Here is a 66,713-nt window from a genome sequence, read left to right as displayed (position 1 = left end):
ACAACGGTGAAATCGGGGCTGCCACAAGGCCACCTTTGGTATTTTAAAGCCATTTTATAGGGTTGCCAATCCTCAGTTTGGTGTAGTGGAGAGCCAGTTTGGTGTAGTGGTTAAGTGTGCGGACTCTTATCTGGGAGAGCCAGGTTTGATCCCCCACTCCTCCACTTGCACCTGCTAGCATGGCCTTGGGTCAGCCTTATCTCTGGTAGGAGCTGTCCTTGAAAGGGCAGCTGCTGTGAGAGCCCTATCCAGCCCCACCCACCTCACAGGGTGTCTGTTGTGGGGGAGGAAGGTAAAGGTGATTGTGAGCCGCTCTGAGACTCTTCAGAGTGGAGGGCGGGATATAAATCCAATATCTTCATCTACCTCACAGGGTGTCTGTTGTGGGGGAGGAAGGGAAAGGTGATTGTGAGCCACTCTGAGACTCTTCGGAGTGGAGGGCGGGATATAAATCCAATATCTTCATCTACCTCACAGGGTGTCTGTTGTGGGGGAGGAAGGTAAAGGTGATTGTGAGCCGCTCTGAGACTCTTCGGAGTGGAGGGCGGGATATAAATCCAATATCTTCATCTACCTCACAGGGTGTCTGTTGTGGGGGAGGAAGGTAAAGGTGATTGTGAGCCGCTCTGAGACTCTTCGGAGTGGAGGGCGGGATATAAATCCAATATCTTCATCTACCTCACAGGGTGTCTGTTGTGGGGGAGGAAGGTAAAGGTGATTGTGAGCCGCTCTGAGACTCTTCGGAGTGGAGGGCGGGATATAAATCCAATATCTTCATCTACCTCACAGGGTGTCTGTTGTGGGGGAGGAAGGTAAAGGTGATTGTGAGCCGCTCTGAGACTCTTCGGAGTGGAGGGCGGGATATAAATCCAATATCTTCATCTACCTCACAGGGTGTCTGTTGTGGGGGAGGAAGGTAAAGGTGATTGTGAGCCGCTCTGAGACTCTTCGGAGTGGAGGGCGGGATATAAATCCAATATCTTCATCTACCTCACAGGGTGTCTGTTGTGGGGGAGGAAGGTAAAGGTGATTGTGAGCCACTCTGAGACTCTTCGGAGTGGAGGGCGGGATATAAATCCAATATCTTCATCTACCTCACAGGGTGTCTGTTGTGGGGGAGGAAGGTAAAGGAGATTGTGAGCCGCTCTGAGACTCTTCAGAGTGGAGGGCAGGATATAAATCCAATATCTTCTTCTTCTTCTTCTCAGGTGGGGGCAGGGGATTCCCCAATTTGGATATATAAAGGACGCCTTCTCCCAATGGTGGAGAAAGGATTTGCAGAAATTAGCAACTGGGACACGATATATGAGGATCAGGGCCCAGGATGCTGTCACCCTGGCCCGCATTTGACATGTAGTACTCAGGTAGTGGTATGTTAAGTTAAACTGGAAAATATACTCCTGAAAGAGAATATGAGACAAACTTCCATCTTTACTTGCGGCATTTAACTGCAGACTAACAAGATGGCTGGCATATTTCCCCGGTTGTATTTTATGAAGCGTGTGCTATAAATTTCACTATTTCGTAGAAGTCCAGCTTCTTTTGACCACTACACCAAACTGGCTCTCAAGTGTAAATACCTGCCCTGTCCTCATAGTAAAAGGTAGCTAATTCCATTTCCTGGCTAGCCATTATCAAGGCTAAATGGCTTTTGAATAGAAGATGCACCCTCTTGTGCAAGTCTTCCTTCTCCCAGAGCATCTTTGAAGAACTGAATTATTTACAGGGCATGTTCTCTGCTTACACTCTCGATGTAGACAATGAAGCATCACAAACTGAGGAAGGAGATCCAAAGTTGCCTTGCTGGAAATGTGTGAACAATTTGAATAGAGGCGAATTGGGGTCCCAGCGAGAATGGCAAAGGCTTTCTCAGTCCTAACTCTCTCCCCCTTTTTCTAGCTTGGGAGAAAATGCAATGATTGGATGGGAAGAACCCAAAATGGTGAGTGAAATTATTTCTGAGGTTTAACTTTAACTGCTGTAGTAGTCACTCACCCCAAATAAGCAACTCTGTCTGTCCTCACTTGTTTCTCATTACTTTATCCTCTCTTTTTTGGTTTTTTTATTTTATTTTTCATGTGTGTGTGCGTGCGTGTCTGCACTTGGAAGTCATGTCAGCCTCTGGTGACTGACTCCTAGTGGGGGTTTGGAGTATATTCAGGGAGGTGGCTAACTGGGAGAGCCAGTTTGGTGTAGTGGTTAAGTGTGCGGACTGTTATCTGGGAGAACCGGGTTTGATTCCCCACTCCTCCACTTGCACCTGCTGGAATGGCCTTGGGTCAGCCATAGCTCTGACAGAAGTTGTCCTTGAAAGGGCAGCTGCTGTGAGAGCCCTCTCCAGCCCCACCCACCTCACAGGGTGTCTGTTGTGGGGGAGGAAGGGAAAGGAGATTGTGAGCCGCTCTGAGACTCTTCAGAGTGGAGGGCGGGATATAAATCCAATATCTTCATCTACCTCACAGGGTGTCTGTTGTGGGGGAGGAAGGGAAAGGAGATTGTGAGCCGCTCTGAGACTCTTCAGAGTGGAGGGCGGGATATAAATCCAATATCTTCTTCTTCTAAATAAGCCTGCCTCTACGTCCTGACTGGGTATTTCAAGGACAATCTCTCATCCAAGTATTAACCACAGTCAGCCCTGCTTAGCTTCCAAGATCTGACAAGATTGGGCTTGCCTAGGGTATCCACATCAGGGCAAATCTAGGCAAGACACCCCCCTTCGCTGATAACATCAACAAGTCACATGGGGGGGTGCCCCCAGAAGGCCAGCCCCCTAGGCAATCTTCTGAAGCATGTTTCCTAAAAATGGTTTAAATCCAAAGATTTGTACACTGAAATCAAGAAACAAGTAGCCCAACAAAGAGCAGAGAAGCTTGCTTCAGTCCGTGCAAACTTGTTATCTGAAGTCAAGATGGAGATTTTTAAAAAAAAACATAAAAGCTACGAATAGCAGTTATTCCTCTTTCAGAAGTTGGTTCTGATTAGAGAAACTTGACTGTAGCTCTTTTAAATAATATTTACCGCTTAAATGACATAACGGGTTTTACAAAGTGAATTTTGTTCATGGTTATTGATGTATTCACCAATGTATCACAATCACACAAGCCTATTCTCAGGTTTAACGCAGTATATAACAGTGCCATCCTAACAGATTCAGGTGAGTAGCTGTGTCGGTCTGAAGCAACAGGAGCAAGATGCAAATGGAATAAATAAGTGCTTTCACATTCCATAAATATGCCAACTTTGTGTTAATAATAACAGATGTTTGTATTATTATATGTATTAATAGATGTGTAGGTATTTGTGTAATAAATCATAGATGCTATGTTCTAAAAGTTGCCAAATAGGTCTAAACGGTAAAGGTAGTCCCTTGTGCAAGCACCAGTCATTTCCAACTCTGGGGTGATGTCGCATCATGATGTTTTCACAGCAGACTTCTTACAGGGTGGTTTGCCATTGCCTTCCCCAGTCACCTACACTCTACTCCCAGCAAGCTGGGTACTCATTTTACTGACCTCAGAAGGATGGAAGGCTGAGTCAACCTTGAGCCTTGAACCTGAACCCAGCTTCCGCCAGGATTGAATTCAGGTAGTGAGCAAAGCTTGGACTGCAGTACTGCATCTTACCACTCTGAGCCACAGAGCTCCTTCAAATAGGTCTACGTCGCATTAAAAAAAAAAAAAAGATCAATTCAGTGCATATTTCAAACCCCGCCCTCCCCAATTTTCCATTTCTAGTCCTCTCTGAAAACTTCTTTCTTCATGGCAACGAACGCAAGAAAATTTTCAGCAAAGGGCAAAGAGAAAGCCCTTGTCTCTGAGATTGTTTAACAAAGAGTAAGTGATAGGCCGGCCCTGCCACTAGGCAAACACTTAGGGCACTGGTCTTCTGGGGGCACCCCCCATGTGATTTGTTAATGTTATCTCTGCAGGGGGGGTGCCTTGCCTAGGGTGCCAGACAGTCTAGGACAGGGGTGGGGAACAGTAGCTCTCCAGATGTTTTCTGCCTACAATTCGCATCAGCCGCAGCCAGCATGGCCAATGGCTGGGACTGATGGGAGTTGTAGGCAAAAAACCATCTGAAGAGCCACTGTTCCCCCACCCCTGGTCTAGGGCCAGCCCTGGATAGAAATGAGGGACAGCATGACTTTGAGTTCTTCCTCCTACATAGACTCCAGCATTGAGGTCTGAAACAGAACTATGAAATACGGAGTTCATAATTTAGCTCTCCCTTTAGGCCTGCAATAGGTGTTACCAGTCTCCCTTCCTTCCCAGGGAACTCTGGAAATTGTAGTTCGACTCAGGACTGGCCAAACTACCTTTTCCTAGGGATCCTTTGCAGAAACACAAATTAAGTGGTATAAAAACAAGTCCGCTCGTAATAAATATAGCCTGTAACTGTGAAGGTGAACTGGGTGGGGAAACAAGAGGTGGGAAGACTTCAGAATATGAGGTGAGGGAAGTCTCCTTTTCTGAGATTTTCCAAATTTTACATGTTATATGTGTAGGCCTCTCATAATTAGTGGTGGAGAGAAATTCCTCAAAGGCTACGGCAGGAATGAGGTCTTTGATCCCTCATGAATTCTGCAGGCGAGAATGTGGAATGTTGTACTACAACAAGGCACCCTTAATGCTGCAAATCTGAGAAGACAGTGCCACCTAAAGGTGCTCGATTATTGCACACCTCTACGGATGTTTACTTTCAATACATCTGATGCCCCTCCAAAAAAAAAAAAGATTAGCCAATTTTAAGATGCAGGAAAAAGAATATGGCCTTGCAAAATAACTAGGGCTGCCAATCCTGGTTTGGAGGCCCTCTCCTTGCTTCAGGGTTATCAGAAAGTGTGTAGGTGGGGGGAGGTTTGAATGTCTGCTGGGCACTCCATTATACCCTATGGAGACTGGTCCCAATGGGGTATAATGGAAAACTGATCTGTGGATATCTGGGGGGGGGGCTGTTTTTTGAAGTAGAGGCAACAGACATTCAACATAGCATTTGGTGCCTCTCCTCAAAAATCCCCCAAGTTTCAAAAATATTGGACCAGCCAGGGGTGGGATATTAGAGACTGCAGAAGTGACTGAGGACATGATTCTGCCCTGCTGTGTACGTGAGAGAGAACACCACTGCCATATTTCACTGCTTGCAGCTGGTGAGTTCCCGTCAGACCAAGAGCAGGTAGGAATGAAGGTCTCTTGGCTTGGAGACCACAAAACCAATCACTATTATGCCATTTCCCCACCTGAACCTCCTTCAGACCAAGATTAAAGAAGCAGTGGTTAAGTAACCTATGATTAGATAGAGAAATCCTTATTGCAGATTCCACTGAGAATATAATTATAACAACCTGAAAATCCAATTATTTTATTTAAGAGCTATAGTTTGTGAACTGCCATACTTATACATGAAGCAGATGCATTTGCTTTGGTAAATATTTACGTATGTATATCACGTTGATCCAAGTAATCCCATTTTTTAAATTAAAACCATTCAATAAATACAGCAGTCAGCCTCTTATAGGTAGACATATGTATTATTTACTATTGTTTTACAGGAATTATTTATGTCATACAGTATAACTAGTGCATTATATAAAGAATACTTCCGCACATGGGTATTTTAAAAGTCCATACTCTGGAAGAGACAGTCCTGACCCCTACCCTACAAAAATGCATTTGAACTTAGATAGGGGCATCTCTCCCCTTTCTGGATTGACCCCCCACATCTTCCCTTGCTGCTGACCCTCCTTGAGCCACAACTTGATCTCAGACCACGGCAAATCTCGAAATGGTGACTTGAGAGATTTCAGACAAGGATTCATCCCCGCTCCCCAAGTTCTGACACAAGGAAGAAAGACACAAGTGATGCTTCCTGATCCCTATTTAAAAACAAACAAAACCCTCCCAAGTTAGCTGGTCTGAGTGACTGTGGAACTATTCGTTATTGGTTACAATAAACTATGCATTATTGGCTTTGCCCTGCTCTTAACAGTACAGAAGTCCCCCAAATTCTTGTCTCTAGTGGTAGCTCCAAGTCTCAAGGACAGGCTTTTGGGTGGGTAGCTTGGGTGGGTCCACATCAAGAAGACGTTCTTGAATAAATGTGAGACCACCTGGATGTCACCCGGTAACAGAGGCAAGAGTGGTAATATTCTGGATAGCAGCATCCCCAAAAATCCACTTTCAGCCCCCTCCCAGCATTAATAAATACAGGCTGTTCTTAAGTACTATGCTAAAACCTCTACCAGTCTATAGAAGAAAAACTACAAGCCCATTCCTTACAAATGTTTTTTTGTGACCCACTGGTTGCAATTTGCACTCCTGTCGATGAGTTTTCAGAGGAAATGTCAGTGGAAAAGCTGTGTAGGTAAGCAATTTAATAAAGGTGTTTAAATGACAGAAGTGTTGTCACATTATTACATTCCCTGGAAAATTATGTGGTGTCAAAAGAGACAGTGATCTGTGAATCACTTGTCGTCATCACTGCTGTCTGTGCTCTTCACTGGAGGAAGGCCATCAACAGTGCCTGTGGCAATACTGTAAGATGGAGGAATAGATATAGAAGATGGGCTCTGGCATTTATCCAACAGACTGCCTTCACTTGCATTCAGCCTCAACACACAGGCATCTTCCTCCTCGATAAAGTCTGCCAATGGGATACCCACAGAAGACTCATCCCTGGCTTTCTGTAGCGCACTCAACAGCTGTTGGGCCCGGAAAGCCCTCTGGATAATGATGGCGCATTCCTCCTCCTTCCGCTTAGGAGTTGTTATGATGGGTTCGTAGCAGATCTTCTGTGGATTAACTTTCATGTACTTTGACTCTATCTGGGATTCCAGAGGGTCCATCTCTCCAGCCTGCCCCAATACCCTTTTGGTAAAAGCAAGCAAAACGTCCAAGCAGTGGATTTTATTTCCGTTCACCATAGGAAGGTCCATATTGAACAGCTGCTCTTTGTTGGGTTTGGGGATGCGTAGAGGTTCTTCCAGAGAATCGGCGAAATCTGAAAGGGCCGAGTACGTAATGAATTGACTTGCTTGAGGATCAAATTTTGCCCAAGTCTCATAAAAAACTTCAAAATCATAATCGTTCAGAGGCTCTGTGCTTTCTTCAGTGGCCACGTTAAAATTCTCTATGATGACAGCGACGTACATGTTGACTACGATGAGGAATGATATAATGATGTAGCTTATAAAATAAGCCGTTGCCACAGCTGAGTTTACACAGGGGCCATTCAGCTGTGAGAGATTTAAATTGGGAGCGCAAGCGGTGTTATTGCTCTCAATCATTGGACCAAGAAGGCTGTCCCAGCCGGCGGACGTGGTTATTTGGAAGAGGCAAAGCATGCTGTTACCAAAAGTCTGGAAGTTGAAAGTGTCATCAATCCCATTTTTCCAAGGTGCACAGGCAAAGTTAGTCATGCCAAAAATAGCATAAATAAACATGACTAGGAAAAGGAGGAGCCCGATGTTGGCAAGAGCAGGAAGGGACATCAGTAACGCAAAAAGTAAGGTTTGGAGTCCTCTGGCCCTTTTCACAAGTCTCAGCAGCCTGCTGATCCGGACCACCCGAATGACTCTCAGGAGAGTAGGAGGGAATAGTTTTGCCAGTGATGAGGCTGCCAAACCTGTTCAGAAGAGAAACATATCTTTTGAAAAAATCCATTCACAGTGGAATTGAATCTCCAGTTTAGGCTACAATGAAAAGAAATATTTAATTCTACCTTTGAATTCTAAAACAGGACGCAGTGGCAGTTACAAGCCTAGCCAGCTTCAAGAGGGGTTTTGATAAAAATATGGAGCAGAGGTCCATCAGTGGCTATTAGCCACAGCATATTATTGGAACTGTCTGGAGCAGTGATGCTCCGTATTCTTGGTGCTTGGTGTGTGTGTGGGGGGGGGGGGGCAAAGTGGAAGGTCTTCTAGCCCCACTTGTGAACATCCTCTTTTTTTGGCCACTGTGTGACACAGAGTGTTGGACTGGATGGGCCATTGGCCTGATCCAACTTGGCTTCTCTTATGTTCTTAAATCATTTGTATTTGAACATCCATCTACAGCAGGGGTGGCCAAACTTGCTTAATGTAAGAGCCATACAGAATAAACATCAGATGCAGGAGAGCCACAAGACAAGGAAGCAAACCAAATAGACAGAAGAAGAAGATGATATTGGATTTATATCCCGCCCTCTACTCCAAAGAGTCTCAGAGCAGCTCACAATCTCCTTTCCCTTCCTCCCCCACAACAGACACCCTGTGAGGTAGATGAAGATATTGGATTTATATCCCGCCCTCCACTCCGAAGAGTCTCAGAGCGGCTCACAATCTCCTTTCCCTTCCTCCCCCACACCAGACACCCTGTGAGGTGGGTGGGGCTGAGAGGGCTCTCACAGCAGCTGCCCTTTCAAGGACCACCTCTGCCAGAGCTATGGCTGACCCAAGGCCATCCCAGCAGCTGCAAGTGGAGGAGTGGGGAATCAAACCCAGTTCTCCCAGATAAGTCTGCACACTTAACCACTACACCAAACTGGCTCTCAGGGGAAGAAGAGCTGGAAAGAAAACAACTTTAACTTTAAATGCATTCTCCAAACTGCTGGCTGGCTTGGCTTGGCTTGAATAAGTGATTTAAAGAAAGAAATGCCTTCTCCAAGCTCTGACCAGGGCAGTGAGGGCTTTGAGAGACACACAATATGTGTGAAAGAGCCACGTGTGGCTCCCGAGCCACAGTTTGGCCACCCCTGCTCTAAAGTCTCTGCCAAATGGCAAATATTCAAATTATGCTGCCCAGGCATTTGGTGGGTAAGTAAATGGAAACCTACACCTCCTTGTTGTGAGTAAGCTTTTTTTGTTGTGAGATAAACACCCACGTTAGTAGGTTGGGAAGGAAGGGGGGCCAGATCCAGTCTGCTATCGTCCTTTTGCTTTGTGTTTGTATTTTTTTTTCTTCCAAGAACAGTGCAGTGTGTGTGACATTTGACCCATAATCTTGAATGGCAGGGCCGCTGACCAAGAATATACATTTTGTTCTTGGTCCAGCTGTTGACAGCTATGCTGATGTGAGACAGCACTACGTAGTGGTTAGAGTGCAGCACTAAGATCTGGGAATGGGGGCAGAAAGTGCCGTCCAGTCACAGCTGACTTACGCCGAGCAACCCTGTCTGGGGGGTTTTCCAGGCAAGCAACTTCCAGAGGCAGCTTGCCCCTGCCTGCCTCTGCCTCACAGTCTGTGACAGCCAGGTTCCAGGCTTCACTTGGCTGAGTGACCTTGGGCTGCTCTCAACCTCGCTTGCTCTCAACCGAACCTACCTAAAAGGTTTGTTGGGAAGATAAAATAGAGAACGGGAGAGTGATGTGGTAGACCAATTTTGGTCCCCCTTAGAGGAAAACTTGGGCATAAGGTTATTCTATAAACTTGTGGCTTTATTCACCCCATAGCCCTGTTTACAAACAAATGAAATATAAATGTCCTCTCTCATACCATTCCTAGGGATGACCACCTGCAAAAACATTGCAACATGCCAACATTCTACTGGCAGCAGCATCCCTTCATTGTCACTGTAGTCACACAAAAGGAAGATGATCCTGAATGTAAGAAATGTAAAACAACCCCACTAAAAACATTATTCCAAAAATATTTTTATCATGGGCTACACCTGTAACTTGATGACCCCCTTTTCTGATGAATTATCTAGGGGGGGGGGGAAGCCAAGTCTTGCATTTGATTAAATACAATATTAGTTTTATATGAAACAAAGATCAAGCATTTTTTACTTACTAGTTATTGAAAGAATCACGACGACAAAATCAAATATGTTCCAGCCATCTCTGAAGTAGTAATGCCGCAAAGCAACTACTTTCATTATACACTCTCCAGTAAAGAAGGCAACAAAGACTATATTTAATTTTGAAAGAAGCTCCTTCGTTTCCTCTCCTTGGTCTTCATTTTCCACTGCCATAACCACCACATTTAACATAATGAGGCTTAAAATGAACATATCAAATGCTTTCTTGCTTATGAAGTCAAAAAGAAATCCTTGGTACTTGTTCTGTAATAGGTAAAGGAGCAAAACAAGCATTCGCATTATTGAGGGATTCCAAAGCAATGTTTCCAAAGGGATTCCAAAGCAATCAAGTTGTCTAATATCGAATTATTTTTTCCTGAAGCATCTGGGATTACCATGAATGACCGAAATAGACTGAAATTAGACTGTTGCTAAAGAACAGAGCTAATTCTCTTTTAGGAGAGCCAGTTTGGTGTAGTGGTTAAGTGTGCGGACTCTTATCTGGGAGAACCAGGTTTGATTCCCCACTCCTCCACTTGCACCTGCTAGCATGGCCTTGGGTCAGCCATAGCCCTGGCAGAGGTTGTCCTTGAAAGGGCAGCTGCTGTGAGAGCCCTCTCAGCCCCACCCACCTCACAGGGTGTCTGTTGTGGGGGAGGAAGGTAAAGGAGATTGTGAGCCGCTCTGAGACTCTTCGGAGTGGAGGGCGGGATATAAATCCAATATCTTCTACAAACAAATGGTTTAGTCTTGATCCCCATATTTGGGGTTGGGAGGCAATCTTCCTGCAGGTGTTTGGTTAACATGTGGTTTGGCCTGTCTGGTTTGAGAAATCTAGTTTGCATTCTTATACCATGTCTTGAAACACAAGCATCCCTGACCTAAATTGCTTTGGTTGCTCTCTGCTTGAGATTCACATAAGTAGGAAGGTGAGTGTTGACCTTAAGACTGGCTTTTTTGTAAAACTGGCATAGCTTGGTGCCAGAATAAACCCTATCTCAGATAATGAGATAGTATCATATATTCTAATATTATCATGTGGGTTCATATGCGGATACTTATAACTGTGGACTGGGCCCACATGGAGAGAAAAGAGATGCTTCTACAGACTTGAGGACCCATCCACCCCAAGTTGGCAGAAAAATCTTACATCTCTAATAAAAATATGTGGGGGTGACGACACCCCCAAACCAGTGCAGCTGCAGTGGGGGACAGGAAGGACAGGGAACAGCAGCACTGAAAATGCACAGCTACATGAGAGCAATCCTTCCCTCCTCCCCAGCTCCAGCCCTGCTTAGAAGCCAGCAGGAAGGTTTTAAAAGGGTAGCTGAGCTGGCGGCTACAGAGGTGGAACTCTATGGATCAGCGCCATGATCACTCATGCTGCGGCAGTAACAACTAACATTTATTGATGTCAAATAGGACTACACAAATACAATTCTTTTGATTTGTAATGGTTCTTGTGAAAACAAGCCAGATCAAATTAACAGATGTTTAAAGACTCCTTTTCTTCTGTACTAAGAACATAAGAGAAGCCATGTTGGATATATATATATATGCTTGTAGCCGCCACCACCTCCTGTGGCAGTGAATTCCACATGTTAATCACCCTTTGGGTGAAGAAGGACTTCCTTTTATCCGTTTTAACCTGGCTGCTCAGCAATTTCATCGAATGCCCACGAGTTCTTGTATTGTGAGAAAGGGAGAAAAGTACTTCTTTCTCTACCTTCTCCATCCCATGCATAATCTTGTCAACCTCTATCATGTCACCCCGCAGGCGACGTTTCTCCAAGCTAAAGAGCCCCAAGTGTTTTAACCTTTCTTCATAGGGAAAGTGCTCCAGCCCTTTAGTCTTTAGTCTGGCCACATACACGAATTCCACATAACCTTACAGTAAGCCTATTAGAATAAACAATGTTAAATTTCCAAGTAAAGAGCAAATCTATTTCACATGAAATAATATGGCTTTTGAAAAGCCTCTTCCAAATTAATAGCTAACTCTAAGAATAGTAAGAGTGGATGCTATTTTATGTGATGGTCTTACGTGTGGTCGTGGAACAGACTTTTGTAGTTTCTTGTTACCAAGTTTTTTCAGGGCATTATAATATTTCTTCTGATCCTCTGACAAAAAAATGAGTTCTCCACCTAGGTATATGGAAATAACACTGCTATTAAATTTAATGTACCTTTCTGCCAAAAGAAACCAAGGTAGGCATTCAGACACTACAATAAATCTGTTTGTGATTTGATTATATTGAAACTTTTGGTGAGGTGGGAGGCTAAGAATAAGGGAGATGATTTCAGATAGTCTCTTTCATTACCCAAGAGATTTTCACAGGGTTCTAATTCAGGGCTAAGCTAGATGCTAGGGCATCCCTGTGTCCAACATGTGTATGCTGCCACCATTTTAAAGTTTGACATGGCTGATTTAAAAATGCTGCTAGCTTGGGCCCAATATTGATCAGGCCCCCAGCACAATGGAGTGAAGCATTCTCGTCTCCCTACCCCCATACATTTTCAAGGGCTGAAATGCACCCCCCTCAACTGTTTTGGCTCTTGCAAAGGCATGGGGAGCTTCGTCCCACCACTTTGAAAGATCAGGATTAAGCCCCCATGGCATTTTTAAAGTAGCCATTTTATCATTCTGATGTCAGATATCGGGACGCCGTAGCATCTTATTTGGCTGTAAGGAATCAAGAAAAATCTCTCTGAACTGGAATCTTGTATGAAGAACCAACCTCCACATAACATTGCTCTTGGCATGATTTAAAAAAAGGAAAGGCAAGCTATCTACAATATACAATTTAACTCCCCACAGGTAAGAAAACAACAACAAACTTTCCATCCTCCTATGTACTGTAGTAGGCCACAATGCTTCTTCAAGCAAAATAATAATAATCTTCCACACCATAAAGTCCTATGGACTAAAGAAAGAAATCCATTCTTACAAGAGGACTGTCTTTTTGTCCCCCCAGATCCATACAGATGACAGACTTCTGTGGTGACCTGGGGCCCTACTTCTGCCATCTGCACCTGAAGGAGTTTGACCACAAGCAGGGAAGCCGAGCCTCGGTCTTCTCAGTTTACCACTGCCGAGCAGCCAATTCAGCAAGCTAATGAACCCTGCTCCAGCAAACGACTACCACCAACATCTCGGACATTTCCTGGATGTCACTGTTTGGTTTCTACTTTGTTAGCCACCTTGAGCAGGTCTTTGGAAAGGCAAAGTATGCATTTCCTAACTAATACACAAAAACAGGTTACTCACCTGTAATTGATGATCTTCGAGTGGTCATCTGTGCAGTCACACACATGGGTTTTCCCGTCAGGACGAACCCTACCTCGGAGATTTTAAAAGCTAGCCTAGGCGTTATTTTTGGCGCGCACTCCCTTTCGCTCTGGGGAGCAGGCATCCACTGCGCATGCCTGGAGCGAGAGGGAGGCGCCCCACCCACTCAGTTTCTTTCCCCGCCGCTGACATAGTAGATGAGCGGTAGTATAGGACCAGTAGCCAGCAGCGGGGACGGCTGGGCGGGCGTGTGTGACTGCACAGATGACCACTCGAAGATCATCAATTACAGGTGAGTAACCTGTTTATCTTCTTCGTGGTCTCTGTGCAGTCCCACACATGGGTGACTGATAAGCTGACCTGCAAGGTGGTGGGTGCTGGCACTAGAGTTGGAGAAAAGAATAACACAAAGGTTAGTGCAACACAGTCAGCACATAACAGGCTACAAGGCAAGCAATTACTCACCAAGCCGAGACCGCCTCCTTAGTCAAAGATGGAGCGGAGCACTGCCTGTCCGAAGGATGCATCTCGCCTAGCACGAACGTCCAAAGCGTAGTGCGTGGCGAAGGTCGAAGGGGAAGACCAGGCGGCAGCGGCGCAAATGTCCTCCATGGATACACCCCTGGCAAGGGCAGATGACGTTGACAAAGCTCTTGTGGAATGAGCTCGTATGGCAGATGGGACTGGTTGCTTTGCGAGTTTGTAGCACAGCTCTATAGCAGCAACCAACCATTTTGACAGTCTCTGTGTAGATATCTTTTTGCCCTTATTAAGGCGGCCGTAGGCCACAAAAAGTCTGGAGTCCGTACGGAACGATGCTGTTCTATCTATATAGTAAGCGAGTGCTCTTCTAACATCTAGACAGTGTAGAGCTTCTTGCCCCTTGTCCGTAGGACGTTGGAAAAAGGCAGGTAAGGTTGTGATTCTGTGTAAATGAAATGCGGAAACTACCTTGGGTAAGAAGGCAGGGTCTGGCCGCAACACCACCCTATCGTGGTGAAAAATGGTGTAAGGTGAGTCTGCTCTGAACGCACAAATATCACTTGCTCTCTTAGCAGAGGTGAGTGCGACTAATAGTGCCGTTTTCCATGAGAGAAGGTGAAGCGGTATCGTAGCCATAGGTTCGAAAGGCGGTTTTACTAGTTGGCTTAGCACTAGCGATAAACTCCAGCTAGGATACATTTGCCGCAATGGTGGGTGCAAATGTAAGATTCCTTTTAAGAAGGATTTCGCAGCAGGGTGTGAAAAGACAGTCCGACCCTGTACATGCGGGTGAAAAGCTGAGATTGCTGCAAGGTGCACCTTTAAAGATGAGTACGTAAGCCCCTTTTCTGACAAATGCAGTGTATATGCCAAGATTTGAGGTATGGAAGCCGATAAAGGTCTGAAGTTATGCTTGGTAGCATAGATGGAAAATCTTTTCCATTTCATGGAGTATGACTTTCTCGTTGATGGTTTCCTCGCATTTAAGAGAACATGTCTTACTCCTTCAGGAAAGTCTGAGAACATATCCTCCAAGCCGTTAAGCGAAGCCTGTTCGGGTCGTGATGGAGAACCCTGCCGTTCTGCTGAGACAGGAGGTTCTGTGCTGGAGGAAAGTGATGGTAAGTATTTTTCGACAGAAAGAGGAGGGTTGTGAACCATGGCTGGCGTGGCCACCATGGCGTCACTAAAATGCAATCTGTGTTGTCTAGTTGAATTTTCTGTATGCATCGTGTTATCAGTGGGAAGGGTGGGAAGAGGAAGTGTAGTGGACCGGTCCATGTCTGTATGAAGGCATCCCCTGCAGACTGTTGTGAGGGCGGACCTCTCATAAAAAAGATAGCACACTGTGCATTGTCTGGTGCAGCAAACGCATCTATTGAGGGGGTTCCGAATTTCCGGAATACTGGCAGAAGATATGACCTTTGGAGGGACCACTCGTGGTCGTTGATGAGATATCTGCTCAGCCTGTCCGCTTGAGCATTCTGGACGCCAGGAAGATGTACCGCAGTGAGATGGATCTGGTGAGCAATACTCCAGTGCCAAAGGTGCATTGCTCTTTTGCAAAGACGGGTGGAAGCAGTCCCTCCTTGCCTGTTTATATAAAAAACCGTCGCCACATTGTCTGAGGCAATTTGTACATGCCGGCCTTGAAGAGATGGGAGAAACGATTTTAAAGCTCTGTGAACAGCTAGAAGCTCTAAACAATTGATGTGGAGCGACTGTTCGTACGGTGTCCATTGCCCCTGGACAGTGAGTATGTCGAGATGGGCTCCCCAGCCCCACCTCGAGGCATCTGTTGTAACTACTGCTGATGGGCTTGGCCTTAAAAATGGCATTCCTGCAAGCAGGTGAGCTCGTACTGTCCACCATTCGAGTGAGGGGAGGATGTGGTTTGGAACAGTGAGGATGGTTCTTTGAGACTGGCGTTGGGGCCGAAACGCACGGACGAACCAGATTTGCAGGGTTCGCATGCGTAGTCTCGCGTGTGTTAAAACTGCAGTCGTCGCTGCCATAAGTCCTAACATGCGCTGAATGTTGAAGGCCGTTTGTTTGGGTTGTTGTATTATTTGTGTGGCCAGTGTCTGAATGGAAGATATCCTGTCTACAGGAAGGTATGCCTTGTGGTCCGTGGTGCACAAGCGAGCCCCTATAAAATGGATGTCTTGAGTTGGGGTCAGGTGTGACTTTTGATGATTGACCTGGAGGCCCAGTTCTGCTAAGAGCGCAAGTGTCATAGAAATGTCCTTCATCAACTGTGCCTTTGAAGCTCCCACGAGGAGCCAATCGTCTATGTATGGGTAGGTTGCAATTCCGCGTTGTCTGAGGTATGCCGCAATTACCGCCATACATTTCGTGAATGTCCGTGGTGCTGTGGAGAGTCCGAAGGGTAGGGCTCGGAACTGGTAGTGGTTGCTGCCCACGGCGAAATGCAGGAACTTTCTGTGGCATTGGTGTATTGTCAGGTGGAAGTATGCGTCCTGTAAATCTACCAGTGCCATCCAAGAGTTTCGGGGGATTAAGGGCAGAATCGATTGTAAGGTGATCATTCTGAATTTTCTGTGACGGATGAATTTGTTTAGGGCTCTTAGATCCAGAATCGGACGCTGTCCCCCATCCCTTTTGGGAACTAGAAAGTACCGGGAATAAAATCCGGTCCGATGGTACTGTTCTGGGACAGGCTCTATAGCCGCTTTGGCAGTTAAGGTGTCTATTTCTTCCTGAAGGGAAGGGGATGGTGGAGTTGAGACAAAATGATGTTTTGTTGGTGGTGTTTGAAACTCTATCGAGTAGCCTCTCAAAATGATGTTTAAAACCCATTTGTCCGTGGTTATTTGTTGCCAGTTCTCGTGAAATGGAAGAAGTCTGGAAATGTGTTGAATTGGTAAAGGTAGGAAGTCAAAGAGACTGCTTTGATGAAGACGCAGCCTTTTTAGGTGGTTGTGGTCTCTGCTGTCTCTGGTTAAAAGATTGCTTCGGAGGAGGAGCCTTACGTTTCCAGTATTCAGATTGTCGAGGAGATCTGGAACGTTTAAACGGCGTTGGTTTCCATGGTCTGGGCTTCTGGGCGTTGGTTTCCATGGTCTGCTGTTGTTGTTGTTGCGCTACTCCGAGCCTTTTTGCTCGTTTGCGGCTGTCGTCCACGGTGGTCAATATATCGTCTGTCGTTGCATTAAAGAGACCTTGGCCGTCGAAGGGAAGGTCTTCGATTTTAAACTTAAGATCAGGTTGCAACAAAGAGGACCGAAGCCAAGCGTGTCGTCTTAGGGCAATTGAGGCAGCCATCGCCTTTGAAGTGCACCCCACAGAGTGGCGGATAGTATTTATCTGTTGCTTTGAAACCCTGTTGAGCTCCTGTAGCAGCTTGCAGGCTTGTTTCTGGGAAGGTTCAGGTAGGGCAGAGACGAGCGTATTTAGTTGGGAGGAGATATTGTGGGTATACGCGGCGAAGTATGCTAAATAATTGTTGATTTTGGCATTTGCCGTAGAAATTGAATACATTTTCCTTCCCAGGGTGTCTAATTTCCTGCCTTCCTTCTCAGGAGGTACAGGGTGACGAGTCTGTTTCGATTTAGAAGAAGAATGAACTATCAGAGAGTTCGGGGCTGGATGGCTAAATAGAAATTTCGACTCCATTGCTTGGATCCTGTAAAGAGATTCAATTCGTTTTGAAGTCGGGGGAATAGATGCTGGGTTGTCCCAAGCTTCTTTGATGGCCTCTAGGTGTACCGGTAACATCGGCAGAAAGGACCCAGCAGGTAAATCTGAGTGCACCAAGTCGTGTACCACGTCTGTTACCTTGGGTGCATCTGAGGTGAGGGTAACGTTAAGTGCAGAGGCCATGTTGGCAATCAAGTCCAAGTATGTCTTTGCCCCTTCGGAAGGTGACAAATCCGCGGGCTTGGCGATATCCGAGGCAGGGGATCCAGGGGACATTGATTGTATCGAGTCCGATGATTGTGCGTCGGATTCGGCATCCGAGTCAGGTTCGGGTGCCGGTGGGTCCGGTCTGGTTGGAGTCGTGCTTTTAGGTCTGGTTGGACTCGTGCCTTTAAGCTTAGAAGTCGAAGTGGAAGGAGTCGGAGATGGCTGTTTTGTTAGTTGCTTACTCCGTTGGACAGGAGTCACTTCCTTGGATTGGTTCCTGTGGTAATCGGTACGGTACCGAGAGTGGTGGTAGCCGCAACAAGCATGGGAATCCATTGATGGAGACCTCGAAGCGTAGTGGCGTCGTCTCGGGGACATAGATGGAGACCGAGACCTCGGGTTGTAGCGATAGCGGTCCCTCCCCCTACTAGGGGATCTCTCCGGGAAACGCGTACGATGGTACCGATGTCTCTCGATGCTGGGAGACCTGGCTGGGAACCGATGGGTATCAAAGTACCTATAAGCGTCATGTCTGTATTGGATGGGATTCGACATATCGCGGAACGATCTAGGATTGATGTGCTGTTGAGTCCACTGCAGCGGGTCTCGGATCTTCTCCAGCGAAGGGTCTGGTATGGATCCTTGTAGAGAAGGGGATCGGGACGGAATCGGAATAACCTCTTCCGTCTGCTGATGCGATGATTCCGTAATCGGAGTGGTCACTTCCTGGGTATCGGTTCCAGGTGTGGAGGGCTCACATTGTCTGTCAGGCTCGTGGGCTGTTTGTTGTTCCGAAGATTTGTTCGAGTCGGTAGGTTTTCTCGAGTCCTTCGGGTCGGTAGATTTTTTCGGGTCCTTCGGATCGGTAGGTTTCCTCAAATCCTTCTGGCCCTTCGGATCGGAGTGCTTGTGTTTCTTAGTGTGCTTCCCACTTTTCGTTTTAGTAGACGCGGCCGTTAGCTCTGACGTTCTCGCGCCGTCGCCGACTTTCGCGGCATCGCCGGGCTTATGCTTGCTGGGAACAATGGCCACTGAAGCTGCCGACCGTGCGCCGTCTCCTTGGGGAGTCAGGAGGGGAGGCGACTTACTCACAGAAGAAGATTGAGACATTTCAGGGTGAAGCACAGACTCCATAAGATGGCTTCTTAGTCTAGCGGCTCTGTTTTTGCGCGCCTGTTTGCCGAATTGAAGGCAATGCGCACAGGCGTCCACTTTATGGGTTTCTCCCAAGCAGAATAGGCAAAGCGAATGTCCGTCTGAGGTAGGGATTTTCGCCCTACAACGCGAACACCTTTTAAAGGTTATTTTACTGTCTCTTCCTTCCATACGCCCGGGGGGGGGGGGGAAGGGAGGTCTGAGGTAAAAGCGGGGAAGATATTTATGCTTTTTTTTTTTTTTAGAGAGTATAAGAATATAAGAAAAATAGCGAGGGAAATAGAATAAAGGGGAAAAGTGAAGAAAAACGGAGGCTAGACGTTTGAGGTAAACGAGGAGCGCAGCGAGGTAAGACTATCCCGGGCGGCGGTTGGAAAGAAACTGAGTGGGTGGGGCGCCTCCCTCTCGCTCCAGGCATGCGCAGTGGATGCCTGCTCCCCAGAGCGAAAGGGAGTGCGCGCCAAAAATAACGCCTAGGCTAGCTTTTAAAATCTCCGAGGTAGGGTTCGTCCTGACGGGAAAACCCATGTGTGGGACTGCACAGAGACCACGAAGAAGATCAATATAGAAACATTCCCAGCTCCAGTCCATGACAGCCTTCTATTGAATACAGAATTTATTTTATTTTAAATTATGTTATTTAGAGTCTGCCATCCTCATAGGGATGCCGGACTTCAGGTGGGACCTCACCTGGGGATCCCCTGGAATTACAGCTTATCTCCAAACTGCAGAGATCAGTTCCCCTGGAGAAAATGTATGCTTTGGAGGGTGGACGCCACAGCATGGAGCCCCACTGAGGTCACTGTTCTCCCAAGGCTCCACCCCCAAATCTCCAGGAGTTTCCCAACCTGGGTCTGGCGACCTGCCCCTCCCCCCCAATCCACTGTTGGTGGCCAGGAGGAGACCCGTCAACCCTACTTAAGGTTCCCCATACCTCTGCATAACTGAAAGTTTATTGTAACTCATGTGCTACTTATCTTTTTTCTTTGTTGGTTAAAATTGTCGATAACAACTCCAATGAAGAGATTCAGCATGAAGAAAGATCCAAATATGATAAAGGCCACAAAATAGAGGTATGCATACTTATTTTTTTCAAAGCATTTTTCACCTTCCTGAAATAAAACAGAAAGGAAAGAAACATGTGGTGAAATAGAAACAAAAGTAAGTACATACCTTATCTGTAAGAGCCAGTTTGGTGTAGTGGTTAAGTGTGTGGAGAACCGGGTTTGATTCCCCACTCTTCCACTTGCACCTGCTGGAATGGCCTTGGGTTAGCCATAGCTCTGGCAGAGGTTGTCCTTGAAAGGGCAGCTGCTAGGAGAGCCCTCTCAGCCCCACCCACCCCACAGGGTGTCTGTTGTGGGGGGAGAAGATAAAGGAGATTGTAAGCCGCTCTGAGTCTCTGATTTAGAGAGAAGGGCGGGGTATAAATCTGCAATTCTTCTTCTTCTTAATAAAAATGCCGTGAAATCATAAAAAAATATAAAAATTATGAATATTAAAAACAAGTCCTATCGCAAGCTAGCTTTCTAAAAACTGCATAATAACATTCATCAGCCTAAATTGAAGGGTTGCCAGGTCTGTGTTGGAAAATATCTGGAGATTTTGAGGGTGGATCCAGGAGAGGATGGGGTTTGCAGAAGGGTAGGGTTGCCAGCCTCCAGGTGGGGCCTGGAGATCTCCCACTTTTACAGCTGATCTCCAGCTGGAAGAGATGAGCTACCCTGGAGGAAATGGCTGCTTTGAAGGGTGGACCCTATGGCATTATACCATACTGAGGCCCCTTCCCTCCCCAAACTCCACCCTCTCCTGGATCCATCCCCAAAGTCTCCAGGTATTTTCCAACTCAGACCTGGCAACGCTATAGAGAGGAGGGACCTCAGCATGTTACAATACCACAGAGTCCACCCTTCAAAACAGCCATTTCTCCAGGGCACCTGACCTCTGTCAGCTGGAGATCAGTTATGAAAGTGGGAGATCTCCAGGTCCCACCTGGAGGCTAAGCAAACCACAGGTAACACCATGCTAAGGAACTCAGTCAGCACTGCTTTGTACAATAATGCTTGATGTATTCACAAACCAATATATGGAATTATCTGAGCACTTCAATATGACAATTGACACAATTTCTAATTCTTGCTACAACAGTCCAACAGTCTTAAAGCTTTAACATCCACTAGAGGTCATTGTAGTTATTCGTGCTTTGCTCCAAGGGACGTGTTGAATCAATTATGAATTCAGTACAAGCCTTTGTAACTGTGGCAATAATGCGGCAACATGCTTCCTAGGTTAATTTATCTGCATGTTGCAAGAGAAGGACCCTTCTTCTGGCCACCTTGTTTCCACCAAAACCACTGCTCAATGATTGCTGCAAGCACTAGTCTTCTCTGTTTTCCTGGCAGTATGGTTCTGCTATACCTAGGAGGGAGGTTAGGAGGCTGTGCTGCCTAACCAAAGCCCAAGACAAGGATAGTGGTGGCAGCAATACCCTGAGGCAGTGCAGTGGAATGGGGTGAGCAAAGCCAACAGGAATACATAGTACAAACAAAGGAGAGCCAAACAACTGTGCACACAGACTGCAAAAAAGCAACACCACCTTGCTTACAAACTCGTAAATTTCCATTTCATTTTTTCATAGAACAATAAAGAATGACATCAATTACGGTAATAATAACAGCAATTCATAAATGCACTCTCAAATACAAAGGAAACAGCTTAAAGATGCTGTATGATCACCAAACCTGGTCATTTCACAAGAATTTTCCATCAGATACAAAGTCACTTAAGGTCCATTTAAAACTACTCAGTATGGTTATAGGTGAAATTCCAATGATCTAGCTTACTCCAGGAAGGATAATTTTCACAACTAAAGGATTGCTCACTCGATAGTGAGCTCAGGATAGCGTTTCACAGATGAGTTTCCTCAGGAGTTGTTCCATAGCAAACTTCACAGATATCAAGAACAATCACATTCCAATGTACAACACTGAATTCTCAACTTAATTTTCCTCTGGCACAAGCTCAAACTGCACTAGAAACACATGCAATATTTGAGAAGGCAAACAGGTGTAATCAATAACTAATTATTACTGGTGGTTACCCAAGCCTTTCTTCTGGTGTCATAAATAAGGGGTGGCTGAACAACATAACATATGATGAGAGAAGTTCTAGCCTCTCACACATGGTGAAAACTAAACCACAGGGCTTTGTGATGACATACTTCACATAAGAAACATTTTGCAGACAGGCATTTTGATCCTTTGGATATGAAAATGGATGAGAGGCCTGAGATCTGAAGCCAGAGCCTTCTCCATCATCCAGTGCTTGCAGTGGCCTCGCAGTGTGAGTGCTTTCCAAGTTCTCTCATTAGTAGAATCCTTTCGCAAGGCTAGAATGGTACTGATGACCATTAGGATATCAGCCCCACCCCCTGGTATTTGCCTCTGAGCAGCTTTCTCTTTGGCAATGAGACAGTTGGGAAGGGCATGGGAGCAGTTTTGCCTGCAGCTATCTGTTGGTGACCCATGAAGTGGTGGGCTATATAGTGTCTCCCATGAGGTATGCCTCTAAAGCCCTTGGAAGCTATTCCTGGGGAATGGAATGAAAATGGGACTTTGAAGGACATGATTCAGATTTCAGCATTCCTGACTCTAGATTTAGAGTATGTAGAGTCCAGAGTATGTAGAGTTTTCTGGATGTCATCAGTAGGATTAGGGCAAAAAGTTGGTAAGACTGTGGACTGTGAAAGGTGAAAGGAAGAGACAACTTTGGGTAGAAAGGTTGGGTCCGAGCAGAGAACCACTTTATCTTTGTGGAAAACAGTATACGGAGGATCAGGCCTAAAAGTTGATGTCACTTGCTCTTTTAGATGACGTTACAGCCACTAAAAAGGCCATCTTCCAAGAAAGGAGTTGCAGGGAAGTTGTGGCCAAGGGCTCAAAGGGTTTTCCCATGAGTTGCGTGAGTATGAGAGAAAGACTCCATGGGGACATCAGAGGCTTAATGGGAGGTTTTAGATGACAGCATCCTTTCAGGAATGCCCCAGATAGTGAATGGAAGAAAACTGAAGAGTTATCCACCAGGACATGGAAAGCTGATATGGCCGAGAGATGCACATTCAAAGAAGAATAGCTGAGGCCTGCGTCAGAGAGAGAGAGCGAGCAGGAAAAAAGCATCTGCAATGGCGCAGTATACAGATCCAGCGACCTAGAATGTATCTACGGATTCGTAGATAGAAAAACGTTTCCATTTGAGTCGATATGATTTTTGTGTTGAGGTTTCTTCGCATTCTGGAATACCTCCCTGACTTCTGGTGAGAAGGTCAGGGTCTGACTCTCCAGGCGGTCAACTGGAAAAACTTCGGGTTGTGATGGTAAACATTGCCATTGTGCTGAGTCAGAACGTCTGGGACCAGAGGCAAATGAAAAAAGACCCCTTGTGATAGCAGTACCAGAGGAGAAAACCTGACGTGGCCACCATGGAGTTATCAGGATACAGTCCGTGTGGTCTCTCCGTATTTTCTGAATAGTCCTGGCTATCAATGGGATCGGAGGGAACATATAAAACAGTGTTCCCAACCACTGGTGTAGAAAGGAATCCCCGAGCAAATGGTTGGTTGGGGAGCCCCTGCTGAGAAAGATTGGACATTTCGCATTGGTAGGGGATGCAAAGGCGTCCACCTGAGGGGAATCCCATGCTCAGAAGACTGGACAAAGATAGCAATCACTGAGCATCCATTCTAGGTCGCTGGGCAGTGATCTGCTGAGCGCATCTGCATGAGTGTTCAGGGACCCTGGAAGGTACACTGCAGAGAGAAAGATGTTGTGAATGCACCAGTTCCACAGATGTTGAGCTTGTTTGCAGAGAGAGGGCGATCGCATGCCTCTCTGTTTGTTCATGTAGTAGACAGTAGTTACATTGTCCGAAGCCACCTGGACATGATTGTCTTTCAAATGTAGGAGGAAAGATTTCAGAGCAAGCTGAACAGCCATGAGTTCTAGTGCATTGATGTGCCTCAAACTGGTAGTTGTGGACCAGGTTCCCTGTGCTGTGAAATCCTCGCAGTGGGCTCCCCAACCACTGAGTGAAGCATCTGTGGTCAACATTCTTGTGGGTGGCGTAAGGTGAAAGTCCTTGCCCATCAGGAGGCTGTTGTCCATTAACCACCAATATAGAGAATGCAGAATGTCCTCTGGTATTGTCAGGAGTAAGTGTTGAGAATGCATCTCTGGCTTGAAATGGTGGAGAAACCACAACTGAAGGGATCGCATCCTGAGATGGGCAAATAGAATCACTGCAGTTGTGGCAGCCAGGAGACCTAACAAGCATTGGATGGATTCTGCTGTCTGTGTCGGAGTTAGAAGGAAGGAATGGGTTAGAGATTTCAGGGTTTGGGCTCTGTCTAAGGGCAGAAAAGCCTTGAACGCTGTCATGTCGATGACTGCCCCAATGAAAGGGACAACTTGCGTGGGTTGTAAATACGACTTCGCAAAGTTCACCGAAAGACCTAGGTTCTTGAGGAACCCTAAGGTCATTGTAATGTCCTTCTGTAGCTGACTGGCTGATGATGACACTATCAGCCAGTTGTCGATGTAAGGAAACACTTGAATTCCCTGTTGGCGAAGGGCTCCCTCCACCACTGCCACGCACTTTGCAAATACATGAGGGACAGTGGCGAGGCTGAATGGCAGAGCCTTGTACTGGTAGTGTATCTGTCCTATGGTAAACCTGAGGTAACAGCGATGATGTGGGCAGATAGTGACATGAAAATACGCGTCCTGCAGGTCCAAGGAGGCCAGCCAGGCATCCTTCGGTAGCAATTGAAGAATCATTTGTAAGGTGATCCTCCGAAACTTCTGAGGGCATATGAAACAATTGGGGTCTCTCAGGTCCATGATGGGGTGCTTGCTGCCATCTTTCTTGGGGATGATGAAGTAACTTGAGTAGAACCCCATCCTGAGATCTGAAGGCACAGGTTCTGCGTTTTGTGGAAGATCTGGATGAGGAAGGCCATCAAACCGACTGCTTGTTATTCGGTGATGGGCATTTTGACTGATTCAGTTTCTGCTTGTTTAAGTAGGATGGTTTGGAGGAGGACGAGAATTGCTTCCGCCTCCAGGTATCAGAGGACTCTGGAGGAAAGTGTCTCCTTGAGAAAACCATTGTCTGGGACGATAGAGCTTGGATGAAGAAGAAGGGACAGCCACTCCTAAGCATTTCGCTGTCTTTCTACTGTCATCGACACTGAAGAGGACCTCATCAGTGGTGGTATGAAAGAGGCTGTCCCCATCAAAGGGAAGATCTTCCACCTTCGTCTTGAGGTCAGGCTGGAGAATGGTAGAATGAAGCCAAGCATGGCAGCGTATCGCTATCGAAGTGGCTAGTACTCTGGAAGAACACGATGCTGCATGTTTCAACGAGTTTATTTGTTGGCGAGAAACAGCAGACAACTCCTGGATGATAGCTGTAGCTTGAGGAAGTGCGGCATCGGGGAGGTTGGTCAGCAAACGTGTCAGGCGGTTAGCCAAATTAAAATTATAGGCCGAAAAGTAGGCCAAATAAGTGTGAAGTTTACTCAGAGTGGAAGTATGGCCCTCTCGCTCAGGAGGAGCAGGGTGTCGAGTTGGTTTTGATTTCGAAGCCAAATGAATTATCATCAAATTCAGAGATGGGTGTGAAAAAAGAAATTTGGTGTCGGAAGATTGTACTCTGTACAGAGCATCAGAGCAGGTGCAATAGAGGCAGGCATCTCCCAAGCCTCTTTAAGGGATGAAACAGGCAACATTGGCAGCAAAGTTGCCGGTGGCAGTTGGTCCTGAATGAGTTTATAAACCAGATCTGTGACTTCCGGCTTGTCCGTGTTGACAGGGATGTGCAATGTTTCAGCCATCCTGGTGATCATTTCTAAGTATGGTTTCGCCCCTTCAGATGGTGATAATGGGCTACGAGTGATCCGGCTGATCTGGAAGCAGCAGGTCGGCGGGCTCTGAAGAGGATGATGCTGATGCGTAAGAGCATGGGTCCTCCATGTCCTTAGGTGCTGGAACAACAGGATCCTTGTGATGTAAATCATCTGGCATGTAAATGGGCTCCAAGACAGGGGCAGGAAGTTGCGGAGCTCCAGCAGCAGCCGATGCTTTAGGGGCCATGTAAGGTGTGAGTGTTGGCGGTTGAGAAATAGAAGGCACCATAGCGACCTCTATAGGTCTGGCACCCATGGGACGGCCGAGACAGATCGAACCTTTGCCGCTGGGATAATGACGATGGTACCATTGAGAGTACGTATCTGGAGATGGTGTTCTCGAAGGTGTAGTGGTTGGTGAATAGTGTCTATGGCGTGTAGATCGGTATCTCGATGTTGAATGGGATCGATGGAGGCTTCTGTCTCTATGGGGAGCTCTAGAAGTCGATCTGTGATTTCTCGAAGTTGATTGATGTCTCGATGCTGACCTTGAATGATGACGGCTTCATCGTGATCCTCTGGAATCCAAGTATCTATGCCTGGAAGCAGAGCATGAACGGTGTCAGTTTCGATGAGACAACCTCGAAATCAAGCGGCAATGTCTTGAAGTCGAGCGGCTGCAATGACCTGAAAGCGATCGGGTACAACTAGAGTGCAAAGGAGACCTCTGAAGCGAGGCGCTGTGAGAAGTAGAGCTATGCTAGGTAAACTGGGCAGGTCTAAGAAGAAGATGCTGAGGAGAATGGCACAAGAGAGACATATGTGGTAGCTCTCAAAACCAGGCAGATTTCGCCTTCTGTCGTCGAAGAGAGTTGGTATTGAAGGCCCGGTGCGGCAGAATCGAGAGCCTTCTTGATCGTAGCTGCAGCCGAAAGTAGTGCATCCGTATTGAGGGTCTCGGTATCAGGAATTACGACAGTGGATGAGTCTAGAGGAGCCCTCGAAGTAGAGTGTCCTGATGAAATCGGTAGCAGTGCAGCAGTTGTCGTAAAGGTCAAGGTTGTTGCAATCGAGGCTGCAGAAGTCGGGGCCGAGTAGATTGAAGTCGTAGAGCTCGATGGATTCAAGATCGTAGAAATTGAAGCTGTTGATGTTTGTTGTGTAGAGACAATTTCCAGTGTCTTGGCTGGACCCTTTGGTGCTGTAGGCCAATGCCTATCCTTCTTATCGGTCTTATGCTTCTTTTTTATGTGAAGCAGCCGACAAAACCAAATATCCCTGCTCCTTTTGGGAGAGGTTGAAGCAGATGAACGAGGCATCAAGGAGAGTTCAAGTACATGGCTTTGAAGACACACGGCTCAATTTTTTGTGTGTTTGCCAAATCCTTTACAATGGACACAAGTCTCAACTTTGTGTCCTTCTCCCAAGCACAGGAGGCAGTAGGAGTGGCCGTCCGTGGAAGGGAGCTTGGTCCGGCACTTTAGACACCTTTTTAAAAAGATGGTGGTCCCTTTTTGTCCACTAGAGTGGGGGGGGGGAGAAGGGGACGAAAAGAAAGAAAGTCACTCACAAAAGATCCTTTTTGGGGTTTTTAGATGAAGAGATGACAACAGGAGAAGAATAACGATGATGACGAGAAGGAAAATGACGCTGAAAAACGCTGAGGAAAAATGCTGAGGAGAGGAGCTAGGTGCAACGAGGACTGGTAAACTGAGCGGGAGGTGGGCTCCTCCACTGTTCTGGGCATGCGCACTGCGAGCCTGCTCCCCAGGGCGGGAGAGGAACCCACCAAAAACATGCTATGCTGCTGATGGAGTTCTCCGAGGTTGGATTCGAGCAAAGGGCACGAACCCCTGTGTGTAGACTGCACAGGGACCACGAAGAAGATAATAAAGTTAATAGAATATCCTACAAGAAATCTAGTTGCAGAGAGGACAACACAGGAATTGAGATATCTTCCCCCTGCTGGCTAATTAACGTAGTCCTGCTTATGAAGCAAATGGGAAGTGTAACCTAAAAAATAGCATCCCTCCTCCACCAGCAGAGAAATACAATAATTTAATGGCTTACCTGAGATGCATCTACGACACCATACATAATGTCTGTCCAACCTTTAAATGTTGCCTAGAAAAATATTAACAAACCAAGTTATTAAAATGTCCCGTAAGTTATTTTTTCCTATTTTGTCTGTAAGAGACAAGAGGAGAAACAGATCTTCCGAGGCCTTAATTCAGCAGGAGCTCACAGGAGCACAGCTCCTGAAACTTTCTGTGGGTTCCCCCTCCTCCTCCCCACCTATCTTGTCCATTGAATAGTAGGTGCAGCTGCGTAAAAATCCCTGGATTAGGAGAGCAGGCAGCCAGCCACCAGAAGTTTTGCCACACCCCTAGCAGCCCTCATTAACCCCAGGAGAAGCCCAAACCACCCTTTCTCCACTTCTTATGTGATTTTGGGCAGTGGGTGGCTTACTGGCCTTTTGACTGGGGGGGGGGGCAAGGAGAGCCCCAGGCAAGCGAGGCCTGCTTGGGCTGGCTGGAACCTCTAGCCAGTCCAAGCAGGCCTCGCTCGCTCGGAGCTCTCCTTTCTTGCATTGGGTTGCTTTTGGCTGGGGGGGGGGGGGTGGCATATGCTAATGAGTTATCCTAATGAGCTCCACCACCTATTTTTCTACAAAAAACCCCCCTGAGTCTTCCCATTTCTCATCAAGTTTGTCCACTCTCACCACTTTTTCCTCATTGTAGGAAACATTCTGCAACTCTGTCAGAATCTGGTTCACTTCTTTTGCTCAAACCCTGTTGGTTGATTCATGTGATGGTTCATTTCACAAATAAAGGCAGGGAGATTCCAATTTTTATAATAAAAGATGGATGTGGATGAACGGGTCTGAACCCTTTCCTCCTCCTGTGCCTTATCTCCCCATATGCTTTTGTTTCAAATACATTTCTCCCCAACCTGGCTCAGGTTCCATTTCATAGCCAGAGAAAAGAGCCTGAAGTGATGGAACCCAAGGAGGTACAGGGCAGAAAGGGAGATTCTGGTCTCCTTCATGTGGATGCTTCCTTTTGATGTAAAAAGTAGAATCACCAACCCAAACAGAAAATACATTTTTTAAAAAAATCTAAGGCTCTTTCCTCAGTTTTACCAAGCTGAATTTGACTGACCATCGTTTAACATTATTGCCTTAAAATTTACCAGCAAGATTTAAAAGTTAGGCTTTTCAAAAAAGCTCCCTCAATATTTCATAGTGGTTTAGCAAAATATTCCTGCCATCGAAGAGAACGGCCATTCTTGGCTTAACATGATTTTTCCCTGCTGAAGGACATTTGTATGATTCAACATACCACCTGGAGGAGAGCTAGATATCCATTTCCAACATTATTAAAGTTGACAGTGCTATTGACCACTGTGTAGCTTTTAGTTCTTTTGCAGACTGGACCAGCTTCGTCATGCACAGATTTCCCTCCAAATAAGTTGACTCCTAGGATGTTAAATGGGAGCCAGAGAACAATGCAGACAAGCAGTACATTCCCAATGGAAGGGATGGCACCAATGAGGGCATTCACCACAACCTTAAAAATCAACAAAAGACATAATCAGCAGTTCAGTGTACAGAACAGCTCTACAGATCTATTACAGCTAATAACCATGGTAACTAACCATGGGTTTGTTTGTTTTTTTAAAAAGTCTCTTTCTGATTCATAGAGGTGAGAAAAGAAAACAAAGAGAAATAGAGGTGGGGGGGGAATTGTATTTTTTTCAGGTTGGGAAATATCAATATTTCTGGATAGTCAAATCAGTAGCCCACTCGGTAACCAACTAAAAAAGTACCTGAAAAATACCAATAAGGTAGTTTTTTGGGGGGAAGGGGTTGGCTTGTTTTATACCAAGTGCACACCCCTAAATAGAAATACAGAAGCGGAAGTTAAAAAGTGGATTAATTGAAGTCTCATCAGATAAGAATATAAAAAGTGCCCTGCTGGATCAGACCAGTGATCCATCTAGTCCAGCATTCTGTCTCACATAGTGGCCAACCAGTTCCTCTGGAGGGCCAACAATGTGGCACAGGGACTGAGGCCTTCACCTGATCAGAACACAAGAACAGCCCTGCTGGATCAGACCAGTGATCTGCTTAGTCCAGCATCTCATCTCACACAGTGGCCAACCTCTGGAGGGCTGACAACAAAGCCAGAGCCTTCCCCCTAATGTTGTCTCCTGGCACTGGTCATGGTAAGGCAAAGGCAGGGAAGGCTGACAAGACCCTAATTTCTTGAGGACAAAATTGCTTTAACGCTACCTGGCCAAAGGTCAATTACATTTTAAAAATCTAATTCAGCTTATTTTTGCTTATCCGTATGAGAAACAGAGGATGGTGAAAGCAGCATTACCTTAATCCCTTTAAATCTGGATAATGCTCGCAGTGGTCTCAGGGCTCTCAGAGTTCTCAGAGATTTTATGGAGCTCCTGTTGTCACACTGATGATTCTCAGCTGATTTAGCTTGAGCCATCAGGGAGGCCAATGAAGTCTGTGACCATTGAAGAAAAAGATTAAATAAATCTGAATAAATAAATAAATAATACAGCTCATTTTCCAAACATTCGACCTTCAGACAACCATTTCTGTGCTAACAGCAATGGTTTCCATTAGTTTAGTTGCAAGCTGCCTTGAGCAGGTCTCTGGAGAAGCAGTATATAAATGTTCTACACAAATAAAGATTTGCTGAGGAACACCTGCCTGACTGCCCTTAGCCCTCAGAGAAATTACCAAGAATCTTCTCCTCCTTCCACTGCCTTTCCTAAATCAAAGGAGAGCGGTTTTTTCTTGGTTGTTACCAGAGGTCACTTTGTACAAAAATAGGTGGTGGAGCTCATCCAGGGATTGTTATGCAGCTTCAATGAACAAGGTGGGGAGGAGGGGGAACCCTCAGAAAGGTTCAGGAGCTGTGCTCCTGTGAGCTCCCACTGAATCTGAGACCTGAATCTGAATCTGTTATGTTTATGATGCTCAATATCAGAAACACCACTAATGTATTAATATTGTTATTAATTCTGGGGCATGTTCTCAGGCACACGGTGAGTTTGTACAGAATGCTGGCAGACTTCTTGAGCATTATTATTGTTTTACATGAACTGAGAGTGTATGCTAGAGGAAAACATTCTATACTGCAACACATTTCAGGGAAAGGACGGTCATGACAGGCAACTGCCATTCAGGGGGAATTTTCTGTCATTATAGCTCACCTTCGCTTTTCCTAAAAGTAAAACCTTTACTTTTAGAACTAAGGAACAACAGAGTTGCATGCACCAAAGAAGCCCTTTATGAGAATAATGTTATTGCTACCTCTCACTTCCCTAAATAGTAAGATGATTTGCAGGGCGGTGATGTTTGAATTGGTTCCCCCTGAAGACTATGGTGTTTTTGAAATATTTGAGTTATTTACATTATATAAGTAGGTGAAGGTAAATAAATCAGATATATTATCCGCCAGCCCCCAGACACATAGGAAGAGAGAAGAAGAAGATGATATTGGATTTATATCCCGCCCAATACTCTGAATCTCAGAGCAGTCACAATCTCCTCTAACCCCCCCCCCCAACAGACAACCTGTGGGCAGGGCTGAGAGAGCTCTTACAGCAGCTGCCCTTTCAAGGACAACTCCTACGAGATACAGGATGACCTTGACAGGCTGGAAAACTGGGCTAAAACCAATAAAATGAATTTTAACAGGGAGAAATGTAAAGTTCTGCATTTAGGTAGGAAAAATCCAATGCATGGTTATAGAATGGGGGAGACTTGTCTTAGCAGTGGTATCTGCAAAAAGGATCTAGGGGTCTTAGTGGATCATATACTGAACATGAGTCAACAGTATGATGCGGTGGCTAAAAAAGCAAATGCAATTTTGGCCTGTATCAACAGAAGAATAGTGTCCAGATGATGTGAAGCGATGGTATTGTTTTACTCTGCTCTGGTAAGGCCTCACCTGGAGTATTGTGTTCAGTTTTGGGCACCACATTTTAAGAAGGATATAGACAAGCTGGAATGGGTCCAGAGGAGAGCGATGAAGATGGTGAGGGGTCTGGAGATCAAGTCCTATGAAGAAAGGATGAAGGAGCTGGGCATGTTTAGCCTGGAGAGGAAATGGCTGAGAGGTGATATGATCACCATCTTCAAGTACTTGAAGGGCTGTCATATAGAGGATGATGCAGAATTTTCTGTAGCCCCAGAAGTTAGGACCAGAATCAATGGGTTGAAATTAAATCAGAGGAGTTTCCGGCTCAACATTAGGAAGAACTTCCTGACCATTAGAGCAGTTCCTCAGTGGAACAGGCTTCCTCAGGAGGTGGTGGGCTCTTCTTCCTTTGAGGTTTTTAAACAGAGGCTGGATGGCCATCTGACAGTAATGAGGATCCTGTGAATTTGGGGGGAGGTATTTGTGAGTTTCCTGCATTATGCAGGGGTTGGACTAGATGACCCTGGAGGTCCCTTCCAACTCTATGATTCTATGAAAGCTATGGCTGACCCAAGGCTATTCCAGCAGGTGCAAGTGGAGGAGTGGGGAATCAAACCCAGTTCCCCCAGATAAGAGTCTGTGCACTTAACCACTACACCAAACTGGTGTAGAGAGAGAAATCCTGCAAAGCAAGCAATATTAACTTGGCTGTGGGTCCTTGCTTCCAACCTGTTGTGCCACTGTAGGCTATGCTCATCCATAGCATAGACATGAACACATAATACTGCTTTATACTGAATCCGACCATCAGTCCATCAATGACAGCATTATCTGCTCAGATGGGCAGCAGCCTTCCAGGATCTCATGCAGAGATCTTTCATATCACCTTCAGCTTGGGCTTTTTAATTTGAAGATACTGAAAAATCCCAACTTCAATGTAGTCAATGTAGTTTGCACTTGCAAACACTGTGAAGGAAAAAGATCTTGGGGTTGTACTGTATAGAGTAGCTCAATGAATGCGTCAAGACAGTGTGCAACAGCAGTGAAAAAGGCAAACTCTATACAGCCGATATTAATAATGCTGTTGTCTTGATGTATGGTGCAGCCTGGTTTGGAATACTGTGTACAGTTCTGGTCACTGTATCTCAAAAAAGAGCTGGAAAAATTACAGAGGAGGGCAACCAAGCTGATTAGGGGGTTGGAGCCCCTTCCCTATGAAGAAAGGTTGAAGAATCTGGGACTTTTCAGTTTAGAAAAGAGATGAATAAGGGGGACACGACAGAGGTTCATAAAATTATGCATAGGGTGGAGATAGTTGACAAAGAGAATTTTTTCTCCCTCTCCCAAAATACTAGAATTCAAGGCCATCTAGTGTTGCTGGATCGCAGTATGTTTAGGACAAACAAAAGGGAATACCAGTTTACACAGAGAGTGGTTTAAATGGGGAATTTGCTGCCAGAGGCTGTAGTGATGGCCACAGGAATAAACAGCTTTAAAGGGGGATTTGAGAGATTCATGGGAAGATATGTCTATCAGTGGCGACTAACCATGGTGAATGAGGGGAACCTCCACATTTAGAGGCACTAAACCTCTGGATCCCAGAGCCAGGAGGCAACATCAGGAAAGGCCTCAGCCTCTATGCCCTGTTAGAGCTGCCGAGAGGAACTGGTTGGCCACTGTGTGAGATAAGATGGTGGACTAGATGAACCCCTGGTCTGATCCAGCAGGGCTCTCTTCTTATGTTCTTAAGATGGCTAGGTTTGGATGAGAGGTGTTGACATGCCCCTGCATTCCTCTGTATCTGTATCCTGACACTGGCGCTGACACATAATTGCAGTATGGTGCAGATCTCACTGAGGTCTGGGCATTGGTTTGTTGTTGTTGTTGTTGTTGATGCTGATGATGATAAGAAATTGGATTTCCTCTCTTATATTGCTCAGTGATTTTATATCATGCATCTTGAACACAGGCTGCATCCACACATCATTGAGGATACTTCCACTATTGCATCCTTGGATATTTCCACTATTGTACATTGCCCTGAGCCCTGCCTTGGCGGGGAAGGATGGTATAAAATTGAATATATAAACAGATATAAAACAAGTATTAGTACATTATAGCAATCATTGGTAACTGGATTTTCCTCTGCAGGCAAACCAGGTGAGTTGTAAACGGTCACAATAGTGCAGAAGCAACCTAGTTAATCTGTTTGTATAAAAGTACGTTGCTGAAGCATACAAAACAGAAAATAACATGTGTGATACTTACACATACAATGAAAAAATCAAGCCAACACCAGGCATCAGTGAAGTACTTCTTGAAACCATAGGCCACCCATTTCAGAAGCATCTCCAGGAAGAAGACAAAGAAAAAAAGCTTATCTGCATAGTCCAGTATGTTTTTTATGACTGTTCGTTCCTTGACGTGAATGTCTTCAAAAGTCTAGGGATTCAGAAATCACATGACATTCAGAATTCTGTCGTGTTTAAAATTTCTGCCACGTAATACAGTAGGCTGCAATCTACCCACATGGTATCCAATAAGGACTTATTCCGGCTCTCTAAGGTATAGAATGGAAGTGCTACACAGTTTCTCTGAAGTTCAATGTATTAATCTGCTTCCAGTCCTCAAGAGCTGAAGGCATAACAAAATTCATCCATAAATCTCTATATACTTTTCACAGGCTTAATTAGGTTTTATTGTATTTGGGGGATAAATGGAAAGTGGAATCCAACACGAATGGTTCTTGTTGGTGGATGGAGAGAATTCAGATCAGGTTACAGATTGTACTTGCTCCATAGGCAGGGTTGTGCTAATGAGCCAAGTCTTTACCTTCACAAATGGGAGGTGTAACAGCACACATCTGGAATTCAGTGTGCCAAGCAATGTGTGGCATCTCCCCAGATAATATTACGATGGAGTTTGCTTGGAAACTAGAGCATCCCTGTGCAATGCCCCAAGCAATGATGTCACTTCTGTGTGGTATCATCTTGTTGGGGGTGTCACACAATGTCCCCCACCCTCAGAACTTACTCTAGGGATGGCGATATGATGTCAAATTATCCCAGGTGGGTCTTGGATTCTCTCCATCCACTGACAAGAATCCTCGATGTTAACTTTCAGTATTTGTTCTCTGTCAGAGGAGGACACAGTCCAGGTTAGGATGCTGAACAGCACTATAGGGTCACTGAATAACATTTACTTCTAGGCAATGATGACTTTTTGGAGTGCTCTCCAGCTAAAGGCAGCACTCTGCATAGAGACAGAGTGTGCAGTCTGGGAGCCTGTGGCTCCAGGCAGCCACGGGCTCCCAGACGCACACTCTGTCCTCTCTGCCACCTCCAGTTTCCAGTGGGCTTGTGAAGAGACCGAGAGATGTGGAGCCACCCACAAGTGCCCCCTCCTGGGTGAAGCTTGACCTGCAGATGCCCGCTCTGCCACATGTGGCTCTTTCTCTCTCATTGTGTTGTGTGTGTCAGGGTGGGGGGGACAAGGTCTCTCATTGGGCTGTGTGAGAACACACATCCATGAAATGCAGTTGATGGCACTGTACTCTTCTGTATCAATATGTGAAAAGTATCCTACCGAATGGGTGACATCACTTCTGGTGACATCAGGGGGTGTGGCTTGATATGCAAATGAGTTCCTGCTGGGGGTTTTTTCTACAAAAAAAGCCCTGGATGGAACACTTTTGGGGCAGTGATGCTCTGTCTCCTTGGTGCCTGGGGAGGGGCAACAGTTGGAAGGCTTCTGGAGTTCTGGCCCCACTGGTGAACCTCCTGATGGCACCTGCTTTTTGGCCACTGTGTGACACAGAATGTTGGATTGGTTGGTCACTGGTCTGATCCAGCACAGCTTCTCCTATGTTCTTAACACTCTTTAAAAAGTGTTGATGTTGTGACAGAGGCATGCCAATAGTCAGTGAAGGACACTGGACAGGGTTGCAAGCAACCTGCCTACCCAGCATTCTAGCCTTAAGACATTGGTCAAATCTGGAATACAAGGAGTTGAACTCCTGTGGCAATGAAGAGTAAATGGGCTCCAGTTATTTTCTTCAAAGCTTCCAGGCCATGTAAGAATATCAGAACCATTACTTGTCCACTGTTAAACCTGGATATGCTCAGTGTATATCAAGAAACAGAAATAAACAAATGGAGAACCTACAAGTACTGTGGGAATCATTTGTTTTCCATGTATCACTTTCCCCACACATCTCTTTCTCTCTTCCCAGCAGCCCTCATTTTCCCTTTAGCTGCTTCCTTCTCTCCTTTGCAAGCATCAACCAACCTCTTTTTAATTTACTCCATGGAGTCTCTTTAGATATTATTTGTTGACTTTATACGCCATCTTTCTCTTCTATGGGGACCTAAAGCAGCTTCCATCATTCTTCCTTCTTCCCTTTAATTCTCACAACAATTCTCACAATAGGCTACAAACGAGTGACTGGTCCAGCAAGCTTCCATGGTAGAGGGGAGATATGAACCTGGATCTCCCACATCCTAGCCTGGCATTCTAACTACTATACCACACTGCCCCCCCCGCCTTCCCTCCCCCCGCAGCCTCTCCCTGGAAATAGTCTGGCCAAGTTACAGAAGTCATATGGTATAACTCAATCTGATGAGTTATATAGCAGCCTCTGCCAGGCTCAGCCAAGTTGCCCAAGTTGTGTGGAGGCTGCTTCTGGGCCCAAGCACATTGTGTGGCATCAAGATGTAGCTGCTGCCACACCTAGTTGAGTTGCATGAATTGTATGGCACTGGTTGCTGCTGGCCCTGATGAGTCCTCTTTTTAGAACAGGGTTGGAGTGGCTGGCCGAAAAAGCCCTGCTGCCTCACCCTTCTTTTACTGATAGATCAGGGTTTGAAGGCTAGAAACATTGTTGTAGTTGCCTAGCAACCCCTGCAATGGTCACTGACACTTCAGAGGGCATCCATTTCTTAAAGCTACAGCACCGATCACTTCGGAAGGGGTATTTTTTTTTTCAGATTTTTCTGTAAATCTGCAGCTTTTCTAACATTTGTAGAAAAACCTGCCTTGTCTATTCATAGCCAGTCTTTGGATTTAAGTATTCACAGATCTAGCCATGTTGAGGGTTAGATATATTGATGACAACCTATCATAGTACCAAACAAACCCCTGCAGTCAAAGAAGCAAAAGAAAAGCAGAGTTGTCTACAAGCTAAAAGAAAATGATACTGTTTTATTATGGGAAGATATAATAGTGAACTTACCAGAGCACAGCTGCTCAGTAATATCATGAATATGATAAAATATTCAAACCAGCTGTGTTTTATAATTTTGAAGCAGGTTTTCCTAAACCTCCACCAAGCACTACCTAGAAATGTATCTGAGTTTACTACACAACATGGGAAGATCTTGACGCAACCTGGAGAAAAGAAATGTACGAGTTATCAGTATTCTGAAATGGAAACAGGTATATTTGCACCACCCAGTGACTTTTTAGGAGAAGAAGCATACTCTTTCTTTCCTCTCCTAGAAGATTCGGTTGACATGCCATGAACTTCCATTTATGAACCATGAACTGGCCAAAATCCATCACGAACTTTGGTTTGTGGACCGGTTTGTGGCCATCTCTAGTCTCTACACTGCTGCTAGTTCCTTTTCAGTACACATGTATAACTAAAATTCAAGAGATGTAACAAAGGAAGCTAAGTTTCAAACACCAGTCAGAAGCAGAACTACTTTCAAACTAGCCTTCATGCCTACAATTTCAAATGGAAAGTTTGTGGGGCAAGATTCATGTTCTCAGGGAGAATCACTGTGTGGGATGTTAAGTCCCTTAATCAGGGACCACATGCATATTACACAAGCTATTATTGGCATGTCCTAAGACATAGCCTGGGAAAAATACACTTGATCTAGACAGCTCATTGTGACAGAATGCATTCTGCAATTGACTGTGACTCTGGTAGCTCTCACTACATGTTAGAGCTTTTCTCACAGGAAAAAAAAAACCTACAGCAAACTGACCTCTTTTGAAAGATAGATTCAGGTGGGTAGCTGTGTTGATCTGAAGCAACAGAACAAACTTTGACTCCAGTGGCACCTTTAAGATCAACAAAGTTTTATTTTGGGTAAAAGCTTTTGTGTGCATGCACACTTCTTCAGATACAGACTAAAGAAAACAGACATATTTGTGTTCCACTAGAGTACAAGAAGAAGTGTGCATGAACACAAAAGCCCATACCTAGAAGAAACCTCTGTAGACCCTAAAGGTGGCACTGAACTCAAATTTTGTTCTGCCGCTGCAGAAACAATTATGGTACAGTTGTGAGGGATGGTGAGCCATTTGCTGGAGAGTCATCCTTGTCATTGAAAGTATTTTATTTGGGCTCTGAAAAACATTACAAGATTTGAATCTAGATATGGTAAAAAGTTTACCCAAAGTATCATTCATAAGAAACATACTAAAAGAAACAAACAAAAATCCACACTTTAGTATTACATCTTTTAACTTTGTGTGCAACAGGTAACTATACATATATAGCTCTAATATTATATACACACTCAGAGAGCCAGTTTGGTGTAGTGATTAAGTGCACAGACTCTTATCTGGGAGAACTGGATTTGATTCCCCACTCCTCCACTTGCAGCTGCTGGAATGGCCTTGGGTCAGCCATAGCTCTCATAGGAGTTGTCCTTGAAAGAGCAGCTGCTATAAGAGCTCTCCCAGCCCCACTTACCTTAAAGGGAGTCGGTCATGGGGGGAGGAAAGTAAAGGAGATTGTGAGATTCAGAGTATAGGGCAAGATATAAATCCAATATCATCTTCTTCTTCTCATTGAATAGCATCGGTTTTATTATGCATGACGAGGTCAGTTTGAACCACAAAATGTGTCTCTAGTCTCAGGAGCACCTACCCGGTGAACAGAATAACCCCCAGAGTTGCTTCTGGCCTTCTTCAGTTCATGGCATGGCTGGCCAACCCAGAAGACAGATGTCACATGTTGCCCAGGCACCATGAGGCTGTGGCACTCCTGGACAATAGGGCCTGGTTATGTAGCACAGTCTCTGGCTGGCACTCCTGCCTGGTTCTTTGGTATGTAATGCAGTGTGCAGAAGAGCAACGCTGTCTCTCATACTTGCTAAAAAAAAAACCTGAACACCTCTGATAAATATATGTGCCACAGAAAGCCAGCCTTTTACCTTTTGGAAAGCAGTCTTCAGGCTCTTTCCGGCTTTGAGATAAAAGGCAGGGGATAGGGGTTTGATCTACTGTGCTGGGTTCAGAACCGCTGGTGTCGAGATCAGACCTCTGGACATGAAAACAAAAGAAGAAATAGCAGTATCTTATTAAAGTAGCTCACTTACAATTAAATCACGCTCCTCTTCTCTGCAGGGGTTCCATCAGATTTCACACTATCTGCCCCGGGGCTGCAACTAGCTTCGCCTTTTTTGAGCAGCAAACAGAAACTGGTTTTTAGAGGTTTCTTTTTGCTGCACAAAAAAAGGTGAAGCTAGTTGCAGCCCCGGGGCAGACAGTGTGAAATCCGACGGAGCCCCCGCAGAGAAGAGGAGCGTGAGAGCAATGTAAGGCTAGTGGGAAACTGGTGATTGTCTCCCGCCACATGGAGGTGTATGTTCACTTTGGCAACCAAACTGCATCTCTCTCTCTCCCTCTCTCTTTTTGCCACATCCACATTACACTGTGGTGTAATTGGGCTCCAATCACCATTTCCCCATCCTTGATACACTGTCTCCCAGACCTGTTTTTCTCTGATTCTTTTGGGGAAAGCACAGTCCAGCATAGGGTTGCCAGGTCTGTGTTGGAAAATACCTGGAAAGTTTGGGGGTGGATCCAGGAGAGGGGAGGGGAGGGGCCTCAGCATGGTACAAAGCAGCCATTTTCTCTAGGGGAACTGACCTTTGCCAGCTGGAGAGCAGTTGTAAAAGCAAAAAATCTCCAGGCCTCACCTGGAGGCTGGCAACCCTACATGTTATCAGGTGGTTTGGATGAGAAGATTTACATTATCAATGGTCCCAGTTATGTAATGCTATTTTCCTTCCCTCAGACCTTCACAGCAACTGTTTTCCCTACTGTGCCACTGAAGGAATATTTTTGAGCTTTAAAAAAAAGTATCAAAGCAGTTATTGCTAGTAATTTAATGATCTCTTCAGGGCTTTTTTTTTTTTTTTAAGAGGAACGCACAGGAATGGCTGGCTTGGTGTCAGGGGTGTGGCCTAATATGCAAATGAGTTCCTGCTGAGCTTTTTCTACCACAAAAACCTTGGCTTTATCTACATGATATACTAGCTCATCTGAATTCCCAGCTTTCAGGGCTTTTAAAAATAACATTCTGGCTCTTGTCATCGTGGAAATATTTTGTTCCTGAATCACAAAAATCCAGGAATGCAAGATTCAGTTATTCTGGCCTTATAGTGAGAGGCAGGTCATGCTGCCTCAGTTCTGACTTTTTATGGGAATTATCATGGCAAAGGAAAATACATATATATACCTCTATGTCATTACAATGTAATAACAGACTGCAGGAGTGCAAAAACATCACTGAGCAAGCAATAAAGCTGTTAAAATATTTTGGCTTACTTTACCTTGGGGATGTCCAAAGACAAAGTACTGGCAGTTTCAGAAAACTGAGAAGACTGTTTTCTTGACTTCCTGTATTGCTCTCTCCTGTCTCGTAGCTTGCTCCCCCCAAAAAAGAGGTTTCCAACAAATAATTAATTTTCTATGATGCAATGTTTTGTTCCTAAAGTTTACATACAGGGCATTCAATAAGCTAACAATTCTCAAGCCTGTATTTTAGAAAAGGAAACTGAACAGGGAAGGAAATTGAATACATCCATACAGTAAAAGTAAAAAATAAAGTAAAAAAAAATACATCCCCAAATATTCAGCAGTAGTCAACCAGCAGTCATTATGTAGAAATAATGCAATGGGAATTTATGCTCTCTTTATGATCAGTGAACCCCTTTGATTACTAAAACAATCTGCGCTGTACCATAATCATCTAAGCAGTGTCCTACTGGTTCAGTCAATGGTCCATCTAGTTCAACAGCCTGTTTGCAACAGTGGTAACCCCTGATTTCTCTAGGTGCTCATAAACAATGCACAAACATGATAGCCTTCCCCTACTGGTTGTTCATGGTAGGGTGTCACAACTCAGGGGGGTATTAACCAATTGCTGCCACCACTCTGGGTTAAGGGTTCCCCTTGAGAATGGCCAAAGTTCCCTCCCAAGCCCTTCAGGTATCTAGTAGCTTAGGTCAAATAATAGGCATGAGAACCAGGCAGAGTGAACAACAACAAAAAGGTTTATTGCAGTGCAATATAAATGAACAAGGTGCATGAAACAGTAAAAGGGTGAAGGGAAAATAAACAAGTCCTAACCCGTCTGAACTTACAGTCCCTAAACTACTAACCAGCACTCACCCCTTTTCTTAGGTGTAATGTATCGGCTGAAATACGCGCCCATGCGCAGAGGTGGCTGGGTATCCCAGGCACCTCTAGCGCGGGCGCGGAATCCCCGCCTACCACATCTGCGGCGGGAAGTTTAACAGGTCAGGATTGGCCTGACCTGTACAGGAGGCTGAACCGGGTAAATGTACATAAGCGGGGCCCGGCCCGCGTGTTCTCTCTCTTGCAACGTGCTCCCATTAAAGAATGTTGCCCTACTCTCGTCTCCGCTTCGAGTACGTTACATTAGGTGAGGGAGCTTTCCCCTGCTCAAGCTCTTCAAGCGCAACCTACATCCAACTCAGCCTTCCAAGGAAAGAACACCCACTTCCTGGGCTTGGCCTTTATATTCTCTTCCCAGGCCCCACCTCTCTCTGGGCCTGTTTCCCTCCAAACCCCTTGCTACCGAATCAGAGGGACAGAGGGGATCCTGGGAGATGTAGGCTTTTCCCAGTAATTTCTAAGCAGGCTTCCCTGAGGCCTGCAGGCCTCGCTAGGCCCAGGATCATGACACAGGGGTATCCAACCCACCATGTGACTTTCCACCTCTGGAGGCTTCAGTCTCCGATTGGAAAGGCTTCCTCTTGGGATGGGGTGTCTGTGTTACTTTGAAGAAGTTGGCAGCAACTCGTGAGTAGAGATGCCAATCTCTCGCTTCAGAGTCGCCAGAAACGGGGGGGGGAGGCGAGAGAGGGAAATGTCTGCTGGGCACTTCGTTATTCCCTATGAGGAGATCGATTCTCATAGGGCATAATGGGGAATTGATCTGGAGGTATGGGGGGTCTGGGGGGATTGTTTTTTTGAGGTAGAGGCACCAAATTTTCCGTATAGCATTTAGTGCCTCTCCCCAAAATACCCCCCAAGTTTCAAAACGATTGGACCAGGAGGTCCAATTCTATGAGCCCCAAAAGAACGTGCCCCTATCCTTCATTATTTCCTATGGAAGGAAGGCATTTAAAAAGGTGTGCTTTCCCTTTAAATGTGATGGCCAAAACTCCCTTGGAGTTCAATTATGCTTGTCACACCCTTGCTCCTGGCTCTGCCTCCTATGTCTCCTGGTTCCACCCCCAAAGTCCCCGGATATTTCTTGTATTGGACTTGGCAACCCTACCCCTGGTCTGGGCAGGGGTTCCCCTGCCCAAGAGGTTCCCAACCTGCTGGCCCACATTGGACCAACACCAGCAGCACAATGACATCACCTGGAAGTGACATCATCGCACCAGCAACATCATGTAGTAGCCATTCTAGGTATTTCTAGGAAAACTCTGTTTTTCCTGGATGCTCTAGCCATTTGGGAGGGAAAACTCTGTGGTACAATAGGTACCATAGAGTTTTCCCCTCCCAAATGGCTAGCGTGTCAGGGGAAAACATAACAGTTTTCCCGGAAATGCCTAGAGCGGCCACACGCAACATCACCAGTGTGATGATGTCACTTCTGTTTGACGTCATTGCATTGCACGCACAAAAGTCCCCTGCTGGAGATGACATCCCCTGTGCAATGACATCACTTCCGGGTGATAAACGTACAAATTATTTGGCTTCTTGTATTGGACTTTCCTGCACATGAACCCACAGCACTACTTTGTTTTTGTTACAAGAATTTTGAGTGTTTTCTGTATTTACTATATCTGACTCAAGAAAAAATAATTTAAAATATAAATAAAAATATAAAGGTGGATGTTATCAGATGACACCCAACTCCAAGCTATGGACAATCTCCATTAGAGATCTTGCATAAATATTAAGCTGTATCAGTAACAGCACAGATCATTGTAGAATACTGCTGGACAATTGTTTTAATAGAAGAAACATCAGGGTGAAACTAAACTATCAAAACATTTATATGTGATAGGAAAAACCTTTTGGCCTCTACTTGTGAGTAGACTCTACTTCTAAATAATCTAAGATGAACAATATAAATGTGCACAAAGGCACTTTAAGATTCTAAAGCTACTACCTTTAGACAGGCTGCAATATGAAACACAAGAGTGCACACAGGCACTTAGACATAAACCAAAATCATGAGAAGACAGTCTGTAATGAATTATTTCATCCAGATTGCACACAGGTACTTTAAGAAACAATTTATCCCACTTCACAGTCTTGCATGTACAGTCCATTGTTGTTTCAGTGAGGTGTAGGATAAAGAATAAGTTCATCGACATAAAGCCAGCCCACGTTAGCCGGTGTCAAACGTTTCGTTGCCTTTTTCAAGACTAATGGCTTTTAAGTGGAACCCAAAAATCCTGTCACTTCCTCACAAGGCTCTAGCTCATTCTTTGTAACGACGGAGTGGGAGAACAAAGAATGAACTAGAGTCTTGAGCTAGAGGTGTGATTTATTTTTGATTTTTTTTTTTTAATTCTGCAGACTGAATTCATTTTAGGGCAGACTGTTAGGGAAAAGAGGTTATGTCTAAATGCCTGCATGCACTCTTGTGTTTCATATTGGAGTCTGTTTAAAGGTAAAAGCTTTAGAATGTTGAAGTGCCTTTGTGCGCATTTATATTGTTCATCTTAGATTATTTAGAAGTAGAGTCTACTCACACGTAGAGGCCAAAAGGTTTTTCCTATCACATATAAAAGTTTTGATAGTATAGTATAGTTTCACCATGACATTTCTTCTATTATAGTTTTGCTTAAACTCAGGGAGCCCCCTTTTTTTTCTGTAGGACAATTATTTTATACTGTGGACTTTAGTTCTCAGTTATCAAATAAAGAGCCCCGTGACACAGAGTGGTGAAGCTGCAGTACTGCAGTCCTAAGCTCGGTTCAGGTAGCCGGCTCCAGGTTGACTCAGCTTTCCATCCTTCCGAGGTCGGTAAAATGAGTACCCAGCTTGCTGGGGGAAAGCGTAGATGACTGGGGAAGGCAATGGCAAAGCACCCCATAAAAAGTCTGCCATGAAAACGTGAAAGCAATGTCACCCCAGAGTCAGAAATGACTAGTGCTTGCACGGGGGACTACCTTTACCTCATCAAATAAAGGCTCTGAAGCAAGAGTTATCTATATTAGTGTTCTACCAGATTTTTAGAAGTCTTTGTTTCATACCTGGTTCCTGAAATCCATTTTTGTGACTGTAAAGTCTTCCTCATCACTTAAAAACTCTTCTTCAGCAATGGGGATACAGACACATGTATTATTATTTGGCATAAAATCCTCTTGTTTCCCATCTGTTGTTAGCTGATCCAAGCATTTGAAGATTTCGTTGTTGACACAGCTCTCTTGCATCTCCTTCAAGTCAGTCGCACACTTTTTCTGGTTTGCATTATGGATAGTAATAGCCACTTTCTTATCCTGTTTCCTTGCTCTCTTCAGCTTTTGCATGAGTCCACTGCAACACAAATCCCACAGCCAGTGTTTGACGTATTGGAACCCACTACGAATGTGCGCAAAAGCCAACTGAAGGCTAGGATTGTTTGGCTCAGTTTCCACAGCACTGCTACTGAAGGAACTCAGCAGCAAAGCAATAAAGAGGTTGAGGACCTGAGTGAAAAACAATAGTTTTGAAAATGAGGAAATAGGAACCATTTGTAAAGTAGTACATTTAAACAGTCTTTCTTTGGTAGACAGGTTCAGTGCTAAGAAAGCATTTTCATTATACAGTGCAGAGTGCAGCATTTATTTTAATTAATTAAACTAAAAGGTAATTATGAAGAAATGCTATGAAATGCTTCTATTTCATAATTCTCCGCCAAGTAATAATCAGATCAAAAATTAAGACAAAATATTGATGGTATGCACAGTAAGAATGCTTGTTTGACTCTGAATTTACTATCTTTGATAGTGTTATTAACTGCTCTAACCTGTTTGAAAGATAAGGATATATTGAAGGCCCTGGTTTCCTGTAAATAATTCAAGGTACTGCAGTTCTGGGGAATTTTACGATAGTTATGTGCTTTAGTTTTAAAAAAAAAATTAAAGACCATGCTTGCAGATCAACAGTCTCATGTGATGTAATATGGTTATCCTTGAACAGTACCCCTTCAGACTAATGATGGCTATGAAGATGGCAGGAGAGCAGCAAGGACCACCATAAGTCCACCGTACTGGACCAACCCAGCTGAAGATTTCACTACTGTACTAAAACTTAAGGGGAAAAAAATGTTCATTGTTCCCAATATGAGGGCCCAGGAAAACATGTTCATTTTCAGGGAAATCACAGGCACAACCCAATAGGAATCCAGTACAGCTGTACCCAGATCTCTTGCCATCAGAAGCTATTTCCAGTTTCTCCCGGGGGACTGTTTGAAACCAGCCCAACCTGACCAATTGAGTGTGGACACATATTTGAACTGCAGGCAACAATGGCCCTCTGCAATACTGCCTCCATGTCTCTCAAAACGGACAATATACAAGGCAGTTGAAGGACCACTGCCTTTGTATGAACCTGCCTTTTGATTAAGATTTTCACTAGAGGACTTGGTGCAAGACCCCCCGCCCCCACTTCTGAAATAAGTTGTGGCAACAAAAGAATGGGTCTTTGTTGCAGTACCTTGTTTTAGGAACCCCTCCCTCCAGCACCCACTCTGTTAGCTTTTTGTTGACTGGTGGGGTTGGGACTTATCCTATTGGAGAGACTAGCAGAGTTGGGACTTCCCCTACTACACGGTGTAATGAGGTCACTGCCAATTATGCAGCCTGAAGGGATGCCATGATGTCATGGGAAGTTGCCCCTCCCTAGAATTTCCGCCTACTATCCCACTGAATGTCAGCATTCCCCTACTGACAGCAAGCAAACTTTATTGCTGACCCAGGATTTGGGACTGGTTAGTTCTGGTTATTTTTATTGGCTGCTGTTACAATTTTTTTTTCTGGTCAGTTTGTTTTACGAGGGTCTGTGAGGAAGCAGATGACCAGGGAATATCTCACTTTCCAAAGAAATTCAAGTTAAATATGTATACCTGATTGCAGAGATAAACTATTTTCTTAAGGACAAAAGATGGGTGTCTGAAATTCCCAGAAAGAATGGCTAAAAAATGTGTAACTAAAGTGGTAATCCTAAACACTGAAGAGTAAGATCTCATCAACTATATGTACATGTTTATTTCTAAGTAAACATGTTTAGGATTGGGGATGGGCCATGGAATCTGTGGTATGGCATCTGCTTTTCTTGCAGATAGTCCCAGGTTCAATCCCTGGCATCTCTGGTTAAATAGTCTGGCAGTAGGTGGTAATGAATGACCTCTGCCTGAGACCCTGCAGAACTGCTGCCAATAGACAATACTGAAGATGGACCGATGGTCTGATTCAGTATGAGGCAGCTTCATGTGTATGTTCATATGCATAGTCCACTGCATAAAATGCTTCTGAAAAAGCACCCATCCTTAAAGAAAGTTTCAGAGACTTTCCTATTGGAATTACAAATGGAAAACCTTCCAAAAGAGGATAGAAATATGATATGGTACTTGCTTTCAGCTGCTAGGACATTGTATGCGCAGTTGTGGAAGCAGGATAAAATACCAGAGAAATGGGACTGGATTGTAAAAGTTATGACATGGAGTGAAATGGACAAATTAACAAGAATTTTAAAGGACTATGATTTAGAAGGTTTCATTAGAGATTGGAAGAAGTTCAGAAGATATATAGAAAAAGAATGGAAAATAAAAGGACATTGGGAGATTTTTGATAATAATTAAGAATTAGGAGAAAAAATTATTTATAACCTTTATTTTTATTAGTTAAGTTTACTTTTAAGTAATAGTATTTTAAGTAAGTAACACCGGCGGGGGTCAAGATATGGGGGGAGGGGTAGCTGAAAAGTAATGTATGGGATGGGTAATAAGTGCTTATTGATGATTAAGAGTATTGAATACTGTTACCATATATTACTAAATAAAATTGTTTAACCATAAGATTTGGGGGGAGGGGAGGAGGGAAAAGAGTAATGTATGGGGAAAGTAATGTCTTTATTAATATTTTATTAGTATTGGACATAATTACCATATGTTACCAAATAAAATTGTTTTAACCTGAAAAAGCACCCATCTTTTCCCCAAAACTATGAAAATGTTTGTAAACTCACCACTAGATTTCCTACCACCAAGACTGTCATGAATAGAACGATACACCATCCATCTTTCTTAGTTATTTGCATACAGTCCCACATGGTATTAATCCATTCTCCACATAAAATTCGGAATACAATAAGAAATGAATGAAAGAAATCCTTCATATGCCAACGTAATGCACCTGTTTCTGTCTCATTTTGACAGAAAGGAACTGGTACAATTTTACACTTGTTACACCCGCTTACGTTGTAATAGCCCCCAAACCCCTGCATGCCAACCAAAGCAAAAATAAATACAGTGAAAATCAGAACAAGCGTGAGGTTGCCCAGTGGGCCCACTGATTTCAGCATGATTTTCATGAGTTTATTCAACGCTGGCCAAAATTTGGATAATTTGAAGATTCTCAGCTGTTAAGAAAAAGAGAAGAAAATAGCAACAGAAAAGGAGGGGTTAGATACAACTTTTCCAATATTTAATCTACAAATTTAAAAACAATGAGAAACCAGTCAGCAGATACAACTCCTGTGCTCTGATTCAGCTCTAAACGTGCAAAATTACAGCAGAATGTGGATGTGCAGAAAGACTAGGATGGCAGCAAAGCTTGGAACTAATAATAATTGAGTGCCATCATGTTGCAACTGACTCATGGGGTTTGGAACTAGGGGGTCTAAAACATGCCCTCTTTAAACATTCAATCTCAAACCCCCAAATTAGGCCTAGTCAGGGCTTTTTTCGTAGCAGGAACTCCATTGCATATTAGGCCACTATAGCAGCGCCAACCTCACGGCCTCACTGGATCTCTTTATTTTCAGTCTCTTCGGGGTATTTTACTTTGTTATTTGATGGAAATAGAATTCTCTTCGTAGGGGACCACAGCAGCTTTGTAGTTTTTCCCAAAAAGTATAGGCTCTCAAGAACTTTAATGCAAACCACAGATTTATTATAACACAAAGTCTTAAACTGGGGATATGGGAGATATTTACACAGGCTAACACGTTGCTCAGTTGTTTCAGGCTTTACCTTAACTTTTTCCTTCTTTTGAGTCTCTCTCAGTTTCCCAGTTCACAGTTTCCCTATAACTTGCTCTCTCCACCTCTAGCCAAGGTCTGGCCTCTTGGGTATGATGTGCCAAGTCTCACCCCTCGACTGGAGCCACACTCCTCTCAGCCCTTCTGGTGTCTCAGACCCACATCCACTCCCTCAACCACCTCACTAGATCTTCAGAGTTGTCTATAGGTGTCTGTGACCGTTTCAGGTCTTGACTGACTCACACTTGTTCCTCACACACAGCCCTCTTGGCTGGTTTTGTCGAGCTTGCAGTCTCTGGAAGACTTTCCCGTCACTGTCTCAAGCTCCTTCACAGGATCAGCTGTCCCCTCAGCCTCTGTCAGGCACGAACTGACCCTCTCAGTCTCTGTCAGGCTCCAACACTGACAGACTTCACTGACAGGCACCAACTCTGTCAGACACCAACTGACTGAAAAGACTGCCTCAGCAGCTTCTGTCCCTCACAGACTTTCCCTCCCTGAGAGCTCTGAGCACTTTGCCCCCACCCTCAGGTCACCTGACGCAGGCCCTGTGCGTCTTCAGTTTCTGGTTAACCCCTAGCTTTCCGTCACAGCCACACACCCCTGATGTAATCAATTCTCCCAGAGCTTACAGTAGGCCCTTAATTAAGAGCCCTGTAAGCTCTTGGAGGACTGGCTACATCAGGGGTGTGTGGCCTAATATGCAAAGGAGTTCCTGCTAAAAAAAAAGTCCTCAGTCGACAACTGCATCCAAATGCACATCCAATCCCCACCCCCCGCAGTTCCTGATCCAGAGAAGGAGATGCATGTTTAGCAAACTACTTCTGCATACAGACATTGTTGTCTGGATCAAGATACAAATTGGCAGGGAGACTTATCTGGGGGAAGGTACACTGAGATGTTGCCAGCGACATAATGATGTTACTTCCCGCATGAACGGGAAGTGACATTATCATGTAGGAGGGGATAAGCAGATATCTGGCCAGAACTCTACAGTTTAACCACAGAGTTCTGGGTGAATGCTAGAGCAGTGTCTGACACAGTGAGATCACTTCCAATCATTGGAGAAAGTGATATCATTGTTTCTGTATGATGCTGATCGTTGCATTTTCCCCAGTATTTTTCACATGCCATCCAGCTGAGCAGTGCTGGGCAGAACCAGCAGGGAGCTGACCTCCCTATGCACAAAGGGGTAAACATGGTGCTTTTCAGAATCTCCGTCTGATGACACAGAGTTGTCACCTTATAAAGTTATGTACTCAATAGAGCACATGCTCAGTTCAGGGTAGGGGTCCCAAATCCCCCGCTAGGCCTGGAGACTCCCGATTTGGAGCCTCCTCCCCCCGCTGGCCATAAAAGGAAAAGCGGGGGGGGAGGGGGAGAACGGCAGCCCTTCCCACCCAGCCCCGATCGCAGCAGCCAGAGCTCTTCCGTTTTCTCAGGCTGCTTCCCGCCCCCAGTCAGCTGGCCGGTGAAGGGAGGGGAGCCCGCCACGCCCCCAAAGGACCATGTGCCTCTGCACCTCCGGAGGTGAGTGAGTTCTGTCTCCTGCATCAGATTTTCCAGAAATGGGGGGGGGGGGGCAGGGGGGAGGGGGGTGGAGAGGGAAACGTCTTCTCATAGGGTATAATGGGGAATTGATCTGGAGGTTTCGGGGGCTCTGGGGGAGCTGTTTTTTGAGGTAGAGGCACCAAATTTTCAATATACTATCTAGTGCCTCTCCCCAAAGTATCCCCCAAATTTCAAAACGATTGGACCAGGGGGTCCAATTCTATGAGCCCCAAAAGAAGGTGCCCTTATCCTTCATTATTTCCTATGGAAGGAAGACATTTAAAAAGGTGTGCTGTCCCTTTAAATGTGATGGCCAGAACTTTCTTGGAGTTCAATTATGCTTGTCACACTCTTGTTCCTGGCTTCGCCCCAATGTCTCCTGGCTCCACCCCCAAAGTCCCCAGATATTTCTTGAATTGGACTTGGCAACCCTAGTTCAGGGTGTGGCTACAGTAGTGTCCTTGCTGATATTTCATTTCACTTTACCACATGCTCTCCTAACGTGCATATAATTTCTATACTCCAACAGAGTGTATCCCAAGCAGCGTAACAATCTTTTAAGTCCACTTAAGCCCATGAGTTTAGAAGAGTGTAACTCTACATAGCATTGCACTGCATGTTACACGGTCGCAAACTGAAAATTATCTTAACTTAGCAAAACATTGCCATATACAAATGAGTTGCTGAAAGCTGCTAAAACTTGCAGAATTTTTGTAAGAAGGAATCTGATTTCCTGTGAGGTTTAGCCTTGTCATATAATATTTTCTATTTTTCCCAACTCAAACAGGTATAAAGCTCCTTAAGAACTTCACACCAATCCATTTTGCTACATACCCAAAGTTCATCCAAACAAAACTAACTCCAGAGAAAGTAGCCTCAGAAATTTTACATGGAACAGTTATGTTTATTATAATAAAAAATAATTCCTCATTACCAGTCTGAAAAAAGATAGGCGTATTCCAGTTGCTAAGCTTATTATGCCTATAATGACGATTAAGAAGTCAAAAATATTCCAAGCTCTTTTAAAATAGTAATATGGATCAAGGGCAATGATTTTGAGGATCATTTCTATTGCAAAAATGCCAGTGAAAACCTGTGTGAGAGAAATGATGTCAGCAAGAATGTGGGTGACAGGAAATACAGAAGTCTGCCAAGTTATGGTCATTGTGAATGTTGGAACCAAAAGAATGTAAAATGAATTTTTGTACCAAGTACTCCAGTATTCGGGAGGGGGGGCAGTAGAGCTAATAAAATGGATAGGTCAGTTTGCTCTATCATCCCTCTTTGCCTCTTTTCCTGCTGTCCCTTAGATGCCAGATTGCCACTCTACGAAACTTCCTTATGGTTCACCTTCCTTCTTCTTCTTTATTGAATCTCCATGATCCCAGTATCATTCTCCATCCTACCCTAGAAAGATAACTAGAATGCCTATTCTTCATGTCCTATCAAGGTATGGATTCCCCAACAATAAAGCACATCCATTTAATTTCTAAAGCAACAAGCTTTGGGTGGACTTTATCCCTCAAGCAGCCTTCCCTTCCATTAGGGATGTCAACCAGCAGGTGGGTCCTGAGGATCCCCTGGAACCACAGCTCATCTCTAGACTACAGTAATCAGTTTCCCTAAAGAAAATGGATGCTCTGGAATGTGGACTTTGTGGCATTGTATCCTACTGAGGTCCCTGACCTCCTCAGGCACCACCCCCAAATGTGGGAATTTGGGGTGCTGCCTAGGAAGGTCAGGGACCTCAGTAGGAGTTGCCAACCTGGGGCTGGCAACCCTGCACCCCCCACAGGCGGAGTGGACCTGGCCACCCTTCTTTCCATTGTGCAAACCAGCTCTGAGCTAGCAGAAGAGAGGTTCTTACACATTGCGCTTTTTCTTGCTATTGATGGCTGCTCCTCTGAGCCTGCCAAGATCTAATTTGTGTATGAACTGTTATTCTTTAGCCCCAGCTCTGCTGCACCACATTCCACCTGAAAAACATCCCAACGAACCAACTCTTCTTCTGGAAGCAACTTAGGAATGAAGCCTTCCTCTACCACATTTTGAAGTGACTCATGTCCAGTAGTTCTGGTTATAAATATGGGCCCTCTTTAATTTCACTGGAGAAGGAAGGTTTTCCAGACACCGTTTGATCAAGCAAATGAGAAAGCTACTGACAGAGTCATGTGAGTTAGAATCCAGGTATGAGAAGTGTTCATATCATGCTTGGCAATTTTCATCTGAAAAAACTATTTTTCTATAACCTGATATTCACTTTGCTGTGTGGATGCTTGATTTCAAGTAAAATTGCGAGGGGGAAAATGAAATCTCTAGGTACAAAATACATTTTTAAAAGTATTAAAAATCACCCCAAACAATAAACAAGGTAAATTCTGACATGCAGTGAAATATGGCGTTGACTTACACAGTTTGCCCTGCTAACTTCTTCTTCACAGAGGACTATGCGCTCTAATGCCATGATTAGGGTATTGACTATAATACACAATGTGATAAAGATTTCAGTTAATGGATTCGTTGTTAGTTTCTTCACCATTTTCTTTATTCGCAACCAGAATGGGCAACATTGCCAAATGAGGTACTTTTGGACCGCACGTTTCAGTCTTGGAGGAAACTCAAGCTTTGACTCTTCCCATTCTAAAAAACAACAGGAACAAAATTATAGGCGCATTTGCTAGTGCATGTGGTTAGACCATTTCAATACTGGCAATTTTTTAAACGTATATACATGCATGCAACGTGTCTGCCACAACCCCCAGGAAAATTAATCCACACACACAAGCCATTCCTTACAATGTATTTTAAAGTAAGACTAAATAACAGCTCAGAAAGAAGTATAACAATTGATAACTATCTGATGAAGAGAGCTTTGACTTGTTAGTCTCTAAAATGCTACTGGATTTGAATATAACTATCCTGGCCAGTTCTTTTTAAAAATATGATTCAAACCCTGTACTACAGACAAGCATTTCACGTAGAATGGCAGAAAACATAGCGTTTGATATATACTCAAATTTCTTTAAGGTGCTGCTTTAGTGTAAAGCATAGTGCAATGAGTTTTAAAACTATAAATCAGGTTGTTTACAGAACACACTTTACAATCACAGAGGAATAACCAGTTTGGCAAATCCTTTGGGCTATCACTGAAACACCTGTATAATATGGAAAACTTTTTCTCTGAAATTGTACCATTGCTTTGGTTCAGAGAAATGGAGGTTTATTAGCTATATCACTCATATACTATTAGTTATTGGTTTAAGTGGTGCTATGGAATCAAAGGCCTTATCATTTAAACTTAATCATAACTCCAGCTACTACATCAACATAGCTGTTTCCTGCACACAGAGCATCAATGTACATGGAGTGCATAGGGAGTCATTATTCATTTCAATGACAAGGACATGGCTACATATGTACCCTCACTGTGCGAATAGAGATTTCCCCAAAACAAGTGAAAAAAATCACAGGAGCTTTTTAGTTGTAGATTTCCAGGCTGTATTGTCGTGGTCTTAGCATAGTAGTACCTGAGGCTTTGCCAGTAGCTGGACCAACATCCTCAGAGGCAGTCAGGCCCATAGCCATGGGGGTGGGGGGCTAGGCCCCTCCACCCAAACCCTTCTTCCAACTATATGGCCCCTCCATTGCTCTCCAAGCTCTCCCTCTCCCCGCTGCTCTCACAGCCCTGCTCTCTCCACCGCCACTGCTCTAGCAGCCCCCGATCTCCCCATTGTTCTGTCAGCCCCTGCCCTCCTCTGCAGCACCTCCCTCCTCCCTCCCGGTAAAGCCCCGGTTCCTGAGGCTCTTTCAAGGAGGCCCCCCCACTGATCAGCTGATCGGTGGGAGAAGCAGTGTGAGGCTTGCGGCTTCTCTGCCGGCTTTCCAGTGTTCTCGGCACGTTCAGCGCTGGGGCACTCACAGTGGGAAGGACCAGCTGGTCCTTCTTGCTGTCGGCACCCCAACACTGAATGTGCTGAGAACGCCAGAAAGCTGGCAGAGGAGCCGCCGGCCTCAGCACCTCTTTTCTTGCTGATTGATGGTGGGGGGTCCTTGAAAGAGCCCCAGGAGCCAGTGCTTTAGCATGTGGGTGGGTGGGAGGGAGGGGTGATGTGGCGTGGAGGAGGGCAGGGGCCGATGGAGCAGTGGGGAGATCGAGGGCCACCAAAGCAGTGGGGGCTGCCAGAGCGGGGGGCCCTCCACCTAAAATTTTATTTCCTGGGCCCCCCCCACCAAAAATTTTCTGGCTACGGCCCTGCTGGTGAAACATCAGGTACTACTATGGCACTACAGCCTGGAAAATCTACAACAGGTAATGAACTCCAGCCGTGAAAGCGTTCGGCAACACAGAAGCTTTATGTACACACAATTGCCAGGGATGAAGGTCCTATCTGAAGCACTTTGTCTCTGGCAATTTGCTACAGAGCTGGAACTGTAGTACCTGGGAGATGACAAACTGTTGCATAGAACTGGTATCAGCCAGGAAGCAATGGGATCAGGCAGGAATGAGATGCAGCTGCCAGAGGTGGAGGGAGGCAAGCAATGCCAGCCAATGCCTACAGGGCTGGGTAAAGGCAAGTTGTGACTGCTAGAGGTGGCAGCTATGGCTTGTCCTTGACCAGCCCATTGGGCCAAGGTTGGCACAGTGAGTTTAGGCTGCAGCAGCACTCTGCCAAAGAAGGTGCCTACCTCTGCCCACCTTTGACAACTGGGATGGCAGCTCATCCTCTCAAGTCTGGCCTCATTGCCCCTGGTGTGGAATAGGTTGTTGTCCACTGGGAATGTTCCTGGTGATTCTAATGGCCAATCCATATAAGGTCAATGTGGAATGACCACCCAGCATCGATGGTAGATTGTGCCCCATGTGCAACACATTACTATTTCCTTTAGGAGAGGGACAACTATTCCATCATATGGGAGAAACTAAAAGGATACTATTGATGATACCATCTGGCTGCTCTTGAGGCATATACATATTCCATATATTCATCTTCCTAACACTACCTTGGATTCTGCTTTTTGGTCATACTAGAAGTGTAACAGAAGCTTGGGAAGTGGCTTTTATTGATATAAATTGCATCATTTCTCAATTTGGGGACCTTATAAAACTTAGATAAAAAAGCAGATCCAGGCCCTGAAATCTTTGATTCAGTTTTTAAGTCTGAAAGTATGTCATCTCTTTGTTTTTGTTAAGGAAATGGTGAGTGCCGAGAATAATTAATTAACCTGGTAAAGCTCCAGTGGAAAGGTACATACAGTGCATTGATTACAGCAGGTGTAGACTGGAGTAACTCAGGCCCGTAGTTAATCAGGGGCCCACAGGGCCTGGCCCCCTGACAGATTTTGGTTCTTTTAGCCCCTCACCCTCCATCCTAGGGCTACCACTCTCCCTCCCACTCCTGTATGATTTAATTGCACAGGAAGGGCACCCAAGAGCAGCTGCTGCCTGTCCTGCGCCATTAAAAGGGCGAGCCAATCTTCTTATTGGCTGGCTTTAATCACATGGGGGGGGAGGAAGAGGGATGGCCCCCAGCCTCTCCACCTTCCTGCTCTCACCCCCATGGCCCCTTCCCCCCACAGCCCCTAAGTATGGGGCTGGTAACTCTGTGTAGGTTTGCACTGTTTGTCACCTGACACATGGAATTTTTCATAAGTGAAAGAATACAATGCATCATGCATGCTTAAGCCCAGTAAAAGCAAATAGATTTAAGCATTCTATACTGTGTGCTGAACTACTGCTATTAGCTAACACCAAAAACTATTGTGTGGAGTGTGCCTTAAAGTAAATTCATCTGAAATCTATAATGAGAAGATGATACAAACATATGCTGAAAACTCAGAAATAAAGCAGTAACAAAAAGCCATTTTAAAGGTCATATTCAGATTTTTTTTTTGGCCCCCACAGCAGCCTCCCCCCAAAAATGGGGAAAGAGGACCCTCCCCCTTGAAGAAGGAATAGGAGGCCTTTTGAGATTCCATGTGAGGAGCATGGCAGGAAAATTGTGCTTGCAAGTGGAACTTCTTGCACCCAAGGAAATGTTAGCCTGGATTCAAGCTGAAAGTTTTTGAGGACATGACCCAAGGCTTTCCAGATGAGCCAGTTATACTCCCCTTGAATAAACTAACATTTTTAAAAAGAATGATAATCTGGATAATTTCCTTTTTTACAACCCAACTGAGGAAGAAGAAGAAGAATTGCAGATTTATACCCTGCCCTCTTCTCTGAATTAGAGACTCAGAGCAGCTTACAATCTCCTATATCTTCTCCCCTCACAACAGACACCCTGTGAGGTAGATGGGGCTGAGAGAGCTCTCTCAGAAGCTGCCCTTTCAAGGACAACTCTGTGAGAGCTATGGCTGACCCAAGGCCATTCCAGCAGCTGCAAGTGGAGAAGTGGGGAATCAAACCTGGTTCTCCCAGATAAGAGTCAGAGCACTTAACTACTACACCAAACTGGCTCCACTACACCAAACTGGCTGGAACTTACCCATACTTTTGCTGAGGACATTTGCTGCACTTGTTAACTTTTGTCTTTGAAATGGATCATCAGCTATGTTGACTGGCAGCTGATAAGACATTAATATTTCTTTCTTTTGAAGTAAAAAAAAAATCAAAGGTGAATGTTTAAAGTGTTGCTACAACATCTCCATTTATTCATGCTCCCTCCCATGAGTAAATATCAAAACACAAAGAAAAATGAGCCTCCTATAGAGATCTAATAAAAAAACTGGTTAATGCCACAAACTTATTTTCAAAATAACTAGCAGTAGTAAGTTATAAGAAGCAACTAAGATTAAGAGGCATATTGGTCCTTAAGAATAATCACACCAGGAGTCTGCTAGACCAGGGGTGGCCAAACTGTGGCTCAAGAGCCACATGTGGCTCTTTCACACATATTGTGTGGCTTTTGAAGCCTCCACTGCCCTATTGGCCAGCTTGGAGAAGACATTTTTCTCTTTAAATCACTTCTCCAAGCCAAGCTAACTGGTGGCTTGGAGAATACATTTGCAGTTAAAGTTGCTTTCTTTCCACCTCTCCTTCCTACCTCCATCTATTTGCCTGCCTGCCTTCATGACTCAAGGCTCTCAAGCATCTGACATTCCTGTCTTGCGGCTCTCAGACGGCTGACATTTATTATACATGGCTCTTTCATTAAGCAAGTTTGGCCACCCCCATGCTAGACACTGGAAGTAGTATCAACCTGAATTCAACCAACCTCACAAGCTAAGGAATACTGGCTTCCTGAAGGGAGATGTAATGGAGACTTCGCAGTGTAAATTATGGTAGTGGTCTGCTGCTTATGTGAAAACATTACATGACACTCAAATTATTAAACTACTTCAAACAAATTTTCTTCTGTTGTTTTGAGATTGGATATTCATTACATACACATCAAATATTAACAAATATGCCATTGATGCCAACATTTGACATCTGGCGATAACTGAAGAGATTTTAAAATCAATTCATTGGACAATATTTGATCATCAACATGCAACAGTGTTCAGAATTTTTCCTAATTTAGCAGTTGGCCTGCCATAGTGTTTAGTATTTAACAGAAGGCATTTAAAAGCTTTTAGACACTGAACACTGTTACGCAGTTGGCATGATAATCGATTTCAAGGACTGTCAAGTAACAGTATTGACAAATCTGAAGAAGTATCTTAAAAAGTATGCATGCACATGAAAGCTTATACCCAGAATAAAACGTTGTTGGTCTTAAAGGTGCCCCTGGACTCAAACTTTGTTCAGCTGCTTCAACATGAGTGTATTTACAAATGGTGTATTTAAAAATGGTGGCCATTATACAAATTGTACTATATTATTAAATCAACAGTATAACATATCTCTAAACAGGGCTTTTTTGGTAGGGAAAAAAGCCCAGCAGGAACTCATTTGCATATTAGACCACACCCCGATGTCACCATGGTTTCACACAGGATTTTTGTAGGAAAAGCCCAGCAGGAACTCATTTGCATATTAGGCCACACCCACTGATGCGAAACCTGCTGGAACTGTGCTCCTGTGCATTTTTTTGTTTGGGTAAAAAAAAACCAAACAAAAAAACTGTCTCTAAAAAAATAATAAAAACAGAAAAGTGGAATTCTGATAAAAAGTAGATATTGATTTTTTTTTCTGTGAGTGCTAAATATCTTATTATGAAAGGGTTACTGTCTTTTCATGCTATGCATAAACTACTGTCTTGGTGTTATCTTGCATCCCTTCCTGTCCCATCCCATCCCATGCTTTGCATTGCTTTGGTTTTGCACCTGCCTGGATGTTATGACTAGTAAAAACAGGTTGCTTACCTGTAACTGATGATCTTCGAGTGGTCATCTGTGCAGTCACACACATGGGTCTTGCCACAGGCAACGGATCCATACCTCGGAGCTCCAATAGCTCGTTTATAACGTCTTTTGGCGCGCTTTCCTCCCGCCCTGGGGAGCAGGCAGCGACTGCGCATGCCTGGAGCGGGGGGAGAGCGCCCATTCCACTCAGTTTCTTCCAGCCGCCACTGGCAGTGAGACTACAAAAGTTTAAGCAAGAAGTACCAAAGGTCAGCAGCGGGGAAGGCTGGGTGGGCGTGTGTGACTGCACAGATGACCACTCGAAGATCATCAGTTACAGGTAAGCAACCTGTTTATCTTCTTCGTGGTCTCTGTGCAGTCCCACACATGGGTGACTAGCCAGCTAAGTGTCCTGGAGGAGGGTGCTGGAAAAGAAGGAAGTTAGTCACATGGCCAATAACAAAGATTGTATGACATAGGAATATAAGCGGATGTACTCACCCCTCATCTCAGTGAAAGATGGATCTGAGGACCGCTTGGCCGAAGGAGGCGTCATGTCTCGCACGAACGTCCAACGCATAATGGGAGACGAACGTGGAAGGAGAGGACCACGATGCAGCAGCACAGATGTCCTCTAGGGAGACGCCGTGCAGGAAAGCCGAAGACGTCGAGACCGCTCTAGTAGAGTGAGCCTTAAGGCCTTCGGGCAGAGGCTGTTTAGCCAGTTCGTAGCACAGCCTGATGGCACTAACTACCCATTTAGACAGTCTCTGGGTAGAAATTTTGTGTCCTTTGCAAGGTTTTCCGTATGCCACAAACAGATTAGGGTCCTTACGGAAAGGCTGTGTACGATCAAGGTAGAAAGATAAAGCCCTTCTGACATCCAAAGAATGCAAGGCCCGTTGTCCTTGGTCGGTTGGGTTGGGGAAAAAGGTTGGTAGAGAGGTTGAAGTCGATAAGTGGAACTGGGAGACAACTTTAGGAAGGAATGCAGGGTCCGGTCTCAGAACAAACTTTTCCTTGTGGAAAATGGTGTAAGGAGGATCATGGCGGAAGGCGCATAAGTCACTTGCCCGTTTGCCAGAGGTAAGGGCAACCAGCAATGCTGTCTTCCAGGAAAGAAGATTGAGGTCTATGGTAGCCATAGGTTCAAATGGCGCTTTCATCAGCGAGGAAAGAACTAGGGATAAACTCCAAGTTGGGACAAGGGGTTTAACGGGTGGATTGAGGTGCAACATGCCCTTGAGAAAAGACTTAGACAGGGCATGAGAAAAAACTGTTTTACCGTCTACCGGATTGTGAAACGCAGAAATGGCAGACAGGTGAACTTTCAGGGATGAGTAACAGAGTCCTGATTTCTGTAGAGAAAGTAAATATTCTAAGATCATATTGAGAGGTACGGACTCTGGATGCAGATGGTTAGCAGTCGCGAATGAACAGAAGCGCTTCCATTTATGTTGGTACGAAAGCCTTGTGGAGGGCTTCCTTGCGTTGAGAATGATGTGGGCTACCTCTGTGGAGAGGCAGGAGGGCGAATTCTCCAGGCCGTCAAGGCCAGCACCTGAGGGTTGTGGTGCAATATCTGACCATTGGCTTGGGACAGAAGGTCGCTCACAAGAGGGAGGCGACGGTAAGTGTGATGAGATAACTGGAGAAGTCTCGTGAACCACGGTTGCCGTGGCCACCAAGGGGCTACCAGGATGCAGTCCGTGCCGTCTCGTGCGATCTTCATCAGTACCCGAGTCAGTAGAGGGGTTGGTGGGAAGATGTAGTGAAGAGGGCCCGTCCAGCTGTGTAGAAAGGCGTCGTTCCCCCTTCTCGAAAAATAGCGTGGGCACTTGGCATTGTCCCTGGAAGCAAAGGCATCCACCATGGGTGTTCCGAAACATCTGAAAATGCGTCGAAGGTAGGTCGGGTTGAGGGACCACTCGTGGTCGTCCAAGCGAAACCTGCTCAGAGAGTCGGCCAGAACATTGTCGACACCTGGGAGGTGAACGGCGGTCAAGTAAATGTTGTGCTTCAGACACCATTCCCAGAGTGAAATGGCTATACGGCAAAGCCGGAGAGACCTGGTTCCTCCCTGCTTGTTGATATAATAGACGGTTGCCATGTTGTCCGTTGAAATCTGAACATGCCTTCCGTTGATCAGTGGGAGAAAGGATAAGAGGGCCCTGTGCACAGCAATCAGTTCTAAGCAGTTTATGTGCATGGCCCTCTCGGAGGGAGTCCAAAGGCCTCTGACGGTCTTGTCCTCTAAGTGGGCTCCCCATCCCCACTTTGAGGCGTCCGTTGTCACAACCGCCACTGGAGGCGTCGGTAGAAACGGCATGCCCGCAAGGAGATTGCTGGGTACAGTCCACCACTTGAGAGATGAAAGTGCTCTCTGGGGAACAGTGAGTAAGACACTCTGCGGTTGCAATTGAGGATGGTAGGCTCTTACAAACCAAAGCTGTAGTTGTCGCATTCGTAGCTTGGCAAAGTGGATGACGGAAGTCGTGGCGGCCATGAGGCCCAGCAAGCGTTGGATTGTGAACGCAGACTGGCAAGGCTGTCGTTGAATTGTCCTGGCTAAGGTGATGATAGTTATTGCTCGATCCTCGGGGAGGAAAGCACGGTGGAGAGAAGTGCGGAGGAGAGCCCCTATAAACTTGATGTCCTGAGTAGGCTCGAGATGGGATTTGGATGTGTTCACACAAAGGCCCAGGGAATTGAGAAGAGAGAGCGTTGTGTTGACATTGCTCTGCAGACGACGTTGAGTCGGTGCTATGAGAAGCCAGTCGTCGATATATGGGAAGACTGTGATGTCTCGAAGTCTGAGGGCAGCTGCCACCACCGCCATACACTTGGTGAATACCCTTGGCGCGGTGGAGAGGCCGAAGGGCAGGGATACGTACTGGAAGTGGTCCTGTCCCATGGCGAATCGCAGATACTTCCGATGATGAGGTCGGATTGTCACATGGAAGTAAGCGTCCTGAAGATCTAGGGAAGCCATCCAGGAATTCCTGGGAATAAGAGGCAGGATGGCCTGTAGGGAGATCATTCTGAACTTCCTGTATTCGATGAACTTGTTTAGCTTCCGAAGATCTAGGATAGGGCGCTTCCCTCCATCCCTTTTGGGGACCAGGAAGTATCTTGAGTAGAATCCCGTCCCTCGATGTTGGGGAGGAACGGGTTCTATGGCATTTTTCTGGAGCAAGTCCAGAATTTCCTGATGGAGGAGTGCAGATGGAGGGGTAGCTATGAAGTGGTGGTGGCGAGGTGGCGAAACGAACTCTATTGCGTAACCTAGACGCACGATGGTAAGAACCCAAGAGTCGGTGGTGATGGAACTCCAGCTTGGGTAAAAGGGAGATAGTCGGGTATGCCTGTTGGGAGAGTCAAAGAGGCTGCTTGCCTGTCTGGGATTGCTTCTTAGAAGGTTGAGCCCGTGGCCTCTGATGGAAAGGCTGCTTTGGGAGAGGTTTCCTTTTCCAGAAATCCTGAGACTTAGGAGACCGTTGACGGCGCTGAAAGGATGGCTTCCACAGTCTTTGCCTATTAGAGGGCAGTGAGGTTGGTTGTGTGACCCCAAGACGTTTCGCCCTTTTGCGGCCGTCATCGACCGATGCGAGGACCTCGTCCGTGGACGCATGGAATAGTCCCAGACCATCGAAAGGGAGGTCTTCTATACGCTGCTTGATGTCTGGCTGTAAGTTCGTTGAGCGCAGCCAGGCGTGGCGACGTAGGGCCACCGAAGTTGCGAAGACTCGGGAGGAACAGGAAACCGCATGGCGGATAGAATTTATTTGTTGTTTTGAGACACGGGAGAGCTCAGAGACGAGAGCCGAAACAGCTTTCTGAGATGAGTCAGGCATGGATGTGATGTGTGGGGTGATCTGGTTTGCCAAGTTGAAGGAGTAAGCCGCAAAATAGGCTAAGTAATTGTTCAACTTAGAGTTGGTTGAAGAGAAGCTATAAATTTTCTTAGCTAGAGTGTCCAATTTTCGGCCCTCGCGGTCCGGAGGAACGGGGGTGGCGAGATTGTTTGTTCTTGGTGGCGGAATGGACAACAATAGAGTTGGGTGCCGGGTGGGAGGCGAGGAATTTGCAGTCAGCTGCGTGCACCCTATAAAGAGAATCCAGGCGTCGGGAAAGAGTAGGGATCGAGGCCGGCTTCTCCCAGGCTTCCCGAAGACCCTCAAGGTGTACAGGAAGCATAGGAAGCGTAGAGCTATCCGGGAAATCTGTGCGAACCAGGTCATGTACCACATCCGAGACTTTAGGTGAATCAGAGGACATGGGGATGTTCAGTGCGGAGGCCATAGTTGTGATCAAATTAAGGTAAGCCTTAGAGCTATCGGATGGTGAGAGCCTAGGAGGTTGGTCCGATGAAGGCGAGGCTGGAGCCTCCTCGGAGTCAGAGTGGTCAGAGGTATCTCTATCTGAAGCCGAGACGGGGTGTTGAGGTGACTTGGGCTCGACAGGTGAAGGGTCCCGAGGACGTTTAAGCGGTGAAGTAGGCGGTTTGGAAACCGATGCGGATGCTGTCCTGGGAGAATCTCGGTTCTGAGTAAGGACAGGAGACTGCACAACATTGTGGGACCCATGTACAGTATGGGAGCCGAAATCATCTCGGGTCCAAGGGGCTGCTGCATCATCCCGGGTGCGAGGGGTTGCTTCTTCTCGAGGAGAGTAGTAGTGATGCTGATAATCACCATAGCAACCGGGAGACAGATGGCAGTAGTAAGGGGATCGCTGGTCACGTGAACGGTAGTAGTCACGGGGTCCGGGAGAATAATATTCCCTGAGTCGAGGCATATAGACATCTCTGGAGAGAGGCTCTGGTTCGAAGTCGGAGAGATGCTTGTAGCTGTGGCGCGATGGCGAACGCAAGTACCGATGGTAACGTGAGTGAGGTGGAGGGGACGGAGACCGGGATGGAGAACGGTCCCGTCGATAGCCACGATGGTAGTCACCATACCGAGACCGGGAGCGATCGCGGCGATGGTCACGATGGTCATCTCGATGCAGAGAGTTGAGGCGATCTCGGATCGGAGATCTTGGACGGAGCGGAGACCGCGAGCGAGAGCGGAGCCGCGGGGATCGAGATCGGAGTCGATGAGACGAGACCTGGGTAGAAGACTCCTTAAGCAATGGAGTTGTAATGTCCTTAAGCACTGGTGTTGTAATGTCGAGGAAGGATTCGGGTCGAAGAGGTGGAGGATCGGACTCGAGAATATCCATAGGAGGGAGACTGTGTACCGAGGGCGATCTAGAGCCAATCGGGATCACTTCAATAGAAGGCTGAGTGAGGCGGGGCATTTCCGAGATGACATCGGAAGGAGCCGAGAGTTCGATTGGTAAGATCAGATTCGAGTGAGAAATCACGGAAGGAGCCGACTGCGCAGAAGCCGATTGCGCAGCCGTCGAAGCCGATTGCGCAGCCGTAGCAAGGGCGGAAGTGCTGGAAGCCGACGGGTCGCGGCGCTCACGCTCACGCACGGGCGCGATGGCGGAGCTGGAAGCCGACGGGTCGTGGTGCTTCTTAGGCGCCGAGGTGGTCGGGCTGCAAGTTTCCGGACTCGAGCGGTGCGGCTTCGACAGGCTCGAGTCGCCGTGACGGGCCTTTTTAGGCGTCTTATGCCCCTCAGAGTGCTTAGAAGCCTTTTTGTCGGACTTATGCTTCCTAGGTGCGATAGGAAGGGCCGAAGCTGCCGAATCTCCCGCTCTTAGTGGGGGAGGCGGCGGATCTGAGGTGGACATTGCGCGGAGAGAAGACTCCATGAGGAAACTACGAAGACGAGCTGCTCTGTTTTTCCGCGCCTGCTTACCGAAGCAAGCGCAGTGGTGGCAGGTGTCAACTCTGTGAGATTCCCCCAAGCAGAATAGGCAGAGCGAGTGACCGTCAGAGGACGGAATTTTAGAAGCACACTGCCTACACCTTTTAAAGGTGATTTTCCCTTCCATCCGTTCCGGACAGGGGAAGAGAGGGAAGGGAGAGAGACGGAGGTGGGGGGGGGGAGTAGAAAGAAAGCGAAAGCGCAGAAGCGGGTTCTTCTTTTTTTTTATATAGATTATTAGGACGAAGGAAAGAACAAGTAGTAAGAAAAAGGAGAGATAGTACGATACCAAGAGACGAGCCAGAGGAGGAACGCAACGAGGTAGGTGTTGTCCGGGCGGCGGAAGGGAAGAAACTGAGTGGAATGGGCGCTCTCCCCCCGCTCCAGGCATGCGCAGTCGCTGCCTGCTCCCCAGGGCGGGAGGAAAGCGCGCCAAAAGACGTTATAAACGAGCTATTGGAGCTCCGAGGTATGGATCCGTTGCCTGCGGCAAGACCCATGTGTGGGACTGCACAGAGACCACGAAGAAGATCAAAATGTATCAAGTGCCACCTTGGACAGTGGGAAAAAGTGAAACTACAAGTCCAAAGAATGCTTGGGAAAATAACTGTGGGGGGGAAAGGCTTATCATTGCTCGCTATGCTTTCGCTGCACCTATATTATTGATGAATTTGCTTTGGTGGACCGGATCTGACTCAGACCTTGTGTCTCAGAGTTACTCGCTTGGGATTCTTAATAAATGGAACTTAATACTCCAAAAAGATCTGTTTATTGAGTACTCGGGGGGGGGGGGGAGGGACCTGACAGTGAAATTCTGATAAATGTTGAATTTTTAGTTTTTTTAAAAGTAAAGATTTATTAAATTTGTAGCCCTAGGCAACACCTTCTATATCCAGCTAATCTTTAGGGAATAAGTACTGTTCCATGTTGCATATCCAAGTGCTGTATTTAAAGCTAGCGCCTCATAAAACTCACCAACTCCTTTTGAGTTTTATCAGGTGTTGAATAAAACATAGTTTCATCTTCCCCGTAAATTCTGGGCTTCTTCTTTTTGAATTTCCTCTTCCTCTTGCTTTTTCTTTCTTTTTTATTGGATTCTGCACATGGCATTTCTGTGTTTTCACCAGTGGATAACTCATGCCTTTGGGCAGCTAATACCTGAAACAGATACTCTGTATGTAAGAGCACTAAGCACCTTATTGGTAAGAAAGATAAAGAAATCCTGTGAATGCCTGCTTTCCAGTACAGGAGAGGCAGACAGAGTAGAGAGAAGCGGTTTTGCCTAAATAGCATGGCATATATTTTCCAACCATTACAAACAATGTATATATAATAAGCAATTTGTCATTGTCTGCAGCGCTATAGAGTACCCCACAACACAACAACCCTGTAAAATAGGTTTGGTTAAGAGAGTATAACTAGCATAAGGTCACCCAGCAATCTTCTGCAGCAGACTTGAACCTGGTTCTCCCAGACCTTAGCCCAACTTTTTGACCACTCTACCACACTGATTCTTGCTGCAGCATTACAATATGATCATGCATGTTATTTTGATTGTTAAGAACAGCAACACAATATAAGAAGTTGAGCTCAGTATACAATAATATTTCAACAGACCTGTTCTTTCTTTAGTATTTCTTTCGCTTCCTGAAGTAACAGTTCCCTTGCCTTTGTGTACGCAAGTGTCGCTTTGTGCTGCTCTTCATATGCCATTATCACAACAGCCAAGATTAAATTGAAGAGATAAAAGGAGCACATAAAGATGACTACTACAAAAAAGAAGCTGAAGGTTTTCCCTGATGATCTGATAACCTGAAAGGACAAATATCTCAGTCTGACAGATTCTCATTGGTTTATATTAATGTTATGTAATTATTTTTAATTTTTACATGTTTAAATCACATCCTTTCCTGTATGGTCTCAGAGTAGTTTATAATAAAAAATAAACATTCAATAAAATAATAGCACCAGATAATCAAATAAAATAACAATAAAAGATTAATAAAACATCAATAAGTATAAAAAAGCAAATTCCTAGAGAGTAAGCCAATCAGTGAGTAGGTCCAGAAAGTGGGGCAGTTCCACAAATTTAACCAAAAGTCTGATGGAATACAGTGGTCTTACATGCCCTGCAAAATGCAGGAAGATCCTGCAGAACACAGGCTTCAACAAGAAGCTGCTTCTAAAGGGCAGGAGCAACAACCAAAAAGGCCTTGGTGGAAGATAAATAGGCAATCTGGGGACCAGGCACCTGCAAGAAGCCCCAAGGCACTGAATGGAGGGTAGGGTTGCCGGGTCCCTTCGTTGCACCAGCAGGGGGATTTGGGGGCATTTCTGGAGTAGGCAGGATACCACACAATGCGCTGATGTCACCTGCAAGTGATGTCATTGTGCAGGCTATGTTGGGGACGATGCTCTACTTTTGGGACAAAACTCTATGGTCAAATTGGCCTCAAATCATAGAGTTGTGCCCCAAAAGCAGAGTATCATCCCCCCCATGTCACCAACACACTAACATCCAGGGCTTTTGTTGTAGAAAATGCCCAGCAGGAACTCATTTGCATATTAGGCCACACCCCCTGATGTCACCATTGTTTCACATAGGGTTAACCAAACATATTAAATTATTAATGGTAAGAAATGCATCACACAATATTAAGGAAATATGACACACATTTTCACTATCACAACTTTAAAAAGTTGGCATCAAGGAGTAAAAGACTGCTGAAGCGAAATAAAACAAAAATCTCTTGTTTTACCTGCCGATATAGAACTTCCCAGTTATCTTGTGTCATCAGTCGGAACAAAGACAGAAAAGCCCATCCAAAATTATCAAAACTGGTGTACCCATAGTCAGGATTTTCTCCGTATTTCATGCAGATATAAGATTTTGGACATGTACTTTCACTAATACAGGAACAAAAAGTATGTTACTGATAGCTTTCAAGGAAGAGTTTTCTCTGATTTGAACATCCATAATGCTCTGAGGCATATTTTAATTTTGTTCCTATTTGAACAATTATTAATTATAACGAATAATAACACAGCTTTATAATTCATTCAAGCTGCTGTTTACAATTGTCAATCTTTTGACTAGGCCCTCCACTGTGCCTTTAAAAGTAGCTTGATCTTATAATCACTACCTAATACAGAGTAGCTTCTACTCAAAG

The 66,713-nt window shown here is 45.4% G+C and overlaps 1 protein-coding gene and 1 non-coding gene across 2 annotated transcripts; both read right to left on the bottom strand.

Annotated features, from left to right (window-relative positions):
* Window positions 1-6,287: 6,287 nt before the first annotated feature.
* LOC132578137 (sodium channel protein type 5 subunit alpha-like) lies at window positions 6,288-66,443 on the bottom strand. The gene is given in 19 exon segments (XM_060247993.1): window positions 6,288-7,620; window positions 9,765-10,035; window positions 11,816-11,916; window positions 19,539-19,677; window positions 27,519-27,590; window positions 28,808-29,035; window positions 29,852-29,989; window positions 33,683-33,856; window positions 36,645-36,799; window positions 38,581-38,689; window positions 39,985-40,077; window positions 43,900-44,334; window positions 46,874-47,266; window positions 50,373-50,531; window positions 51,849-52,078; window positions 55,924-56,026; window positions 64,519-64,701; window positions 65,161-65,355; window positions 66,303-66,443. Coding segments are annotated over 19 exon segments (4,455 nt in total). The 5' UTR covers window positions 66,420-66,443; the 3' UTR covers window positions 6,288-6,460.
* On the bottom strand, window positions 34,675-34,786 carry LOC132578703 (small nucleolar RNA SNORA17). The gene has a single exon (XR_009555913.1). It is a non-coding gene; the product is annotated as a small nucleolar RNA SNORA17 (small nucleolar RNA).
* Window positions 66,444-66,713: the final 270 nt, after the last annotated feature.

This window comes from Heteronotia binoei, chromosome 10 (assembly GCF_032191835.1).
Source record: "Heteronotia binoei isolate CCM8104 ecotype False Entrance Well chromosome 10, APGP_CSIRO_Hbin_v1, whole genome shotgun sequence".
Classification (NCBI taxonomy): domain Eukaryota; kingdom Metazoa; phylum Chordata; class Lepidosauria; order Squamata; family Gekkonidae; genus Heteronotia; species Heteronotia binoei.
Note: the sequence above shows the minus strand (reverse complement) of the source record. Positions and strands in the feature narration are given on the sequence as shown.